The 72089-nt window shown below is 34.4% G+C and overlaps 3 protein-coding genes and 1 pseudogene across 3 annotated transcripts; all 4 read right to left on the bottom strand.

Annotated features, from left to right (window-relative positions):
• Window positions 1-18175: 18175 nt before the first annotated feature.
• LOC133784908 (uncharacterized) lies at window positions 18176-20663 on the bottom strand. The gene is made up of 3 exons (XM_062224175.1): window positions 19269-20663; window positions 18545-19113; window positions 18176-18464 (listed from the first exon to the last, which is right to left on the bottom strand). The coding sequence occupies exons 1-3, from the start codon at window positions 20661-20663 to the stop codon at window positions 18176-18178; spliced, it is 2253 nt and encodes a 750-aa protein (XP_062080159.1).
• A 21451-nt stretch (window positions 20664-42114) lies between these two features.
• On the bottom strand, window positions 42115-45244 carry LOC133781978 (7-deoxyloganetin glucosyltransferase-like; annotated as a pseudogene).
• A 2249-nt stretch (window positions 45245-47493) lies between these two features.
• LOC133784907 (7-deoxyloganetin glucosyltransferase-like) lies at window positions 47494-48607 on the bottom strand. The gene is made up of 3 exons (XM_062224174.1): window positions 48163-48607; window positions 47949-48000; window positions 47494-47533 (listed from the first exon to the last, which is right to left on the bottom strand). The coding sequence occupies exons 1-3, from the start codon at window positions 48605-48607 to the stop codon at window positions 47494-47496; spliced, it is 537 nt and encodes a 178-aa protein (XP_062080158.1).
• Window positions 48608-54525: 5918 nt separating this feature from the next.
• Window positions 54526-57548, bottom strand: LOC133781977 (7-deoxyloganetin glucosyltransferase-like). Its single transcript, XM_062221101.1, has 2 exons — window positions 57010-57548; window positions 54526-55546 (listed from the first exon to the last, which is right to left on the bottom strand). The coding sequence occupies exons 1-2, from the start codon at window positions 57512-57514 to the stop codon at window positions 54603-54605; spliced, it is 1449 nt and encodes a 482-aa protein (XP_062077085.1). The 5' UTR covers window positions 57515-57548; the 3' UTR covers window positions 54526-54602.
• Window positions 57549-72089: the final 14541 nt, after the last annotated feature.

The raw sequence follows: 72089 nt of genomic DNA, 5'->3' as shown, positions 1-72089 counted from the left end.
TTGTCCTTAATGTCCCAAATCTGTTGATGATTCACATCTTCTACAACTTTCCAATCATGACCTCCAAGTAGATCATCGAGATAGAAAACTTGCTTAGCTTGAGTAGCAAGTATGTACGGCTCATCTTTGTACCATTCACCATTGACGTTTATACTGGTGATATTATTTTCAATGATTATTTTCTTCATTCTTGGATTTGTATTAAACCATTTGCACCGAAATAATGCCACTGAATATGCACCAACGAAAGATAGTGTCACTACTTCTTCAAGCGTGCCGTAATAATTAAAACCTTCTATTCCAGCAACAGACACTCCACTATTCTGTGTGGTGCGCTTTTTATCTCGGTTGTGTGCAATAAATCGAACACCATTGACTATACAACCTTGGTAATAGGTTGCCAAATGATCTGACCCAGATGCTAAAGCTAACAATTCATCACCATTTTTCAAAGACTCAAGCTTGTGCAAGTCATATATCTAAATACATAAAATGGTATTAGATTCACAAAATATATCATTAATAAAATGAATGTTCAAAGTTCAAAGCTACCTTCTTATGAAACCACGAACGAAATTTTTTCCTATGCAAACGATCATGATCACCATCTGGGTATTTTTGTCTAATCTCTTGTAGGTGTTCGCTGTTAATTAGAATAGTGTTACGATTCTTGATAACAAAAAACTAATAATAACCACACATGTTCTAATTTATAAGGGAATAAACTTACTCTAAATAAGGCTCAATTTCAGGAGAATTCTCAAGTATGAACCACTCAGCTATTTCACGAGTGTTATGATTGAGAGACTTCAAAGTTCCCTTTGTGAGTGGACGACACTGAGATTGGAAAACTGTAAGGTTTCGTGGGATATAAGTTGCATCTTCATTTCGATCAAGACGGTTAAATCTTGTTTCAATGTCTTTGAAATACATTGAACAAAAGGTCAAAGCCTCATCTGCAACATAGCCTTCGGCGATCGAACCTTCAGGGCGAGCTTTATTTCCCACATAATTGTGTAATTTTTTCATGTACCTTTCAAAAGGGTACATCCACCTCATAAATATCGGACCACCCAATATAGCTTCTTCTGGCAAATGTAATACCAAATGAATCATTATGTCAAAAAAAGCTGGAGGAGAAATCAACTCCATCTTGCATAATATCTTAATAAGATCATTTTGTGCTTCCTCCATATCTTTAACATTTAAAGTCCTCAAACATATTTGCCTGAAGAAATTGCACAATTCTGTAATAGTAGTCAATATAGATTTTGGAAGAAACTTGCGAACACCGAGAGAAAGTAAGCGTTGCATTATCACATGACAATCGTGTGACTTCAACCCAAGAATATTTGTATCATTCTCGAACACTTCTTCAAATTTGAACAAAAGCCATCTGGAAATCTAACTCCTTTTATAAACTGACAAAACTGTTGCCTCTGCGCCGGAGTTAACACATAAGGAGCGTGCGGCTTCATCGGCTTCCCATTCTCATCTTCATAAATCCATAATGATTCTCTCACACCCATCTTTTTCAAATCATGCCTGGCATTAGTGGTGTCCTTAGATTTATCATTGTCTAAGATGGTGCCAAGGAGACTATCACACACATTCTTCTCAACATGCATGACATCTATATTGTGATTTAATTTGTTTGTACACCAATACTCAAGCTCGTAAAAAATACTTTTTTTCCTCCAATTACCTTCATCTACTCCTCTTTTACATTTCACACCCCCATACTGGACATGTTTTCCTGTAACTTGCGCTGCAAGATCATTAACTTGTTCTAGTATATCCTCACAAGTAAACCGTCTCGGAGGACGTCTTCTCTCAACTTCTCCATCGAACTCGGTGTCTCTTCTCATTCGATGAGTACTTGGCAAGAATCTTCTGTGACCAACATAAGATGTCTTATCGATCACTCGGATGGAAGTTGTGTCCTCATTACACGCAGGACAAGCTTTGTATCCCTGACCACTCCATCCAGAAAAACTACTGCGAGCTGGAAAATTGTTCACTGTCCACAGAAGGGCTGCCTGCATCTTGAACATCCTATTGGTCGTACTATCTCTTGTCTCAACTCCGTTAACCCACAGATCCTTCAACTCATCCACCAATGGTCTCAGAAATACATCCATGTCCTTACCAGATGATTTTGGCCCAGAAATAAGAAGGGTCAACATGAAATAATTGTCTTTCATACACAACCAAGGTGGCAAATTATAGTTTGCCAACACCATAGGCCACATGCTGTATGCAAGGTTCATGTTGCCAAATGGATTAAATCCATCAGCAGCTAAGCCCAGACGAACATTTCTGGGATCCCTTGAAAAATCAGGATGCTTGTCATCAAAGTCCTTCCACGCAGAGCCGTCCACCTGGTGTCGCATCACCCCTTCATCTTTTGATTTCCCGGTGTGATGCCATATCATGTGTTTCGCTGTAATCATTGAACTGTATAATCTTTTCAGCCGAGGGGTCAACAGAAAGTAACGCATCACCTTGTGTGGCACTTTTTTTCCTTTCGTCATTTCGGAAGTAATCCATCTACTACATCCGCATACTGGACATGTCTCTTTAGATGCATGCTCATTGTAAAATAAGCAGCAATCATACTGACACACATGAATGGACTCGTATTCCAACCCTAATTTTTTCAATCTCTTTTTCTCCTTGTAGTACGATCCGAGAATTTTGTTTTCCTTAGGAAATGCAAGCTTTAACAACTTCAGTAATTCATCAAATATGTTGTTAGGCATCTTCCCTCTAACTTTTAGATGCAATAACTTTGCTAAAAAGTTCAGGGATGAAATCCAATCACATCCAGGATACAACTCCGCTTCAATCTCCTCAAATAACTCGTCAAAATACTGACTCCCACCGAGATCCCTTTCTACTTCCTCAGTTGTCGGTAAAAGGAAGTCTTCCACAACGTGAATCATCTCATCGTCTTCATTCTCATCAACCATCCCATCAACAACAATTTCTTCCACCTCACCATGAAAAATCCACTTATCATAAGCTTGATGAAAACCCCTATCGAATACGTGTGCCCGAACTACATCCAAAGATTCAAATCTATTATTATTGCATCTCACACATGGGCACCTAATTCTTCCATCAGAATCTTTATGTTCCGATGCCATCCTCAAAAAAGCTTGCAGACCATTCCAATATTCTTGACAACTACGATTTCTCAATGTTGTCCAAGTCTTGTCAATCGTCATCTAAAGTGTTATAAGAGTGTGAGTTTTAGTAATATGAATAGGAATGGATAACAAAGGAAATTTGTTATCATTTTTGAAATATTATGCAATATTATAATATCTTTTGCTATTTTATGATGTTTTGTTAGATAATGTTATTTATAAACAAATTAATAATTTTTCCTAAACTAATTTATTATTTATTCTTAATTTTTAATTTTTAAAACTTTTATTAAATATAATTATCAATTTCTATATTCATGTAATTTATAACAATTTAATATTAGATAATGTTAATCAATAAACAAATTAAATTAAATTATTTAATTTGATAATATTATATCAAATTTTTATTATTTAATTAATTAAATTAATAAAAAATAATTAAAAATAAATTATTATTTATTTATAATTTTTTAATTTGTAATAATAATAATAATTTTACAAATTAATTATTATTTTACTTTTAGACTAATTTATTTTTTTAAATAATTAGATAAATTTTATTGATCTTTATCATTCATTATTTTATTAATAATATTTTAAACTTATCATTTCTGTGTCGATTTCCCTGTAATTGATGCTTGTAGTCAACAACCATCAATCACAAGCATATCGGGACAAAGAAAATAAATTAACTTCTGATTAACTACTAATTAATTTTTTTGTTCTATTTTTACAAATTATAATTATAATAATTTTATAAATTAATTATTGTTCTATTTTTGTGAAACATGTTCAATGCAAGAGTTTTTTTTTTTTTTTTTTTCAGGTAGTAGGGGACAAAATCTAAAATCTTTGTGTCAATCCTCCCAAATATTAGTCTTTTTGCTAAAGTTTTTATTTCAAAAGCAAAAAGTTTTTTTTTAAAATAATGATGGATTTTAAACATTAACCACAAGAAATGTGACATAATTTTTTTTTCGATTTTAAAATGTGGTAAATAAAATACCAAATTAAAAAAAAATATTTTAGAAATATGTGACATTGTTTTTGTAAAGAATCCTTCTAAATTTTCAATAAATCCAAACAAACAGAGAGCATTATCAGCATTAAAAAAACTATTCCAAATAAACAGAGACTAGGAACACAAAGCCAAAATAAAGAATTGTCCTCATAATGCAAAATGACAAATTCATCATTAAAAAATACTAACAAGTAACAACAATTCAGCAACAAAGTACCAAATATAAAATCTAAAATCAAAATACATCAATGACAGTACTCCAAAATATCGATATCAACATATATCATAAAAAAAATACCTCTGAAAATGACACCAAGTGTAATCCGAAAATGACAGCCACCAAGACTAATCACAAAAGTCACTGCCAAAACTAAAGTTATATATGTCACTGGTTTCTTATTTCAAGATACATTGGGAATAAGAAAATCAGTAACTCAAAGCGCAGAACATGAACACATATATATTCTTTAGTTTGACTCAGTACATCTCTAAATCCATTTGCTTGCCAGGGGTTCTCCTAAACTCAAAATAAATCTCTGAATAGCTTAAAACCAATTATGCTACATGACTCAAACAATCAGAAAAATATCATCATACATATCAACAGAAATGAAAAAATCACTACTGGTTTGGGGTTTTTTTATTAGTCTAAGCACAATATATTTCTGATGCATGAACAATTATAATTGCCTACTAGTTCTCAGTTTTTTTTTTTTTTTTTTGATCAAGAAGAATAAAAGAGCTTCATTGAACAAATGGACCAACCGGTTTACAACCAAAACACCGATACAAAAACTAAACCAGTCTAGAACTGGCCAAACCAGCCATTAATTACACAGAAGATTACGAATATACATTTGATCTTGAGCTGAATTAAATCTGTTAGACACTAAGTAAAGTCTATGTTTAGTAGTAAATTTAATTTCCTGAACCAGAGACCAAACAGAGGAGGAGTAACCATAAAAAAAACACCTGTTTCTGTTGGCCCATAAGCTGTAAATGACTGCTGCAAACACCATGTTAACTATACTAGACTTAGTACCACTCCTAGCCCTTGTAAGCCAAACCAGCCAGCAATTAAAATCCAAAGGCCAAGCTACAAATCCCAACCATTTGAATATAATATCAACCAGCCGAGAGGAGAGGCTACACTCAAAAAACAAGTGAGCATGACTTTCCTGATAGCAATCACAGACCGGGCAAGACAATGAGTTCAAAGGAATATGCAGCCTATTTTGGTTATCCCTAGTTAGTAACTGTGAGTTAACCACCTGCCAAAGCATAAACCGGTGTTTAGGTAGGATAATTTTTCTCCAAACAGTCCGAGAATACTCAACTTTTTGCTGAATTAGAAGACTATTATACAGCTTCGAAGACAGAAACTTCCTCTTCACACCAGTAGTTGAAATGGCAGCTGAACTGAAGTAATTCTTCAGATGACATAATTTCCGCCAGTACCAGCTACAATCACCTTTTAAATCGTAGTTCCAGAAGTTCTTTTCTTTCAAGTAAATGGAGTTAATCCACTTAACCCACAGTATGTCTCCACTTAACCCACAGTATGGCTGGTTTGGAGGATAAGGCCCAAATGTACTTAGCTAGAACAGACCGGTTCCACAAAGATCCATCTCTAAAACCCAAGCGACCATAAGTTTTAGGAAGGCAAACCTTTTGCCAAGACGGGATGTGTAATTTACTCCTCTGCCCAGAAACGCCCCACAAAAACCCTCTACAAAGTCTTTCTATTTCCTTGACTACACTTTGGGGCAAAACAAAAATAGACATCCAGTAGTTACGAAGCCCAAGTAAGACAGAGTTTATAAGTTGAATCCGACCAGCAAAGGAGAGATGTCTACTAGCCCAGTTCTGAATCTTCAGCCTAAACTTCTGAATTAACACCTCACAATCTGCATGTTTCCATTTTGAAGGCCTTATTGGAACCCCAAGGTACCTTAGGGGAAAGGAACCCATTGAAAGGTTAATCTCTTGAGAGATCCTGTTTCTGTCCAAAATAGAGACTCCTCCAAAAATTTTGAGATTTACCAGCATTGATGTTCAATCCAGAGGCAGTAGCAAAAAATAAGCAAGTCGTCCGCAAAGCATAAGTTAATGAGCTTAAGACTCTTGCACATCGGATGAAAACGAAAGAGGGAGTTAAGCGCTGCATGTTGAAGACTTCTAGACAAATACTCCATGATGAGAACAAATAAAAGAGGTGACATAGGATCACCCTGTCTCAGCCCCTTCTCCCCTTTAAACTTGCCTTGAATTCTACCATTCATCACTAGAAAATAGGTGGTATTCCTAACACAAGACATAACCCAGCCTATGAACTTCATGGGGAACTTTAAAGCTTTTAACAAGTCTTCAAGAAACAACCAATCTACAGTATCATAAGCCTTGCTCAGATCTATCTTTATGGCGCATCACGAAGAAGTGGAAACTCTCCCATAATTTTTAATAAGGTCTTGACAGATCATGATATTGTGGGCTATAGAACGACCTTGTATGAAAGCTCCCTGATTGGATTGAACAATAACAGGCAGAACAACAGCCAACCTCTTACAAATCAACTTAGCCATGCATTTATACAACGTTGAGCAGCAAGCTATAGGCCTATAGTCGACAGCCCGGGAAGGATTAGCAACCTTTGGAATCAATGAAAGGGTTGTTTCATGAAGCTTAGATGGGAAATTGCCAGACTCAAAACAGTCAGAGATAGCAGAACAAACCTCATCACTTATATTTCTCCAGACAGCTTTGAAGAAGCCCAAACCATACCCATCAGGACCTGGGGATTTAGTAACTGGAATACTAAATAAAGCCTCCTAAATTTTCTTCTTAGAGAAAGGTCTCAAAAGCAATACTTGTTGCTCAACTGAAAGTTTCAGACCTAACTCAATATGCTGGATATTAACCCTGCGTGAAGCTAAGCTTGGACTGCCTAAACAAGCTCTGAAGTGACCCAAAAAATGAGAGACCACTTCAGTATAATTATCAATTAACTACCCTTCCTCTGTCATATAAGAGACTATCCCATTCTCAGCTTTACGCTTCTTTAAAAACGCATGAAAAAAAAGGTGTTCAAATCACCTTGTCTTAACCAAGTTATTTTACTCCTCTGAATTAAAAAGCTCTGATATAACCTCTCCTAAACAGAAAACTCCCCTGCTGCAATCCTCTCAGCCTCTTGATAACAAGAATCATGGGGATGAGCTTGAGCTTGCAGCTGAGCTACTTGATAAGATTCTTTGGCCTTATGATAGTTAACTTGTAAATCACCTACTCTGTCCTTATTAAAAAATTTCAGGCAATGTTTTAGCCTCAACAGCTTGAGAAAAATCTCATTTATACCAGAAGCTGTAATTGGGGCTCTCCAGCTTTTTAACACCAGCTCAGAGAAATCAATGTGATCTGCCCAGTAATTGTAAAATCGAAAAAGTTTGGAACCCAACTTCTCAGAATTCTGAATGCTAACCAGACAAGAGCAATGATCAGAGATGCCTTCCCACCTAAATATAGCTGTAGATTGAGAAAACAAATCAAGCCACTTTTCATTGCTCAAAGCATGGTCTATTTTCGAATATATCCTTGCGGCACCATCTTGGTTATTAGACCACGTAAAATAGGAGCCAATATTCCGTAGAGGTTCAACATGAGCACCTGCCAGCCAGTTTAAAGAGTCAGTTAATTCAGAGTCTAAAACAGCCTTGCCTCCAGATCTGTCTTTGCCTGAAAAAGGGGCATTAAAATCCCCTAGATATAGCCAAGCTTTAGGCAAGTGATAAGGTCTTTGTAACTCTTCCCAAAGACACCTCCTACCCTCAATCGAATTGAGACCATAAACAAAGGTGACCCCAAACTCCTGCTGCACTCCCATCACCTTCACCAGACAGTGAACTGCTTAAGAGGATTCCACTAAGATGATGGTTTTAGCAAACAATCTTCTCCACATAACTAAGATACGGCCTTCAATGATGGAACTAGTGTGATATTCCCAGTTCGGAAAATGGCTTTCCATGAATTTACTTATTTTACAACCCCTCAGTTTAGTCTCTAAAAGACCACAAATTCCCACTTTATATCTACTACATAAAGCACTAACTGGGCTATGTTTATTGACTTTATTTATCCCTCTAATATTCCAACTTAAGATATTCCAGCTATCCATTGGAGGAGTTAGGATTGGAACTGCCTTCCTTGTTATTCACCACTGATTCTTGAAGAACTTCAAACTTGTTCAGATTCTTGTTTTTATGATAAGCATTATGAGCATGAGTGACTAACCTCTGTCCCTCCTTAGCATGAGCAGCAACGCGTTTTGGGGTTCGCCACGGTTGAGTAACCTTACCTCTAACATTAGTTTCAGCCCTAGTCTCATCGCCTGAGAGAAAAGACTCATCTGGCTCTACCTGATCTTTGCTCTTTGCTGAACTCGCCTGAACCACACCTTCTTCCAACTGTCCAACCTGATGTTCTCCTGGTCCCTGCTCCTCCTCCGTTTGGGGCTCTGTTTCTTTCTTGACCCATTGAACTTTCTTCTATTTCCTACATTCTGCCATTGAGTACCCAAGGCCAGCACAGGTTTTGCATTTTATCGGTAGCCACTCATACTCAACCCCTTGCTCCATGATCTGACCATGTTCATTAATGAACTAAATGCTTTTCAGAGGATTATCCGTAATTTCCATCTCAACCAAAACTCGAGCAAATTGAACACGAGACCGTTCCCTTGTAAACTTGTCTACCATTATCGGCCTACCTATGGTGCTCACTAAAGCACTGAGACATTTGCTACCCCAATATTGGAGCCCCAAATCTTGAAGGTGAATCCAAAGGGGAATAGAGTGAACCAGACGAACTGCACTCAAATTCGCCGCCCAAGGCCGAACTATAACCGGTTTTCTATCAAAATGGATAAGGACATGTTCAAGGACATGATCCCTTGTAGCATCATCATTGAACTTTACCATAGTGAGACCCATCGTCATTCTAGCTATCTGAGCTATCCCTAGGTGACCCCAAACCCTCTTGATGAATCCTTCAAAGACAGCCATAGGTGGGTTGGCACCTAACTCCATGCATATCACTGCCGAACTCCAATTTGCGGATTGCATTTTAACCTCCTCAGCATCAATTTGAGCAAACTTCCGTCCTTCTCTAAATATTGGTTCAGTGAATTCAAGCTTCTGATCTGAAAATGAGAGATTACTAGCCCGGAATTTCTGCCATTGCTTCTGAGCAGAAGCTTGATAATCATTCGCATCCACCTTGTCTGCCCACGACATTTGTTTAGAGGTCGACCCAGCCTGGTCTATCCCCTCGAATTGAACTTCTTGCGGATCTAAATCTCCCAATCCTGAGATCTTGTCAAAATGACGATCCCCGACTCCTTCAGTTCCTTCTTCATCTACCCCTGTTACAGCAAATTCTTTGGCTTCCTCCACTCGATTGTTGTCCAGGCCATCAATTGGCAGCCGCTCTTCCAGATTCAGCTTTTGATCTTGCTCTCCTACTGGAGAAACTGGCTTCTGTAGTGGTTTCTTCTTCTTCGCCATGGGAGAGGGAAAAACCAGCACTCAAGCCTTAGTTCTCAGTTTTCACTACCTTAAGAAATACAATAATAATAATATATACTCGGCAGGCAATAGAAACCACCCTAAGATATATATATTATTGACTCACTGATAACAAAACCACTCTAAGAGAAGACGGAGAAGACGAACAAACCTGTGGAATGGAGAAGCTGTGCAATCGAAAGGTGCGGAGAAGACGGAGAAGCTGTGCAGAAGAGAAGACGGAGAAGAGAAGACTAAAGAAGAGAACGGACGCGAAGAAGAAAGGTGCGGTGCAATTTTTAACCTCTACATAATCATTAGCGGCGAGACCCCCGCCGCTATTAGTCTTTCTCGCCGCTAATAATATTATTAGCGGCGGGTAGCCCGCGCGCTAATAAAGGTGAATTCCTGCCGCTAATACTATTAGCGGCAGGTTGTCCACCTCTAATATAGGTAATTGCCCGCTGCTAATAAAAGTTAAAAACTTTTCCCGAGCTTTTAATTTAGTATATTAGCGGCGGACGCTCCACCGCTAATAGTGGTAAAGTTCGCCGCTAATATATTTATTTAAATACTCACTTATTATTAGTGGCGGACCCCCAAGTCTGTCGTTAATATACTGAACAATACAGGCGGACTTGGTCCGCCGCTAATAATTACGTCGCTAATAGCCTTCATTCTTGTAGTGAAAACTAAACTAAAAACATAGATAAGTGGCTCACTATTTAGCAAATTGAGCACCTTGCTTATAGTACTCAGCACATCTTGAACCCAGCCCATCTAAACATTGGCACGAAGACTCATTGTTGGACCCGGCCAAAAGTACCATCAAACCTTGAAACCCAAATAATGCAATAAAGATAAGGACATTAATAACAACAAATGGGATATTGAATGATTTAGGGGTCAGACTTTAGGGCAAACTGAAATTGTAAAACTATTTCATCAATACACAAATAAAAAGTGAAAAGAAGAGAAGAGAGGCAGGAATCACACCTGCTCTGGTCTGGGTTTGGTGTGTGAACAGGCGAGGTGAGGTGGCGTAAGGGTGGACACATGGTGGTGATGGCGAAGTTCAGGTCACCTAGCTTCGAGGTCGTGCACGAGGGAGGCTGAGATGGGCCTGGTTGATTCGGACACTTGCGCTTGGGTCGTTGGAGATGGTGAGGGAGGGGCGACGGGGGCTGAGTGCTTTTGGGTGAGGGGAGATGGAGCTAACGCTTCAGTAGCGAAGTCAAGGCAACTGCATCATCACAAGTTAAAAAGGAAGAGTCGATGGTCGTGGGTGGGTGGAGCTGGTGGAGTGGTGGTGGGTTCCTTTGCTGCGAGAGAAAGAGGAGGCACGACACAAATGAGAGGGGAGGGAGACGGCTAGGTTTAGAAATGAAATTAGGTTAAGGGTTTTGGTAGAAAGATATATATTTATACTAGGGGGTTTAATAGGTAGGGTTTGATTATTGGGCTTTAGTTAATTAGTTTGGGTTTGACCCAATAATGTGTAATTTTTACCCCAATGATGTTAAAATCTACCCAAAACTTATACTACAAAAGATTAATAACTAAAAATTTATACCCAAAATTTATAACATAGGTAAACAAAATTTTTATTTATATATATATTTAAATAAATTAAAATTAAATAAGCTAGGTTTACAAAATTTGGAATATATTATTATCATCATATAATATTAATAATTAAGTTATTTTGGATAACAAATGTAATATATATTAATAATAATATTCATAATATATATATAAATTGTATATCTTAATAAATATATAAATATTATTGTTATTAATTTCCATATATATATACCATAGTTTGGTGGATTAACATATTCTTATATAAAAATAATAATTACATTAAAAATTTAACTTTATTATTATTATTATTATTATTATTTTAAATTCAGGATTACACTCATCTCTATTCGCCTTCAACACTTTGAGTGATACCAGGTTAGTATTAAAATATTAATTATTTATTATTACATAAATAATTGGAAGTTGCTTGGAATATGAAAATTTAATTAATTAGTATATTTGAAAACATATTTTATCATTTATTTATTTAAATACAAAATCAACGTGCAAATATGTTTATTTAGTATATGTTTCATATTTTATCATATTTAAATTTAGCTAATTAGTATAGTTGAAAACATATATGACATATATGCATTGCAATTTTATTTTTAATAAGTTACGGGCAATTTTATTAATAATAGTAGTATTTAAATATTTATAATAATAGCAGGGTTTTGGGTTTTGAGTTTAATATTAATGTGATCTTAGAATTCACCCAAAATTTATACTACAAAATATTACTAACTAAAAATTTATATCCAAAATTTTTATTTATATATATTTAAATTAATTAAAATTAAATAACCTAAGTAGACAAAATTTGGAAGATATTATTATCATCATATAATATTAATAATTAAGTTATTTTGGATAACAGATTGGATATATATTAATAATATTCATAATATATAAATTGTATATCTTAATAAATATATAAATATTATTGTTATTAATTTCCATATATATATAACATAGTTTGGTGGATTAACATATTCTTATATAAAAATAATAATTACATTAAAAATTAAACTTTATTATTATTATTATCATTATAATTTTACTTTCAGGATTACACTCATCTCTTTTCATCTTCAACACTTTGAGTGCTACCAGGTTAGTATTAAAATATTAATTATTTATTATTACATAAATAATTGGAAGTTGCTTGGAATATGAAAATTTAGGTAATTAGTATATTTGAAAACATATTTTAACATTTAATTATTTAATCTAGACTATGATATGATATATTTGTTATTTTTTTTCCTGTAGAAATATATCTTGCAGTTGAAATATATACTACAGTCCTTGACATAATGGCAAATGGTAAGATTTCATTAATAATAGTTTAAAAAAATTATAAACCTACAAAAAACAAATTATGAACTTTATATTTGAATTTTTTTCCTTTTTGAAGATCATGACAAACCACCAACAAGAAGAATTTCATATAAAGATTTTCCAGAAGAAAAAATGGAAGAAATTCGTAGAAAACAAAGAGAGAGATATGCCAAACAGAAAGAATTAAAAACCAATTCAATTCGTATAAATGATACCGCACTACAAGAAAAACTGCATTCCATAGCGTTTTTAAAACGCTATCTTTAACAAACGATAGCGTTATTACAAACGCTATATTATCCCATGTTATTAAAAGTCTGGACATTTTCATAGCGTTTTTAAATTGTGATGTAAAAATGCTATTGAAAGATATATAATAGCGCTTTAAAAATATAATTAGATGTCAGTCATAGCGTTTTATGTATGTAGTCATTGATTATGTTAAATTGAAAATACTTACTTTTAATAGCGTTTTTCAAACGTTATGCAGAAATGATGTTGAAAGATATACAATAGCGTTTTTAAAATGTAATTAGTTATCAACCATAGTGTTTTATGTTTGTAGTAATATTTACTTTTAATAGCGTTTTTAAAACGTTATGTAAAGATATACAATAACGTTTTGAAAATGCAATTAATTATAAGTCGTAGCGTTTTATGTTTGTAGTCGTACTTACTGTGAATAGCGTTTTTAAATCGTTATGTAAAGATATACAATAGCGTTTTAAGAATGTAATTAGTTATCAGTCGTAGCGTTTTATGTTTGTAATTATCCTTACTTTTAATAGCATTTTTCAAACGTTATGTAAAGATATGTAATAGCGTTTTGAAAATGTAATTAGTAATCAGACATAGCATTTTTTGTTTGTAATCATCCTTACTTTTAATAGCGTTTCTTTATTGTTATCATTAATCATTTTCGTAACATTTATTAATTGTCATATGAACAATTTCATGGCATAACAAAAACTTTTATATTTTTTTATCTTTTAACATATGAATAATTGCAACAAATGATAAACATATAACACATTAAAAATTATACCTTAACATAAATTCAAATATTCTTAATATGTTCGCTACATAAAGCTAAAATATCAATATCCCAAAAGTACGAGTATATTGCAAGACAAAATACATAAGCAAAAGTTTTAAAACAAACTGATTCATAATTTGTTGATCATGGGCGTCCCTCCAAAATATTACACTTCATTCATTAGTTGTGCACCTGTAAGAGTGAAAAATATATAAAATTAAGAAAACAAATGTAGCCAAAATAGTTGAAAACACATGTTCATTCATTAGTTAATTTTATGCAAAGATACGTACCAAAGATATCTACCAAGAAACAATTGAATTTCATCCATTATGTTCATTTCCTATATATTTTGATGATATAATTAGTTACTACAGCTGATTTGTTGTACTATTTATAAATCATTTTTAAGTTGCATGAAATTTTACCTCATTGTAACTTTATTAGAAGGCCAAGCAACAGTGCAACCAACCGCTTCTTCAATTGTACTCATATGTGATGTTGGTCTCCATAAATATGCAGTAGGTTTCTTAGCAACATCAACCCAAACTCTCATTGCATTAGGCCCAAGACGAAGATGATGCACCTCACATAAAGGATCACTAGAAGACCATCGACCTTCTGCAACAATTTCTCCACTTCCATTCCAATCAAGTAAATTGCAAGCATTGTTTTCAGGAGTGAACTTCAGATTATTAACACTCTGTTACATGATAAAATATATATTTATTTATAGATAATATTGATACTTAAAAAATTAAAAGTGAAATGATAGGTAGTAATTAAAATTGTAGTTACCATAGGAGAAGGCATGTGTGACTCCGCTTCACTTGGTTGAGTAAACCCCTACAAGTTTGAGAATAATTTAGTCATTTATAATTTTCAATGAATAGAGTAAAATAAACAGAAGTCAATTAATTTAATTTACCTGAATGTTTACACTTTTTGCAATAGTATTAATAAGATTCATCATCTCAGACATTTTATTCTTCATCTCACATTGATTTGATTCCAATTATGAAATATGGTCATCTCTTGCTCTTAGAATAGCTAACTTTGTATTAGTTACTCCCCTCCCATTAGCTAATGATCTACCATTCTTGTCAGGACCAAATATAATAGTGAGAGCATCTTGTACAGTATTCTGTGTTGTGCATGAATCTGGTTTTTCATTTGCAAGAACTTGTAGCTTCTCCTATAAATCATTTCAAGTTGACTGTTAAATAATTCTATGTGCATACAAATACATATGTTTCTACAAACAAAGGGTAAATTACTTACAATAACTTCAGCAGCTTGTGCATTCACAGGTTCACCATTCTTCTTTGTGTGTGTCTTTAAGAAAGCTTGAACTCTTGTTACAGGTTTTGAGCTTTCCCTACTCTGTATCCAAGTACATTTTTCAGAAAGAGAACATATATTTTCTTATGTTTAGCTACCAAAAATATTTATTAAATTTTTACCATGTCATCCATTTTTCGAGCATATCCTCTCCTGCTGCACGTATGTGGGAGTTGTTTCTTCCTCATCTCTTTAAACTTATTGCTAATCGCCTAAAATAAATAAGAAATGAACCAGCGAGTGAACATACAGAATACCAAACACTCCAGCAGTAAAACAAAAAAACTAAACCAGTATTCTAGCAATAAAACAGTAAACACAGTACACATAATAGTTTTTCAACAATAAAACAGTAACTATGGCAGCAAAGAAAAGAGTATGTAATAAACACTCCAACAGTAAACACTCCAGTAGTAAAAGAAACATACAGAACCAGTATTCTAGCAATGAAATAGTAAACACAGTACACAGAAAAATATTTCAGCACTAAAATAGTAACTATGGCAGCAAAGAAAATAGTTCAGTTCAAGTTTTTAAATAGAATATATATGTTCAGTTCAAGTTTTAAATGAAAGTGTAACTATTGCTCAAATATATACATTTATATATATACTCAATTCAATTTTTAAATACAAGGGAAAGCATAACTTAATGTGTACTATAAACAACCTTAGCAGCAAGTGCAAAAGAATAATGAACTTCTTTTGCTAAATACAACTTTAATGAAAATTAAACCTGCTACTGTTTATAGAGAACACCATGATTATAGATACCAAAAGCATTAAAACTATAATTCATCAATATCAGAGATGTAATAGCTAAGTAAGCAATGAGTGTTTTTTTTTTCTCAATCTTTCTCCTGATAATAAACCAAACTGAAATAAGTATGGTACCCAATTTATTTGTAATAAGCAGAATCTATATAATACATATATCGAAATTTTGGTTACCTGAAATTGTTTACTGGTTTTTTCACGCACAAATACTCTCCATTCAGTTTCTGATTTGATATTATCAGGCTTTAATTTTAGTCGTTCTTGTTCATTTGGTAGCTCGTTCAGCTTAGTAACTAGCCTGGACTTGGAAGATCTCCACAGGTCTCCCATTACTTTCATACACCAGTCTCGTTCCCAATTTTTGTCCACCTTATACCTTGTCTACATTCACATTAAATATTAATTTATGAGTATTCACCTAAAAATAAAAATATTTTAACACATGAATAAATATAAGTTTAGAACCTGGATTGTTGACCACAAAATATCTTTCATTGATTTTGGAACCTTTCGCCAATCAGCTATTGTGTATGGTACAAGTTCCCTTACAAGAGGACCTATAAATGATGAAAGACTAACCGAGCCTTCCCCTACAGCTTGCCCTCTTGCATTAAACCTTACAGTAATACGACCATCAGGTTGGAGAGCAATACCTTTCAGCTTTGTTGGGCCTCTTTTTCTTTTGTTTTGAGTGACATGCTCTGTAGAGTTAACTAGAAATTCTTCCTGATTATTATTGAGAGGCACATCTTCTTCATGAGCAATAGATTGGCGATGGAAGGACCTTGTATTAGCAGCAGGAGAACCTTTGGTTGATGGCCTAATCAACCTACACTTGGGTGACTCGTTCATCATAGTTTCTGAATTCTTTTGTGGAGTGTTAAAATCATCTTCAAAATCATTGTCAACAAAATGGAGCAGAGATCTTCTTGTTTTGTTCAGGTTGTGGAGTGGAGATGTTGCTTGGGTTCTACCTAACGCAGTTGCTCGTTGTGGGGACATGTTTTAATCTTTGTTGTCATCCTCATTTGTTGGATTTATACCAAACGATGCTTCATAAGATCTTTTAGATGCAGGTGGTGAATCCATTACAACTTTAGTAGAGGATGCAAAACGAAGCTTCGATTTCTTCTTCTCTGCCAAATTTCCAAACTTAGCTGCTAATTGCCTCCTCTTTTCTGCCACAATTGCTTTCAAAACACCAGGTTGCAAGTGAACTTGAGTTGAAGGTGATCCAACCTCCTTTTCATTGACTAAACCTCCATCCTTTTCATTGACTAAACTTCCATCCTGCTTCTTTTTTCTAGTCTCCATATTGTACCTGTATAAGATTAAGCGATTAAGAGATTTAGTTAAAAGTAATTTGAAATATGCACTAAATTTGCATCATACAAAAACATGTATTTTAAATATGACAATCACAATGCTCAAGTTAAGGAAACAATTTTTAAAGTAGTTCAAGAAACTTAATAAGTACAATAATAAAAAAAAATCATACTAAACGCACAAAAAAAATCATAAAAAAGTAATGACTATACATTTTATGATTAATAAGAAAATGTTGTACTTTTTAACTTTGAGCAATCGGATTCTCATCATGTTGGTCATCATATATTTCTGATTCGTTGTGTCCTCTTGGTGGAGCCTTTAACACAATATACCAATTTGAATTTTCATTCTCCCTTGTGTAAAATATCTGTTTAGCTTGTGAAGCAAGTATAAATGGTTCTCTAACAAACTCTTTTTGTCCTTGGTGTAGGTTTACAAGAGTATACCAATCAACCTTCTTTACACCCTTGCCAACATGTTCCCAATTGCACCTAAATAAAGGGATATGAAAACTGTAATAGTCCAAGAGTATAATCTGATTAATTAACCCATAATATCCTACAACATCAGCCAATTGTGCATCATCTTTAGCACTAGATCTACACATTGTTGTTGCTTCCATATAAACACCACTATTTTGTGTCGTTCTCTCTGCATCCTTAGTATGAAATCGCTGCCCATTAATAACATATCCCTTATAGGATATGACTGCTTTACGAGGACCATGTGCTAATCTTGATAACATAGCATCAAATTCTGCAGTAGAAAACTACAGAAGGAAACATTTTTATCACATAATTTCATCATAATTTCAGATTAATACAAATTAAATAGTGTATTGGCCCATACCTTTTCTTCTAACCACAAGGGAAAAAGCTCAGTATGTTGTTTCCAAAGTAGAGTGTGATTGGTTCTTAAAGTATTGTTATTCTTTTTTAGTTGTTGTAGATGCATCCTATATTTTAAAAAAAAAATTAATCACCATCAATAATTAAGCGACAGTGAAATTAGAAGATAATAAGTTTATCCACTCACTCTAAATATTGTTCTGTGACAGCTAAATTGAATAATACATAGCGCTGTGCACTAGCTAGATCCTTATCATTTAGTGTAACAGTTACACCACGATGAAGTGGACGACCTTCAAGTATCACATCACTATCATTATATTCGTTACGTCCAATGAAGGAACCTTCGTCATTAGATTGTTTAAAAAATGATGCACAAAAGCGCATTGACTCATCTGCAATGTAACGTTCAGCAATAGATGCTTCGGGATGTGTAGGTTGCATCACATACCCTTTAAGTAACTTCATATATCTACAAATAAAGAAGGAACCTTCCTCATTAGTTAAGGGAAATTCATGTTATACTATTGAAAGGTTACTAAGAATATTTACCTTTCAAAGTGATACATCCATCGAAATTGAACAGGACCACATAATAACACTTCTCGTCCAAGGTGAACAACTAAATGTACCATAGGGTCGAAGAATGAAGGAGGAAAATATCTTTCAAACATACAAATTGTTTCAACTACTTCTGCTTCCAATTCTATGATTTCTTTTACGTCAACCACATGTTGGCATATTCCATTAAAAAATTTGCTAAGTCTTATAATTGCCTCTCTTGGACCATCCTCCATCAATCCTCGAATGGCCACTACCAGCAATTGTTGCATTAAGACATAGAAATCATGAGACTTAAGCCCCATCAACTTACGTTCCTCAACTACTACACAGTTACTAATGTTTGAGCTATAACCATCAGGTAACTTTAAATCAAATAACCTTTGGCAAAACATTTTCTTTTCTGATCTAGAAAGTGTGTAAGATGCTGCTGGAAGTCGTATAATCCCATCTTTCTCCACCGGATGCAAGGCCTTCTTGATACCCAAATCCTTTAAATCCAATCGAGCATTAAGATGATCTTTGGATTTTCCATTCAAGTCCAACAATGTGCAATAATACTATCACACACATTTTTTTCTATATGCATAACATCCAAATTATGACGAACTAACAAAACCTACAAAGATTAAAGACACATCATCAACAAATTGAAGTTACATTTTATAAGCTTAAACTTTCAATTTTAAATAACTTCAAAATATATTAAACTAACCTCCCAATATGGTAGATTGAAAAATATAGATTTCTTCTTCCACATTCCTTCCACCTTATTATCCCGACTCCTTTTTTTGGGATTCATATTTTTTCCAAAATCGTTGGTAATTTGATTTAGTTCTTCAACAATTTCACTGCCACTCAAAACTTTAGGGGGGCCTCTTTCTTCTGTAGCTCCATTGAACCATGCTTTCTTAGACCGATATGGATGATCAAACGAGAGAAATCTCCTAGTATTTTGGTATGAAATTTTTTTACTATGTTTCAGCCTAGTTGCACATGTATCATTACCACAAATCGGGCAAGCTGTCTTGCCTTTGGTTGTACACCCAGCAAGATTTCCATATGCAGGAAAATTGTTTATTGTCCACAACAACATTGCCTTCAAATTGAAGAAGCTTTTGTCGAATGCATCATAAGTATGCACTCCATTATTCCACAATTTGTTTAAGTCTTCAATAAGAGGCTCCAAATAAATATCAATATCGTTTCCAGGTTGTTTACGACCTGGAATCAATAATGACAAAAATGTATTTTCGTCCCTCATGCACAACCAATGTGGTAAATTATAGATAACAAGCATCACTGGCCAACAACTATAAGTGGAGCTTAGACTTTTATAGGGGTTAATTCCATCAGCAGCTAGTCCGAGCCTAAGGTTGCGTGGTTCAAGATTAAACTCTGGCCATCTTTCATTAATGGAATCCCAAGCAGGTGTATCCACTGGATGTCGCATCTTCCCATCAATACTTTTATGAGTGAAATGCCACCTTAAGTTTTTAGCCATTTCTTTTGATCTAAACAATCTTTTCAATCGGGGTATTATCGGAAAATACCTCAAAACTTTGGCAGCCTCACCAACTTTAACATTCTTTGTGTGTTTATCAACTTTCCATCTAGAAACACTACACTTAGGACAAACATCCATTTTAGCCTTCTCCTTTCTAAATAAGCAACAATCATTAATACAAGCATCAATCTTTTCATATTTCAAATCGAAATTTCTCAAAAATTTCCTAACTGAGTACATGGAATCAGGAAGTACATTATTTTTGGGAAACATATCACAAAGGAGTTCTAATAGTCCAGTAAAACTTTTGTCTGTCCAACCATTCAGATTCTTCAACCTATATAAAGCTACAATTGATGAAAGTTTTGTGTATTTCTCACACCCTTCATATAAAGGAGTTTCCGCATCCTCCAACTTCTTTTGAAGATCTTCGTTAACAAATTCATCGTCTTCACCACCTCCACAACCTATATTATTGTCCACATCATCCATGGCAGCAGTCGTGTATAAATCAAATGCATCCATATCATTCGAAACTTCGTCAACTTGAGTATCAATGGGTTGCTCTCCATGGTGAACCCAAATACGATAAGTTGGATCCATTCCGGTTATAACTAAGTGCTAAAAAACATCATCAACACAATGATGATTTAAGTTTCGACACTTCTTACAAGGACAGATAATTTTATTTGGAAAACCATAATTTCTTTCTACCATTTTCACAAAGTCCCATGCCACATCCGTGTACTATTTTGTAGCTCTACATATTTTAAAAAAAAAAGAGATTAACCTTAATATATTTTCTTAGGCCTTCAATATTACTTGAAATTTAAAGTTATTTTTGAAATAATACCTGTTTAGTTTCACCCAATTTTTGTTCAACATTTTCGTCACTTAGCTGCTATCTAAGCTAGCTATATAAGTCCTAGTCTTCTTCATAATCAAAAAAAAAAAAAATCAGATCAAGAGAAAAAAGGACAGAGATATTTAGTTGTTTATAAATTTATTTATATGTGAGGAGTGTGACATATATAGGCAAAGATACTTTGCCTTATAGGATTCATACTTTATCAATTGTTCAATAAAGAATATGAGATCAAGTTCGAAACTGGAGTAGAGACAAAGATCACAGTGATCTTTGTTCTTCAACCAATATAATTCTTGTGTTGGTTTCATTATTTCTTTTCTTCTTCTCTATTTAGTTTTCTGGGCTATATTCATTTTGGTTCACTTCTGTTTTTACTAACATTACATTCTGCACTCTACACATTTATTTAAATGTGCCATTGAATATGTTGTTCTAGTTTTGAGAAAGAGTTTCCTTTTAACTACTGACTTTGTTATTTGATCATGAGTATAACATTTACAACAAGAGATAATACCAATACAAACAATAAATTTAGTTCAAGTTTGATTTAAACAGAATAACAAACAAATAAGATCATTCAATCTCTATAAGCATATAAGCCCATTAAGGATTAAACCTGATGCTCTACAGAAATGTCTTCTCTCTCTCTCTTTAACCTAAGGTAGAAATGTCTTCTCTCTTTAACCGAAGGAAAAGTACCTCCAACAATGCACAATATGAATTTTTTAGGGTGTAATCAATAAAATGATAACAAATAATAATAATAAAAAAATAACAGAGAAGATATATAAGTTACTGCCTGTATGTTATGCCACCTTAAAAAAAATATGAGGAACAAGTTTGAGAGAATACAATAATGAGCAAAGGAGAGAGTTATTGTGCAAACATTAAAACAATTAATAGACAAACGAAACCAAATATCTTGAATGGAAATGAAAATTAGTTTCACTTTCTTATATTTAATATAACTTGTAAATACTATAGATAAGAAAATGAAATTCAACACAAATCAACCAAAGACAACAAGTAGCTAACATTCTTTCAATACATATAAATACACATATATAATAAACCCATATGTACACGTAAGATCGATTAAAGCTATATATGGCTCCATGTAATTATTTTCTTCATACACATTCTTGAAAATACTGTGTACAAACTACAAACGTGAACAAAAGCCCATGACTAATCACAAGTAACACTAATTACAGCACTCAATTTCCACTAAAACTTGGTGCATTTTCTACGTTTTAGGATTTTCCTAGTTCATACTAAACAACAGCATGACTAATCTAGGTGTAGATACCAAACTTTCCCTAAAAAGAGAACAATTTAAGTTAAGTTATATTGGTAATAACAAGTGTTGATGTGATTATTATTATTATTATGGTCGCCCACGTAGACGTAGTACTCGACGTCCTCGTTCTCGTCCTCGTCAAATTCTTTTGATATCTCTTCCACAATAGTCTCCAATTCAAATTGCCAATTGCAAATCGATTTGATTTGGTGTACCATTATTTATTTGAAAATAGATAAATAAATATACTAATTAATTAATTAATTAGAATATAATTGGGTTTGGGGAGAGTATAAACTGGTGGAGTGAAACCCCTTTGTCAGCTTACCAGGAACCTACGCCATGCCTCGACACTCCAAATTCAGCACACCAAAGCGGAAAAACACATCGGATCGGATGCATTATTATTCAAATATTATGATCAATTTCTGCCCCTTCTTTCTTTCACTCTATTATGAGTTTTACTCATAAAATCATACTTGGTCTTTAACATCATGCAATGCACTTATATAAACGTTATATAACTTTCTATTATATTATTGTTTTGATAAATAATGTTTCAATTGTTTTCGTAGTTATTAAAAAAAAACGAAATATTTACATTATCATATATATATATAATAATGTAAAATATATATATCTATGATTATAAATCGAGTTATAAACTTTATTTAACTAAGATAGTTTGGTACATAAAAACCTTTAAAAGTGAGGGTCATGAGTTCAAGATGGGACTTTACTAAAACTATTTTTTTTAGGAAGACTAGTAGATGTTAGAATTGTAGAACACTCAACAAAAATGCATAAACATTAATATCCTAATATTTAAGCTACAATTAGAACAAGTTTTATCTTTCTTTCTTTCTCTACAAAAAGAAGAAATTAATTAAAATATCTAAAGAATATTCTATTGATTGTTTTTGCATATACAACAGTGACAAAAAAAAATTGTAATAGTATTGGGAGGGAGGGAATGAGCTTGTGAATATTCTTGTTCTTGATGTTGATGTAGTTTGAGTGACATGAAAACATGCATGCACATACACATTTTGTACATTGATATCAAGTGAAACTATCCAGAAACATAACACTTACTTTTTGGCAAGTCCACCTGTTGTTTATGTTCGTGGAGTGAATCCTGAATAACTGAAATCGATGAAACAAATAAGCATCGAGCCTGTGCATCAATATTCAGGATTAGTCCAGCAGAATAAATGATCATTTAAGCTTGTTAAGGCATAAAGGACAATTACGAACTAGTATGAACAAAAAACGCCAAGTACAGAAACACTATACCAACTTCAACACCAGCAAAAACACTCTCCAGAAATTCAGAACCCGTGTAAATTGTTTTTATTGTACTCTTGTGGTCCTAAAATGATTGAAACAGAACTCATATAAACCGCTTTTATCATTAGGCAAAACTGATAAGATCTTCCTGCTTCAAACAATTGCTAACCCAGTAATTCAGAGAAAAAAACAGCAATAAAATCCAGACCAATCAACCCATAATTCAATTCCAGCCAGAAAACAGTAAAGAGAGAGAGAAACAATTTAGTGCCCATCAAGTGTTCTTGTATCAAAGTTGGTAGATAACTTTAAGATGGAAGTACAACTTTAAGTTTTTTGAATCCAATCATAGTTTTGATTTGTTTTCTTTAATTAGTACCATATAATTCACTCCAAGTAGAATGAAATAGCTCACTTTACCTTTATATTTGGATATTAAATAGAACTCATCATAGAGTATATGAAAAAAATAGAGCAAACTCATATAAGAAAGTAGATAATATGCCAATATTATTTTAGTTAGTTTAAGCATAGGTTTAACTAGAGCAAGTGATCAATAATTTGTGGTGTCATAGAAACCTTCCAAAATATATCAGTGGTGACGTGGCTAATCCACTTTACCAACAAAAAAACACTAAAGGAGTGCATGTGTATTGGTCAGTCTCCCTTTAATCTTCATAATTAGTGGTCCCTTTATTCCGTTGTGCTACTGACTAAGCCCCAGATCATATTGATATAAAATTTGACACGCAGAAAATGAGATATAATAGGCAGAACATACTTGAACAACCAAGGTCCACTGTATACTTCCCACTTTATTATGACAAAACAAAGATTAAAGTGAACTCCGCATAATTATAAAGGAAGAACTAGAACCAAAAAGTTGATTGATTAACTTTACAGCACATATTTTCTATAATGTGGGGAAGTGGAATAGTTTATGCTGAAAAAGTATTCATAATTTTGTGTTCCCATATTCCTTATGCTTTGACATAAGGGATATAACTGGTCCAAAACACCTCTGTATTCATTAACTCCAACCCTCTGCTCTGCTGTGTGAGATATTGGCCATAACTGGCCAGAGTTTTTTCATCAACTAGTCATAGTTCAGCGGCTACTAAACTTAATATGGATGCATTGAGTATAATCTTATTGGCCACAAGCTACTTCGTTTACTTAGCTTCCGCAAAGTCTCAAACCTACATTGTACACATGGACCGATCAGCTATGCCCAAAGCCTTCTCAACTCACCACAGCTGGTATATGTCTACTATTTCTACCATATCAGAGAATTCACCAGCAGGCATTATAAGATATAATATCTGCAAAATTATGGAACTGTACTAGCAGGATGGATTCAAATCAATCCCTGCATTTCTGAGCTAAAGAACAGCAAGTGTCCTTATTCAGAGATAGGGCCTAGACCTAATAACACCCAGAAGAAAAAAAGCAAAGAAACAATATAGAATAATCGAACGCATTCAAGGCATATTGGTTGGTTCTCAGTACAATATTCCATAATTTTCATATCTATTTATGGTCCCCGGTTGTTATACTAACTGAGAAAAAAAAAAGAGAAAGGCTCTTCTCAACGGCTATGGCACTTTGATTTGTGATGTTGACTGGCCATTTGAAAAAATTGTAGAGGGAGATCATGAAATTTAATGACATATCGCAATAAATCTAATCAAAATGAGCAAGAAACCAGTAATTTATGATAATAATTATATTAAATTTCACTCCATTATAACATAAAAGATTCATCATCACCCAGCATAAAATTTTTAAAAAAAAAATTATGTAAATCTACCCCAACATCATACCTCGATCAGATTCAATTGTGCACCAAGACATTATGGGAAATCTTTTACCTGTCATAAAAAAAAAAAGGCATAATCAAAACTAGTAAGCACAATTTGAAGAGAGAACAAAAAAAAAACAAAAAACAAACTAGTTACTCCTTTCAAAATCATCTCAAATCAAATTATACGAATACCCATCTAACAACATGCATTTATACATATAAGGGTAGAGCTATGAAGGTCCAGCGAGCACCCATTTGATTTTTTTCGAAATTGCATTAATAGACTTGATGATATTACATACAAAGTATTGGCTTATAAATGTATAAATCAAAATCAAAAGAACAAAAAACAAGTAAAATATTTTTCAACAGCCCAGAAATTGTCTATTTGATAAAAAATAATTGAGAACAAATAAATAATCCCATCATTTCATCACGAGAGAAACCTCTAAGAAACCAACTCCACCAAAAATTGACTTAATTTCATTTCACCCGAGAATCTCAGCTCAGTACATTATTAAAATTTCTTGAAAACCCAAATTCTGATATACATAAATTAGATTAATCAAAACATAGATATGAAAATTAAAGAGTAACATTAGATACCTGATAGAGATGAAATGCGGAGAACCAATGAAGAGAATTTAGGGGGTGAAGTTTTCTTTCTTTCTTTCCTTTCCGATTTTCCTTTCCTTTTTTCCTGAGAATTCGGGGGAAAAAAAAAAGAGTATGAAGAGCAAGCACTGTATTTGGGTTGAAGATCGACAAGTAAAAGAGGCCAATTTTTCTTCTTTTTTTGAGCAAAGCCAACTCAAAAGATGCTTGGGAGACAAATCATTAGGGCATAATTGGAAAAATGAGCATAATCTAATCAATACACTGAAATACAGGGCACAATGAGTTTAATGTATACAATTAGAAGAAACAAAAATGCATGCACTTACTTGCTTGGTAGAGGTGTACTTCGGAGCTGCTTGACTAACTGAGAGAGAGTGATCGGACGGGAGAGGCACTGATTGAGAGAACCGAGAGAGACCCTTGGTCGGTGCTGATTGAGAGAACCGAGATGCGGCTGGGAGAGGCGCTGGGTTCGTCTGGGTTCCTCTGAGAGAGAGATTCATAGTGAGCGGGTGGGAGAGGCACTGGGTTCGTCTGGGTTCCTCTGAGAGAGAGATTCACAGTGAGTGGGTGGGAGAGGCGGGTTCGTCTGGTTCCTCTGAGAGAGAGATGGATTCTGCTATGGAGTGAAAACGGAGAAAATGGGAGAGACGGGTAACGTGGGAAGAGAGAGAAAGACGGGAATGAGGGAGGGGAAATGGGTTTTTCTTTGTCTTTTCCTTTTTCAATTAAGCGGGTTTGACAAAAAAAAAGAAAAAAATTAAGCGCCAATGAAATAATATACTCTCGCCAATGAACAGTGCATGCTGTATAGATTATGTAACTTTTTAATAGCGTTTTTTTAATAATGTCCAAATGCAATGCTATTAATGAAGCTTTTTCTTGTAGTGCCGAATCATCAAATTACGATGATTTGGACACATTTGTTAATGATCGTACAACAATATTGATAGCATTCAAATATTGGTGTTCAATATACGAACAATATCAAATATGTTAGTCCTCTTCAAAGAGTATCAAAGAGACAACGAAATTCTCATACTCAGTAGTCTAATTCAACCATCCTTCTATTCATTTTTTCTTAACATTTTAATTTTTTTTTTATAAATAGGACTCATATGTTGTTCGAGAGGATCTAATCTATGAAACAAACATACCAAGACTTTGTAGGGGTAAGGAATTAATATAAAATTAGTTAGTTTTTCAAATACATTCATTAAAACAATATGGACAAGTTCATTTTGTTTTCTAATTAGTCAATCTCATTAAAATAGGTCAATCGCATATGCACAACATTTAATAATGTAAATATAGGGTACTAAAACGATACTTTATAAAAATATACTGTACCAAATTGTTACCTACCCTTAATTAAATAATAAATTTTAATACGAAAGTTAAAAAATAAAACTAAGTTCACACATTTCTTCAATAGAACTAAATAAACGTGTATTGCACGTTGCTTTCTGCTAGTATATATTTAATGTCCTTGAGATTAGATTATTTGATATATATATATAAATATATTTTATATGAAAATAAGTATATGTATTAAAAAAGTTATGTGTTTTTTCTCAAAATAATGTTTTAAAAAGACTTTATAAACAAAAACATTAATGATATTTTAAAAAAATATATACAATATAAAGAGAGATTTAGTGATGTTGTTAGCGTCATTCTGCTTTATTATTACTTGTTATTTTATCAATTTAACTTATATTTTTTTAATATCCAAAATAATACTGTTATGAAGTATTTTGGTTTTCACTCTTTGTTGGTATCATACTTTGACTTACTCTTATTTTTTCTATTTTTAATATATTTTTAGTATGTTGTAGCTATTCTGATAATACATGATTAAATATATCATTAATTATTTAAAGGTTTTTTTTAATTTTTAAAATTATCATTTATTAATATTATTATACTTTTGTAAATATAAATGAAATTGATAATTGCAGCAAAGTGAAAATAATGCAAAACATATCTAGCTACTTCAATAATAAAAACAATTTACACTCAAACATTGAGATTAAATAGCTAGCCTCGAAATGTAGGCTCGTAAAGAGTAAGCTCGAGAATAACAATTGTTAGCAGTACACTTGTACAAATTGTCAAACGGTTCCAAATCTGTTATCAGCACTCGAGCATGACTTGCAGGCTCGAAAATACCAACCTTCTCCGAGGGATGAGTTCGATCGACTTAGTGAGTGAGGAGGAGGCAACAACTGAAATCATGATCTCGAAGTTTGGCTTGTCTCAAAAGCGCGTTAAAGCAACGTTCAAGCTCAACACTACAAGAAAAAAAGTTATTTGTGGCGATATATATTCGCCGCAAATAATCCTATTATTTGCGGTGAATAATGCTTTCCGCCGCAAATAAAAACAATATGAGTTAAGGGTAATATTAGCGGCCATATGACTTTATTTGCAGCGAATATTTTCGCCGCAAATAATGAAAAAAAGGTAAATAAAATTGGAGGGAAAATCTCGTGGTCATTTATTCAGCAAATATTTGCGGCAATATTATTATTATTTGCGGTGAATTATTTCGCTGCAAATAAGTTTAGGGTTTCTAAATGAGTTAATGAAACGACGTCGTGTGACTTATTTGCGGCAATTTTACTTGGTTATTTGCGGCGAATAGGTTCGCCGCAAATAATGGGTCACATAAACAGAACCGTCCCCCTTCTTCTTCCTCATTTATGCAATTTCCCTCTCTCTCTCTCTGTCCGATTGCCCCACGACCGCCCCCAGCTACCGCCCCCACCGTGGAGTGCCCCCACGACCGCCTCAGCCACCCACCCCACCACTGCCCCAGCCACCCACCCCACTTCTCTCTCTATATATACTATTTCTCTCTCGCTCTGTCCGAGTGCCCCACGACCGCCCCCAGCGGATATTTGGTATATTTTTTTAGTTTTTAAATTTTGTTTGATGTTTTTTTCTCTAACTCTCCATTTTCTCTGTATTGGCATAATCAGCACTACCCACAACCACCAGTAGCTCCGCCTATTGGGCAGAGGTTTTTTTTTTTTTTAAATTTCTTGTGTTTTTTTTTTGTTAATTGTTAATTTTAATTAAAATAAACAATATTAGTTATATTGTAATTAGGTTGTGAGAAATTTTTGTGGCAATAATATTTTAATGTTTTTAAATAATAAATATAATTAGAGTTGCAAAATGAAATAATGAATTAGATTATAAATTTTTGTTGTTGTTAAAGTTAGAACACATGTATAAGTTTTATTTGTTTATTGTTGATTTGAATGTTTTATATGTTAATTAGGTTTTTGTTAGTGCGTGTTAGATTATTTTTTTGTTTTTATATATGGTATGTAATATTATTGGCAAATGTATATTGTGATTATATCCTTGGACTGTTCTGTGACTGTTATTAACATGCTTTAAATTTTTGGATATGTTAGAATATAGTCGTTATGCTGCTGAAATTTTGGTAGGTTTAGAAAATTTAAAAATATAAATTAATTACTTTAATTTATAATTAATAAAATTGTAACAAAAAATAATATTAAGATTAAATTGTAGGTAATAAAAATTTGACTACAAAAAAATAATAATATACTTGCTACCCAAGCGAATCAAGTTTTCTATCTTGACGATCTGTTGAAAGGTCGAGGTTGGAAGGTGGTTCAAGATGTGAATCATAGACATGTTTGGGATATTCCGGAGGCTAATGAAGTCATCACTGATATTGATGTTGTCCATGTCGAAAACTCATCAAATTTCATCCTAACTGTCGATTTGGGAGAGCTGATTGTGCAACAGTCTAACGAACTAGCTCAACATGTTGACATTGTATCTCGTCCTTCTACTACTAATCAACAAGACCATGACAGTGGCGATGATGGTTTTATTAACGATGGTGATGAAGAAGGAGGACCAAATGATGAGGAAGATTTGCTTGAAGACATTAGTGATGACAATAGTGATAATTTGAATCCCATTAATGTAGCTTCAAGTATTGATGATAGTGATTACTCTATGTAGTAGAATTTTGTTTTCATATATATGTAACAAAACGTTATGTTTATAAATAATAATATGTCTCTTTTTATCAAACCAATGTGTATCTCACATTAACACTAACTAATTTTGTCATATTTCAATAAATGTTTTTGTTATAAAGATGCCAACAGATGTCGCACACTCTCATGGGGGAGATGCAGGAGGTGATCCTCCCCTTGATCCTACTAGGACCCCTTCATCTTGTCATTCAGGTAATGAAATTTAGTCTTTTTTAATTTTAAAATATTAAGTGATCGGTTTTTTTTATTATTTATCAATGTTTTTATTTATTTTTCTACAAATATATAATACAGCTCCGCGTAAAGGGCGTGGAGGAGGATTGGGTCAGGAACTCGAAAAGGCAAGGCCAAAGCTGGCAAACCAATTCCAATAACTTTTGACCCAGACACTTATAATTCATTGGGTAAGCATGGAACATGGTTCACACGTTTATTCGGGAACATCGTGACCAACAAATTACCACCATATTTTCCGAATTGGAAATCAGTGCCTGTTTAATACAAACAGTTACTTTATACCACCACTGTAAAGGTGAATAATTCAAATATATTTATAAATAATATATGTTTTGGAGGTACGCCGTTTTACTAATATTTTTTTATTTTAAAAATGTAGCATTATTTTGATATAGCAGGGCAGCTAGACTATGATCATCTTATTGAGGCAATAGATGATGATGCTGGCGTCAAATATCGTGATAGGAAAACACGTAGGAAGGCACACTTCAAGAAAGTTTATGGTAATGATAAAAACTTAGAGCGGGCCCTCAACAACCCCCACAGTGGTGTTAATGCTCAAGATTGGAGACAATTCATTGACGTATGGTTGGATGAGAAATCAATTAAACGAGCAGAAAAGAATCAGGCCAATAGGGAACTGATGAAGTATCCTTCTACTCATGGATCGAAGTCGTTCGTGGCGGCCCTTCATGATAGAGTAAGTAACAAAAAAAATATTCTTTATTAATAAATTATTTATCTAATAAGTTGTTTCTTTGTTTTCAGGCGAACTCGGAATCTAGGAATGTACTGGGTTACATTGAAAGTTGGAAGCAATTCCACATCCGCAAGGATAAAGAAGAATTTTTCAATGAGCAAGAGAAAACGAACTATGTAAGACTTATCTTATTGTTTGACCTTAAAACCACTAAGACAAGTTCTTTAGAAACTAGAGGCCTCTAGACGATTACTCAAGTGGGTAGTGGAACTATGACAGTTTGATATCACTTATCATTTGAGGATGGCAATAAAAGGACAATCATAGTCAAAGACACTAACCTTGAAGACCCTTCCTACCAATCAGAGAATGGTGATACCGAGAAGGAAAGAGATACTCCTGTATGGAAGCTATATGTTGATGGAGCATCCAATGAACACAACTCGGGTGCAAGAATCATAGTGATCACTCCAGAGAATCACTGAATCCATTGTGCTCTCAGATTTGGATTCAACGCTTCAAACAACGGGCTGAGTATGAGACATTATTAGCAGGATTATGCTTGTCTCGGGATGTGCTTGCACAATCCCTGGAGATATTCAGTGATTCCCACCTAGTAGTGTACCAGGTACTGGGAGAGTATCAAGCCAAGGGACCTAGGATGGTGCAGTACCTAAACAAGGTGAAGGACTTATTGGCGCAGTTCAAGAAATATTAAATTATACAAGTCTCGAGGGAGCAGAATGCCAATGCTGATGCCTTAGCCAAGCTTGCCAGTGCCAAAGATGCGGACACCTTAAATGTTGTTCTCGTCGAATACTTGGCGAAAAGAAGCATAGCCAAGCAGGAGGCAAATGTATTATTTTCGAATGATCAATGTAACAGCCATGGTGCTTCAATGAATGAATGAATTTAATTTCTTAAGTTTCACTTAATTCTTTAAATTTATTTCAACGAGAGACTGGTCACTTTAGACCTGTCAACCTCATCAGATCACGTTCGATTTTTGTCCTTAAGAGACCTATCCACCCATATGATCCAAAAGAGAGACATGTCCTGCCAAAATTATTGGATCATTTTCGATTTTGGTCCTTGTAGTCTACTGTGATGCGTTGAAGCAAGGATTGGGTTGTGTGTTGATGCAGAATGATAAGGTGATAGCCTACGCCTCAAGGCAAATGTAGTTGCTGATGCGCTAAGTAGGAAGAATTACAGAAGTTTAGCAGAGTTAGCTGGAATAGAAAAGTCGCTACAGCAGGAGCTGATCAATGCCGAAATAGAAGTAGTCATTGGTAAATTGGCTAACTTGTCCATCCAGTCAAGCCTATTAGGAGATATACGGATTGGGCAAGGACATGATGACACATTAGTAGCACATATGGATGCAGTTAGAGAAAGGAAGGCCACAGATTTCCCAATATCTAGTTAGGGGTTATTAAGATACAAGGATCGGGTATGCATGCCAAATGATCAAGGGATTAAGATGAAGACTTTAGAAGAAGCGCACAACACCCCATACTTAGTTTACCCAGGGTCGACCAAGATGACTCATGACCTTAAAGTGTTATATTGGTGGCCAGGAATGAAGAAAGATATAGCGGAGTATGTGTCTAAATGCTTGGTATGCCAGCAAGTGAAAGCAAAACATCAGCAGCCTACAGGCTTATTGCAACCACTTAGCATTCCAGAATGGAAATGGGATGATATAGCCTTAGATTTCGTGATGGGTTTTCGGCTTGGATAGTAATAGATAGATTAACCAAGTCAGTTCATTTCTTGTCTGTTAAGACTTTGTACACAGCAGATCAATACGCAGACGTTTAAGTCCAAGAAATAGTAAGACTGCATAGAATCTCTAAGACAATAGTATTCAATAGAGGGTCGGTGTTTACATCGAGATCTTGGAGTAAGTATTTGCCGCTGATAGAATTCTCCTACAACAATAGCTATCAGTCAACAATTAGGATGGCACTTACAAGCTACTTTATAGAAGAAGGGTCGATCGTCGTTGCATTAGGACGAGGTAGGAGAAAGGCAACTACTTGGACCTGAAGCTGTTAGAGGAGCTCAAGATGTAGTATTGCTGATTAGAAAGTGTATGCTCGCTGCTCAAAGCCGTTAGAAAAGTTATGCGGATGCCAAGCAACGTGATGTAGAATTCAAAGTCGGAGATCAAGTCTTCTTAAGGATATCTCCTATGAAAGGTGTGAAACGGTTCGGGAAGAAAGGCAAGCTTAATCCCATGTTTATAGGTCCTTTTGAGATATTGGAAAAAGTAGGAGCAATTGCATATAGATTAGCCCTACTGCCAGCTCTAGCAGATAGTCACAATGTATTCCACATCTCGATGCTGCGTTGATATGTGTCAGACCCATCTCACGTCCTCAAATATGATATGATAGCACTCCAGAAAGACTTGAGTTACGAGGAACGACTGACTAGCATAAGAAGTAGTAGTAGTAGTAGTAGTAGTAGCAGCAGCAGCAACAGTAGTAGTAGGAGCAACAGCAGTAGCAAGAGCAGCAGTAGCAGCAGTAGTAGTAGCAGGAGTAGCAGTAGCAGCAGCAGTAGTAGTAGCAGTAGTAGCAGTAGCAGTAGTAGCAGTAGTAGCAGGAGGACCAACAGGAGCAGGAGGAGCAGTAGCAACAGTAGCAGTAGCAGTAGCAGCAGCAGCAGGAGCAGGAGGAGTAGCAGTAGCAGTAGCAGTAGCAGTAGTAGTAGCAGCAGTGGTAGCAGTAGCAGCAGCAGCAGCAGCAGCAGCAGCAGCAGTAGTAGTAGTAGTAATATTAGTTTGTAGTATGTTAGATTCCGTGGATTTTGGTTCGGGACTTAGTTGGAAACTCATAGTAATAGTTATGAATTTTATAAGTTTAACCTATAGTTTAAGAATATTAATTATAACATAAGATTTGATCAATATTGCTGGACCTAGATGTATTATTTATTATAACCTAAGGTTTAGATAGAGTCAATAAGAATATGATACTTGTTATAAGCATGATTATTAGGGAATTAGAGTTTGTTATTTTATGGTTAGTTAATAAATTTGTGGATTAGGTTGTTATTTAGATAATTAAATAGATTTTCCCGTAACTTTAAGATACTATAACTTCCGACCTATTTTTGACCTAGTTATATTATGAATTTCGAAAAATAGTATTTCTAGAAAGTTGTAGATAATTGAATTATCTTTCTAACGATATAAATATGGTCTAAATCAAAGTCCTACAGCTCCAGTTATGTTGATTTTACTATAGGTGAGTTTAGAGTTACGAGATTTAGGAAGTTAGAATTTAGGATTCTATTTTTTTTATTTTTAATTTTTTAAAACAAGTTTTGACTTCTTAGACCTACATCTGAACGATTTGACCAAGTCCTAAGCCTTTGACTGAAGAATATTCAAGTATTTTCAATTAAATTCATTATTTTTATTCAAAGCCAAAAAGAAGATTTTTAGTCATAGAACTCTATAAATAGGATTTAGAACCCAGCCCTTCTCCTCACTCTTCAGCTGTGATCAGACTCCAAGGTGTTAGTGCTACCATAGAGTGATAAACACTTGGGTTGGGAAAAAACTTTGTCATTCTTAAGCTTTATAAAATACTTGGGAAGTGATGTTTAGTGTATTTCGGTATTGGAGTTAGACCAATCCATAAGGTCAACTAACGTACTCCTATTCTTTAAGTCCAATTCTTTAAAACTCTTTATTTTTCTTTAGTTCCTTTTATTCAGATCCTAACTTTCGTCATTGGTTCTTGATTGGTAAGTTTCTTCTTGATGGTTTAGTTTCCACATTCATTCTTTATTCTATAGAAATACTCACCATTTGTATTGTTGGTTTTAGGAGTGTTCCAAATCTCGTCCTTGTTCTCATATCCCAGTGTTGGTAAGGAAAATAGGATAGATTTTATGTGCTTATATGTTATGTTATGTTATATGTTTATGCTATGATATGTATATGTATGATATGTTTTAGTTCTTGGGTATATGTTTTGTTTAGATAACAAGCATATAGTTTGTTTAGATAACACATAACTTGTTCAGATAACAAGTCCCAATAGTATATTCCTTGGGCATATGGTTTATTTAGATAACAAGCCCCATAAATTTATATGACTTGTTTAGATAACTAGCCCTGCATAATTATGGGCATATGATTGCCTAGCTAGCAAGCCCCAAGATGTATGATGACCATTGTAATAGATGTTTTTGTAGCCATATGTTTTATAGTGTATGCTTATGATATACGATATATGTTTTAGATAGTCTTATGTTCTTTTATAGTATTTGATGTAGTCTTATGTTTACGATATATGCTTTGTTTTTAGTAGATTTTCCTTGCTGGGCATTAGGCTCATTCCTTTATTTTAGTGTGATGCAGGAAAATGATTATGGAGGCAGAAGGGTTCTTGGTAGCATGGCATGTGTGTTGAGGATGAATGGAATTGATGGGCTGTATGTCGATCGAGGATGATGTTTATTTTAATCTTTTGAAATAGGTCTCTTTTGTAATTCCGCATTCAGTTTTTTTGAACTTGTTTTTAGAGATGTGTTTTATATTTTGTAAACAATGGGATCCGATACCATATCACATTTTATTTTACATTTTTAATAAAGATATGCTATTTCTTATATTTTGGGTTTTCAATAAAGGCATGTTATTTCTTATGATTGTATCGAAATAGTAGCCATGTCTAGTAGTTTTAATGGTCCAAGGTCTTAGAATAGTTGGGTCATTGCACTATGAAATACTGGTCCAGGGGTAGGACGGCCCCAGCCTTTAGATGTTCATCACTCTAGGCCGCGTAGTCGTCCTGGAAAGGGGCGCATCTCCGTTCACCCTCAAACGCAGGTCTGGCTAGGAGACCGCCAGCTCCCATCTCGATATTGTGACTTAGCAGGATTTTGTTCACCTTCCTTTGAGTCCTGATCTTCGAGATTATGCGCTCGGCCTTGAAGAACACATTAAGGTCGACCTGAATCTCTCTCTCCACAACCGGACCGAAGTGTGGGAAGGGAGAGTCAGAGGCGACCTATTTTCCCTCGTTCTTGCGTTGGGAAGATGAGCTCACGTAGTTCTTCTTTGGAGGTGCCATTAGATTGCCTGACGATAAAGCGGCCTAGTTAATAGGCGACCTAAAATGATCTATAACTATGTCGCGAGGGTACAGACGAAATGAGTTATTTTAAGTACAAGCTAAAGCTGGTCTTAGCCCTATCGCGTGATGCCACGTGACATCCTAGATTATGCGCCTCTGTTTCTATACAGTCCCCTGATATTTAGGGATCCGTGTGTCAGAATTGCAGGCCACTACTTTCCTTGGAAAGCGGTTTAGGGCAAAACTGCCCAAGAAAGCGTAACCCCTAAGCAATCTGGTTTTAAACCTAAAAACCCTTCGGTTTATTTATCCCAAATGGGTATCCTTTAAACTAATTTACCCAGATATATCCACAAATTTCCCCTGTTTTATGAGCATCTTATTTTAGTGACATGTATGGATTCACCCAATAAACCAAGACCTAAACCCTACGAACATTTGGAAATAGTCTAATGGTAACCACAACGAGTGTTGTGGATGAACAAGGTTATGAACATGGTTAAGAATAGAAATTTCTAAAAAAAAAGGAGAAACTTTTTAAATAAAGGGACGAAATACTTATAGGAAATGTGTGTTCGACGTTTCGAAGATGCATGTTCTGGTCACGAAAAGCTTCTGAATGTTGGGACACAAAGAGCAGTTTTGCGATTTATGGGGAAGAAGATTGAAGTTTAAAGAATCTTGAAAAGGGTAAATTTTTGAATGCAAAGGTGGTAAGGCCTTAGACTGATCACTCTATCTATACGTAAACCGTGGAAATCGATCTGGACCATTCATTGGTGTTAATTCGAGATCCAAGGGCCAAGGTTAAGCAGACCACATGGTGGCAAAAAGTTGACAAGACAATTATTGCAGTCCTTGAAACCTGAACAAACGCCAATTACAGAAAGCCACATGTCTAGTACTTGAGTGGAAAACAGGCATGGTTTTATGTAGCAGAAGTTTAAAAGCCCCTACCGTGTAGGTCAGAAAATGATGATGTCATACACGAGTAGGAGCTTGGGGGGCAAATGTTGTATCCTAACCTTAGCATGAGTTCATTTACTCAGCTCGGGTATAGCTGGTAGATAAATACACGGAAGAATAGCCTCATAGAATATGTGCTTACTATTCATATGGACAGCTCGAGATTCATATAAATCAGATATGATGTTAGGCGTCCTGATCTTGTCATGAACTAAGAACAGGACGACTGTCAAGCACGAGCTGAGGATCAGATAAGTACTGATGCACGAGTTTGGAGGGCATATCCAGCTCGGGGTTATTAAACTATAATGCGTATTCTGGAATCCCCAAGGATCTGGATTTGCTGCTTCTTTATGACCAGCCTATAATATTTATTGTTCGAGATAGCCGGACATATTTATTATAATTTATTCTGTTATCAAATCATATCCCCACATAAATGGGAAATATTTGTATTAAATGTAAATATTATGTAAATGCGTGATTGACTCATGCGGTTACCCAAACCTGTTCATGAAATTCCCCTATAAATATTGGGAATATTGGATAGGAAAAGGGGACCATATTCTGTATTACCGAAACTCTGCCAAAATAGAGAGAAAAACAGTAATAAAAGTGACTCGTGGACTAGGTGGATTGTAACCACTTAACTACATAAAAATTATGTGTTCTTGAGTGAATTCTTTATTTTTTATTACGGTTTATCATTAAGCACTAATCTTCATTTCTAATTTCTTAATACACTGTTGGCGAAAAATCGCGTCAACAATACTTACAATATTTAATCCAAAGATTCCATATAACTTTGTTTTACTACGAATTATTTAAATTCATAATGCTAGTAATGCGTATTAGCGTCGACTCATTATGGGCGAATTTTTAGGGACGACATGTCACCCCTAATGTCATTAGGGACGACTTCGGGGGTTATTCGGGGTGACAGATGGTCTTATTTGTTGTAGTAAGACTCCTTGTTTTATGAAATAGTAAAAAAAAAAAAAAAGAATCTTGCACTAGAATTTAGTCAACATATTTTTAAATGTGGGCTAAATACCCCAAGTTTAATCTTAATTAATGAATTATTAATATGAATATTTAACAAAATTAAAATTTTAAATTAAGTAAAAACTTATTTTTAGTAATTAATAATACAAAACTAAATTCAAATTCAAACTCAAACCTAAACCCTAACCTTTCATATTGGAATCCAAATCCAAAACTTTAATACCATTTCAAGTCAAATTCAAATTCAGGCTTTAATTTTATTATCAGGTCAGATTTATAAAATGCCATTGCACTTTATATTAGGAACTTTTTTTAAAAAAATACATGCAATTTATATAAAAAAAAATTGAAAAATACGGTTGAGAAAAGTATTTATGGAAATATTTTTTTTCTTTTTACAAAAATATTCATTGAGAAATACAGGGTCTTATTGGTTCGCGATTAGAAAACTGTATTTTTGAAAAGTGAGATTCTAAAATGAAAATCTGAATTTAGTGACTAAAATCATGTTTCTGAAAATGTGATTGGTTCAATGTCAGTAAACTGTTTTTGAGTTTTAAAAAAATGAATCTGTGATTGGTGTTAAATTTGAAAATATAACATAAACTGAATATGTGATTGGAACAGCTGAATTTGAATATTATTTTAATTTTATATATTTTATATACATAGGTTGTATAATATTAAAATTTGATTTATCAATAGATTTAATTAAGTAAAATTTAATTATATTGATAAATTAAAATTTAATAATAATTATTTATTAAATTTATAACAATATTGCATTGTCATCTATAAAAATACCAGCACAACTTATTTTTGAATTGTGTATAAATGTCATAAAATGTTCCATAAACACCTTATTACTAGTGGGAACATACTCAAGTCATAAAAATTGGCAAAAAATAAAAATAAAAATAAATACAAGCAATGATACAAAGGATAAGAGTAGAGAGAACAAACAAATCCTGATTTTGATTTTAAGATTTTGGAGAAAAAAATCACAAAACAGAGAAAATGCAAAATTGTTGTTTTCTAAATTACAACACAAAATTAGAATTCTGATTAGGATATAGTTTTAAAAAACAATTTACCAATCAAATATTTTGGTAGATCCCACAAATTTTAAGTTTTCAAAATTATAAAATCATTTCCAATTCCTCTACCAATCACACAATATCTACGTAACCAATATTTGCAAAAAAGAAAAAAACACTAACAAAAGGGCATTTTTATAAACAATATTTATAGACTGATTGATAACTAAAAAAAGTACATTTTTGCAACAATGATTTAAAGAACTATTTTCGTGATTAAAAAAAAATACAATTTTTAACTAATATTTATAGAAATAATTTGTAAATTTAGTTAAACATTTTTGTAACTTCACTTTACAAAAAATGGTAGATTGCATATAACAACTAGCTTAGTAATGAAAGTTTATATATATATATAAAAAAGAATTATATTGCTTTAGTTTGTATTGAAGTAAAATGAAGCAAACATAGGTCTTTTTTTAAGGGAAAATACTAGTTTGGCCCATGTGTTTTGCCCGAATATTTGATCGCTACATATATTTTGTTAAATGACAAAACGGATTTTGTGTTTTGCAAAATTGAACAAAATGATACCTGAGCCCGATTTTGGTCAAACAATTTTTCAATATGTGTAAAATACCCTCAAATTTTTGAATTAATGAATTTTTTAAATAATTAAAAATAGATTTTAAAATAAAAAAATGAAAAAAAACATATATTTAATTTTTCTTTTTTTTTCTCTCTCATCTCTCATCTCTCATCTCTCTACTCTTCCATTTCTTTCCCAATCTTCTCCTTCTCCCCTCTTCTTCTTCTTCTTCTTCTCATTTAAGTTTTCCAAACCTGTCCCAACTTGGCCAACTCTGTCCCCGACTTGCTAATCCTAAACCTATTCTCCTTTTTCTCCAACACCGTTTGTTCCGACTACTTCGATAAGGGAAAGGGATTTTACAAGGTTTACTTTGATGTGTTCAATAAGCTATACATCGATGAGATTAGGTTCGTCACTAGGCTAGGGTTGAGTTCGAATTTGGTGCGAGAGGCTCCAGCCATGGGGAATTTGGATTCTCTGTATGCTCAGGTGACAACGTTTTATGGGTATTGGTTAGGGTTTTCGACGGTGATGGATTTTTGCTTGGTTGATCAATATGATGCCAAGCACTAGTTCTGCAATAAGCTATAACCACCCTTACAAGAATGGTGAGCGTCTAATTCAAAGAGTCCCTGATATTGAGCAAATTCGATCAAAGGTACATCCTAGAACTCTTAGCGTTCGTTCTGAATTGAGCTGGAATAGTCGAAGAGTGTTACTTCAAAGTATTGCCCTGAAAAACTCTTCACAAAGTAAATCGAGTAAGATGAATGGAATGAAGTTTCTTGCTAGTTTGGGCTGTAAATGTTCTTGTTCAAACAAAAACTCTGTTGATACTAAAGACGTTGGTGAAATCAGCTTTAGTAAGAGTGGAACTAGCATTAATTAATCCCACTTATATATGGAGCTACCATTCGAAAACCCAACTCGAGTTCCTCTGTTAGACCGAGTATGGGGCTTGATGACACCATTAACCAAATGGACAGAACACCCAGAATTGAAAAGGCGGGATCTGCTTTTCCCAGCCGAGAAAGTTCTTCCAGCTTTCGAAGCACAAAATCCCCGTCTAGGTTAATGAGAAATGTTCCTCAGGTGCAGAGCCGGAGTGGGCTAGAATTGCTGAGGAGGACGAAGATGAGGATGAAGTGGATCAAAAAGGTTTTGAAGAATTAGACGAGAAATAGAAGAAGACCGAGGGAGAGGAATTGTATTGTATGATGTGCAGGAAGAAGTTTAAGAGTGAGAAACAATGGAAGAATCATGAGCAATCGAAGAAACATCACGACAAGGTTGTTGAGTTTAGGGATTCCATTGAGGATGAAGACATTGTAGAGGTTGAAGGTGGGGAGGAGAAGATCGGGAAGGAAGTGGAAGAGAAGAGAAGAGGGATGAGAGAGAAAAGAAAAGGAAAATTAAATATATGTTTTTTTTTTCATTTTTTATTATTTAAAAATCTATATTTAATTATTTAATAAATTCATTAATTAAAAACTTTGAAAGTATTTTAGTCTATGTTAAAAAATTATTTGACTGAAATTGGGCTCAGGGTATTATTTTGTTCTATTTTGTAAATATACAATGTTCATTTTGTCATTTAACAAAATATATAAACCGATCGAGTATTCGGGCAAAATTCAAGGGCCAAACTAATATTTTTTTCCTTTTTTAAATAGCTAAATTGGCATCTAATTAAGAAAGAACTATAATAAAAAAAATTAAAAAAATGGTAGAAAAAAAAAAATCAAGTATGATCACTAGTTCCTTCTATCATATATATGACGAAAATAGGACTTGAAGCCAATTTTGATAAAAAAAAAATGATATGACAAAAATACCCTTACATTTTATTATACATTATTGAGTTTTAAATTATATTAAATTAGTGTTGCATTATATCTCCCTCTTCTTATGTTCTCTATCCCCTGGAGCCTAGAGGTATACCTCTCAAGGTACTCCTTTGCAGGCGGAGGCTTCCCAAATTTTATAAAAGTACCATTTTTTTACATAAATATTATAAAAATATATCAAATTTTTTCTTGGGCCCCAATACTTGAGGGCTGGCTTTTTTCTTCTCCACGTGTCTCACCACTGTAGCTACCACATTATCTAAAATTGTAATTTTATTTATTTATTTTCTACCAATTAATTAATTCTTATTATAAGTGAAGTGGCCATTTATAAAGGGTAGACGTAAAAGGTATATCTAAAAAAATAAGGAGAAAAAATTTAAATCCGTCTCTACTTTTGTGGCAAATTTCTTTTTTCCCTTGTATTATACTATTATTACTCATAGACGTCCTTTGTAGTGATTTCATGCTTATGTTTTTAATTCCCACAATTAATGGAAAACAACTCATACCTTGTCATATTCTAAAAATAAATAAGTTATTGGATCACTAAGAGATAAGATCTTTACGTACTATATATTTATATAAATGGCAAACGTATTAGGGATGTGTGTTTTAATTGAGTTGGTAGCTCACCAACACTTTATTGATGATTGATCATGTAACCAATCACAGTACTTTAATACGAGACCACATACAGACAGCTGCACCAAATTAATTTAGGGTTTTGAAAGTGGTGCCAGCAAAACCTCTTGGATCATCTTATCTAAATTCACCAAAGAAGAACCACCAGGCTCCGTGACTTCCTCGGCGATTCTCTTCCACTCCATGGCCTTTTCCCTCATTTCCTTTCCCTTCTCTCCATCTATCAACTCCCTCACAAGCTTTTCCACTTCGTCTCTCTTCACATCCGTATCTATTGCCATTCCAACCCCCAAATCAGAACACAAGAACCAACAATTAGTTTGTTGCTCAGCAAAGAAAGGCCAACCAATGATTGGCACCCCGGCGCTCAAGCTTTCGAGGGTCGAGTTCCATCCACAATGCGACAGGAAACCTCCGATTGCAGGGTGGTTCAGAACCTCTTCTTGTGGGCACCAACTGCTAATCATACATCTCTCTTTTGTCTCTTCCACGAACTCAGTTGGGATAATCGCGGAGTTCCCATCGATGATGTCCGGCCTTATAATCCAAATAAAGGGTTTCTCACTATTGGCCAAACCCCAAGCAAACTCAACCAGTTGTTGAGGGGTCATGGGGGTGATGCTGCCAAAGTTGACATAAATCACTGACTTGGTATCCTTTGAATTCAACCATTCTAGGCATTCGAGCTCTTCTTTCCACAAATTAGATTTGATGGAGGACAAACTTTTTGGTTGAGTTTTTTGGACAAGTAGGTGGATGGGGCCTGCAGTGTAAATTTGACGTGGGATCATGGGCGAGAGAGCTTCCAACACTTTGTGCTCTAATGGGTGGAAACTGTTGAAGAGTATGGCAGAAGCATTCGCAGATGCGTCAACTTCTCTCATAATGAAGTTGAACATAGTGTCATTTCGATCTGTGATACGTAAGAGAGTTGGGAGATCCTTCAGTCGAATGTTTTTCATTCCCGGAATCCAATCTAAAGTTGTGTCTAAATACCCATTTGTGAAGTAGCTCTCATCTGTAAAATTATTTCTTTAAAACATTTGTTATCATAATTATGATTAAGTGAATGAATGACATGCTTTTAATTTTTTAATTTAGAGAAGTATAAAACGATAAACTACAAAAATTAAATCATGTGGAGTCAATAATAAAGTCAAAATCCTAAAAAAATATAGGAATTAATTTTTTGTACAGCTATAAAAGTACGTTCATGACTAAAATCTTCTCTATACTTATGAACGGCAACCAAGAACAAAATGTTTTATCTAAGACAAAGTGCAGCTGCAACATGTTCATGATATATATAAGGGGTCATTATCATCTATGTAAATATTGTCCTATATATTAGGCAAAAAAAATAATATGTGATATATTTGGCAATATTTTTAGTACTATATTCTACTACACAATTGTAAAATCTGATGTAAAAATTAATCTTTGGTTAATGTTTGTACGATATTTTATTACTATAGTTAAAAATAATAATAAAATAAAAAAGTAAAAAAAATCTAGCCTTTAATGTTGATATATAAAGATAATATTATAATAATAAAAATAACAAAAAAATATAACATTTATAGTGATACAAAATATATATTATTTATATATTATTTATATTCTGTGTTAAATTTGACACAACTTTAGAAATACTCTTAATTAGTATAAATGGTAATGTCATTTATGCTCAAGGAGAAATATCATTATCAAGCCGAGCACTGCCATATACCTGAACCACAAAAATACAAATGGAAGATATTTACACATAACAGTTACAGTACAGAAGAAAGTTTATTAAAAAAAATTTGAGGGACATAAGAAAGTTTATTGACAAAAGAAAAATCATATATTTAGTACCATTTATACACTTACTTCATACCTTAGTGACCATACTTATTTAGAAGAAAATGATTCACACCTTCCTGTATATAATAGTATTCATGATAACAATTTTCCAAGTAAAAAATAAAAAACAATTGTTTCTAGTTATAGCTAGGTAAATAATTCGACAAAACACTCGTATAATAATAATAATAATAATAAAGATAGTTGCATGAAAACAAAGAGTACTGAGATGCCAATAATTCAGTCCAACAGCACTAAAATTTAATATATTGTATATCAAAGCATCGGTAGTAGTTATAATACTAACCAATCACAGCACACTTGAATCTTGAAAGCATACAAACAAAACCCATAATATCCTATTTAAACCTAAAATAAATTCCCCAATTTTTTATTCTCTCCATGTCTTATCAATTATTGTAAAACATATCATCTATTTATAGTATTAATATAATTAAAAAAAGAAAAAGTTATAAATAATTTAAATATATATTAAATAAATAAATAAAGTGTCTTAAACTAATTAGTGGAATATGGAGGAAATTGAAGATAGCAGATTTTTTTTCAAAATAAATAGCTGTAGATCAAGCAATACTAAAGAAAAACAACAAATTAATAATATAATAATAAAAAAAGAAATGAAAATTCAACTCCATCCAATAATTGGTTGCATTAGATCTGCGACTAAAAATAAATGAGATGATGTATAATTTTTACCTTTAAATGGAATAATGCCTTTTTCAAGAAGTTGCCGGTACTGTAGAAATCCCATGAAGCCGCAGGCACCAAAAGGATAAAAGAGAGTGACAGGTATACCAAATTCTTCGGCAGCCTTGATAGTAAACGACATACAGCCATCCGAAACAACACAGCTCACCGGCGGAACACCGCGGCGGAACACCGCCGGAACGGTTGTCGTTTAGCTCGGTGATAAGCTTCCGAAAGGGGTCCAAGCAGAACTTTGGAAGGCTTCCACAGAGAGAGGGGATGTCCTGCGTGGCATCGGCTTTGTTCTCCGCCGGAGGAAGGCCGTCCGGGATCGATTCGAAGCGAAAATCAGGCAAGCCGTCGAGGGAGTTAGGGCCTCTGGATTTGAGGATACGGCTGTGGTTGAAGTGGGTGTTGACGAAGGTTATGTGGAAGCCTCTCTGGTGTAGAAGCTTGGCCAGTTTCATCGTAGGGTTTATATGGCCTTGCTCTGGGAATGGGATGCACACTGCATGTGGCTTAGACATATTTGCCTTTACTTGAAATCCTTTGATGTGTTACTTAAATTATATACTTATTATGTGTGCTAGTCAACAAGTAAAGGGTTTCCTCTCTATGGTGTATATATATATAAAATGTGCTGGGGATCATGAGTAGTATACATTCGGCATAGACTAAAAATAATTTTATAAAGGGAATATAATACTTATATGTAATTTCAAATTATATATATTTGGCTTTTGGACTCAAATTTAAAGAATATAATTTTATTAATTAAATTCAAATTTAATTACTTAATTATATATAATTGATGATAATTTAATTATATTGATAAAATTTAACTAAATATTTATGATTTCAAATGGTAAAATAAATGGTAAAAATTATTAAAAACATAAAATGATAAGAATGTATTTAAAATACATATATCAAATAAATATTTATCAAATATAAATATATTTGTAAAATGATCACGTGAAAAAATCCTTTATTTTATAATAATCACCAAGGGATTAATAATTAATAGAAAGAAATCATGAGAATGAGTGCTTACTGCTACCAGATATGCGGGGCGCATAGAAAATAATGTGGGATCACCACTAGAAATATTTATATATTTATATTTGTCAAAGCCTAACATTATTTTCAACAAGGTCATCAATTTTCCGAGTTAGATCGTTCATTTTTTACTCCATCAGCAAGAGACGAGGGAACATTTCTATACTACCGTACCATTACTCATATAGGCAATTATTTTGGTTTTATGTCCAAGTAAAAACCTATTTTCAGCTACCAAATACCTACTCACGGCTAACTATATGTATATAGTATAAAAGGGAGTTATTTAGTCTCTAGGTTATCTTTGAGGTGTGACATCCCTCAAATAACACAATGAATAATTTAGTGTAGCAAACAGTAGTTTTTGTTGCTTTTTACATAGAAAAATCGGTTTTGTGACGTAAAAGTAATACTTTTTTAATTGTACAGTGAATATATTTGTTTTTTGTTATTTGGTTTAATTGTTTAGTAGGGCAAGATTGCAATAACACATATTTATTGATATTTCTGATATGTGTCTATGAGAAATAAAAATGTATTTTGTTTGAAGCATATTGTATTGAGTTATTAATTAAAATTATTTATGAGTGACGCATTTTTTAATTTTTATGACAAAGCACATGTCACTGTTAACACTTGATCGTTACATATATATATATCTTTTCTATATAAAAAATGTGTAGATAATGATAATTTTTTGTTTTAACGGAGTTATTTTAAAATTTCATCATTTTTAACAGATTTAAGTAAACTAGCGTTAACTTTAACGATTTTATTTTAATTGAATTAAAAACATGATAAGCGTGAACACAAATTTTTGGATTAACAGAGTTATTTTAAGATTTTGGCAATTTTAACAGATTTTAATAAACTAATGTTAACTTTAACAGTTTTATTTTAATTGAATAAAAAACAAACTAAACGTGTAGGCATTTTTTTTTGAGTTAATGTGCTTAAATGCTATTATTTAAGTTAACGAGATAATCATCTATTAACCAATTAGAAAAAATCTTGAACTGAATATTTTTATTTAGAATTTCAAACTTTAACGCTTTTATTTAAAATGTGGAGTCAATAATAAATTCAAAAACCTAAAAAAAATATTGGGAATTAATTTTTTGTACAGCTATTAAAGTACGTTCATGACTAAAATCTTCTCTATACTTATGCACGGCAACCAAGAACAAAATGTTTTATCTAAGACAAAGTGCAGCTGCAACTTGTTCATGATATATATAAGGGGTCATTATCATCTATGTAAATATTGTCCTATATATAAGGCAAAAAAAAAAGTGATATATTTGGCAATATTTTTAGCACTATATTCTACTACACAATTGTCAAAAATTAATCTTTGGTTAATGCTCGTATGATATTTTATTGAAATATACAAAAAGTAATAATTTTTATTTATATTTTATTACTATAGTTAAAAATAATAATAAAATAAAAAAATAAAAAAAATTAACATTTAATGTTGATATATAAAGATAATATTAATAATAAAAATAACAAAAAAGTAAATAAAAAAATATAATATTTATGGTGATGCAAAATATACATTATTTATATTCTGTGTCAAATTTGGCATAATATTTAGTATATTTCAAATTTGACCAAATTTTTGACACACTATTGAAGCAAGTTTTTTTGTAATATAAACTATATTTTAGCACCATGTTACTTATTTGACACATTATGTCACTAATTTGTCACTCTATTAGAAATACTCTTAATTAGTATAAACGGTGATGTCATATATACTCACGGAGAAATATCATTATCAAGCCGAGCACTGCCATACCTGTACCACAAAAATACAAATGGAAGATATTTACACATAACAGTTACAGTACAGAAGAAAGTTTATTTAATTTTTTTTGAGGGCACATAAGAAAGTTTATTGACAAAAGAAAATTCATATATTGAGTACCATTTATACATTTACTTCATACCTTAGTTACCATACTTATTTAGAAGAAAATGATTCACACCTACCTGTATATAATAGTATTCATGATAACAATTTTCCAAGTAAAAAATAAAAAACAATTGTTTCTAGTTATAGGTAAATAATTCGACAAAACACTCGTATAATAATAATAATAATAAAGAGTTGCATGAAAACAAAGAGTACTGAGATGCCAATAATTCAGTCCAACAGCACAAAAATTTAATATATTGTATAACACAGCATTGGTAGTAGTTATAATACTAACCAATCGGAGCACACTTGAATCTTGAAGGCATACAAACAAAACCCACAATATCCTATTTAAAACTAAAATAAATAGCTGTAGATCTAGTAGTACTAAAGAAAAACAACAAATTAATAAATAATAATTAAAAAAGAAATGAAAATTCAACTCCATCCAATAATTGGTTGCATTAGATATGCGACTAAAAATAAATGAGATGTTGTATAATTTTTACCTTTAAATGGAATAATGCCTTTTTCAAGAAGTTGCCGGTACTGTAGAAATCCCATGAAGCCGCAGGCACCAAAAGGATAAAAGAGAGTGACAGGTATACCAAATTCTTCGGCAGCCTTGATAGTAAACGACATACAGCCATCTGAAACAATACAGCTCACCGGCGGAACACCGCCGGAGCGGTTGTCGTTTAGGTCGGTGATAAGCTTCCGAAAGGGGTCCAAGCAGAACTTTGGAAGGCTTCCACAGAGAGAGGGGATGTCCTGCGTGGCATCGGCTTTGTTCTCCGCCGGAGAAACGCCGTTCGGGATCGATTCGAAGCGAAAATCAGGCAAGTCGTCGAGGGAGTTAGGGCCTCTAGATTTGAGGATACGGCTATGGTTGAAGTGGGTGTTGACGAAGGTTATGTGGAAGCCTCTCTGGTGTAGAAGCTTGGCCAGTTTCATCATAGGGTTTATATGGCCTTGCTCTGGGAATGCGGTTTAGGGAAAAACTGCCCAAGAAAGCGTAACCCTTAAGCAATCTGGTTTTAAACCTAAAAACCCTTTGATTTATTTATCCTAAATGGGTATCCTTTAAACTAATTTACCCAGATATATCCACAAATTTCCCCTGTTTTATGAGCATCTTATTTCAGTGACATGTATGGATTCACCCAATAAACCAAGACCTAAACCCTACGAACATTTGGAAATAGTCTAATGGTAACCACAACGAGTGTTGTGGATGAACAAGGTTATGAACATGGTTAAGAACAGAAATTTCTAAAAAAAAAGAGAAACTTTTCAAATAAAGGGACGAAATACTTACAGGAAATGTGTGTTCGACGTTTTCGGAGATGCATATTCTGGTCACGAAAAGCTTCTGAATGTTGGGACACAAAGAGGAGTTTTGGGATTTCTGGGGAAGAAGATTGAAGTTTAAAGAATCTTGGAAAGGGTAAATTTTTGAATGCAAAGGTGGTAAGGCCTTAGACTGATCACTCTATCTATACGTAAACCGTGGAAATCGATCTGGACCATTCATTGGTGTTAATTCGAGATCCAAGGGCCAAGGTTAAGCAGACCACATGGTGGAAAAAAGTTAACAAGACAATTATTGCAGTCCTCGAAACCTGAACAGACGCCAATTACAGAAAGCCACGTGTCTAGTACTTGAGTGGAAAACAGGCATGGTTTTATGTAGCAGAAGTTTAAAAAGCCCCTACCGTGTAGGTCAGAAAATGACGATGTCATACACGAGTAGAAGCTTGGGGGGCAAATGTTGTATTCTAACCTTAGCACGAGTTCACTCACTTAACTCGGGTATAGCTGGTAGATAAATACACGGAAAAATAGCCACATAGAATATCTTCTTACTATTCATATGGACAACTCGAGATTCATATAAATCAGATATGATGCTAGGCGTCCTGATCTTGTCATGAACTAAGAACAGGACTATTGTCAAGCACGAGCTGAGGATCAGATAAGTACTGATGCACGAGTTTGGAGGGCATATCCAGCTCGGGGTTATTAAACTTTAATGCGTATTCTGGAATCCTCAAGGATCTGGGATTTGTTGCTTATTTATGACCAGCCTATAATATTTATTGTCCGAGATAGCCGGACATATTTATTCTAATTTATTCTGTTATCAAATCATATCCCCACATAAATATGGGAAGTATTTGTATTAAATGTAAATATTATGTAAATGCGTGATTGACTCACACGGTTACCCAAACCTGTTCATGAAATTCCCCTATAAATACTGGGAATATTGGACAGGAAAAGGGGACCATATTCTGTATTACCGAAACTTTGCCAAAATAGAGAGAAAAACAGTAATAAAAGTGACTCGTGGACTAGGTGGATTGTAACTACTGAACTACATAAAAATTCTGTGTTCTTGAGTGAATTCTTTATTGTTTTTATTACGGTTTATCATTAAGTACTAATATTCCTTTCTAATTTCTTAATACACTGTTGGCGAAAAGTCATGTCAACAATACTTACAATATTTAATCCAAAGATCCCATATAACTTTATTTTACTGCAAATTATTTAAATTCATAATGCTAGTAATGCATATTAGCGTCGACTCATTATGGGCGAATTTTTAGGGACGACATGTCACCCCTGATGTCATTAGGGACGACTTCGGGGATTAATCGGGGTGACAGATGGTCTTATTTGTTGTAGTAAGACTCCTTGTTTTATGAAATAGTAAAAAGAAAAAATAGAATCTTGCACTAGAATTTAGTCAACATATTTTTAAATGTGGGCTAAATACCCCAAGTTTAATCTTAATTAATGAATTATTAATATGAATATTTAACAAAATTAAAATTTTAAATTAAGTAAAAACTTATTTTTAGTAATTAATAATACAAAACTAAATTCAAATTCAAACTCAAACCTAAACCCTAACCTTTCATATTGGAATCCAAATCCGAAACTTTAATACCATTTCAAGTCAAATTCAAATTCAGGCTTTAATTTTATTATCAGGTCAGATTTATAAAATGCCATTGCACTTTATATTAGGAACTTTTTTTAAAAAAATACATGCAATTTATATAAAAAAAAAATTGAAAAATACGGTTGAGAAAAGTATTTATGGAAATATATTTTTTTTTACAAAAATATAGAAATACAATATCTACGTAACCAATATTTGCAAAAAAGAAAAAAAACACTAACAAAAGGGCATTTTTATAAACAATATTTATACACTGATTGATAACTAAAAAAGTACATTTTTGCAACAATGATTTAAAGAACTATTTTCGTGATTAAAAAAATACAATTTTTAACTAATATTTATAGAAATAATTTGTAAATTTAGTTAAACATTTTTGTAACTTAACTTTACAAAAAATGATAGATTGAATATAACAACTAGCTTAGTAATGAAAGTTTATATATAAAAAAAGAGGAATTATATTGCTTTAGTTTGTATTGAAGTAAAATGAAGCAAACATAGGTTTTTTTTTAAAGGGAAAATACTAGTTTCGCAATGTGTTTTGCCTGAATATTCGATCACTCTTTATGTTTTGTTAAATGAAAAAATAGATTTTGTGTTTTGTAAAATGAAACAAAATGATACCTTGAGTCCAATTTTGGTCAAATAATTTTTTAATATGCCAAAAATACCCTCAAATTTTTGAATTAATGAATTTTTTAAATAATTAAAAATAGATTTTAAAATAAAAAAATGAAAAAAAACATGTATTTAATTTTTCTTTTCTTTTCTCTCTCATCTCTCATCTCTCTTCTCTCTTCTCTTCCATTTCTTTACTGATCTTCTCCTTCCCCCCTGTTCTTCTTCTTCTTCTCATTTAAGTTTTCCGAACCTGTCCCAACTTGGCCAACTCTGTCCCCGACTTGGTAATCCCAGACCTTTTCTCCTTTTTCTCCAACACCATTTATTCCGACTACTTCGATAAGAGAAAGGGATTTTACTAGGTTTACTTTGATGTGTTCAATAAGCTATACACCGATGAGATTAGGTTCGTCACTAGGCTAGGGTTGAGTTCGAATTTGGTGCGAGAGGCTCCGACCATGGGGAATTTGGATTCTCTGTATGCTCAGGTGACAACGTTTTATGGGTATTGGTTAGGGTTTTCGACGGTGATGGGTTTTTGCTGGGTTGATCAATATGATGCCAAGCATTAGTTCTGCAATAAGCTATAACCACCCTTACAAGAATGGTGAGCGTCTAATTCAAAGAGTCCCTGATATTGAGCAAATTCGATCAAAGGTTCATCCTAGAACTCCTAGCGTTCGTTCTGAATTGAGCTGGAATAGTCGAAGAGTGTTACTTCAAAGTATTGCCCTGAAAAACTCTTCACAAAGTAAATCGAGTAAGATGAATGGAATGAAGTTTCTTGCTAGTTTGGGTTGTAAATGTTCTTGTTCAAACAAAAACTCTGTTGATACTAAAGACGTTGGTGAAATCAGCTTTAGTAAGAGTGGAACTAGCACTAATTAATCCCATTTATATATGGAGCTGCCATTCGAAAACCCAACTCGAGTTCCTCTGTTAGACCTGTTACACCCATATTTTGAGTTACGTTAAATATGACCTCGAAAGTTAGTTTCGCGAATAAGTGGACTTATAAGATTGGAAACATGCTCCAGGATTGAATGTCGAGCCTGCAGGACATAGACGACCTCGAGTATGGTGACCTCGAAGTATTAATGATCTCGAAATATAGCTCCGGGGACGCTCTCATCTTCAGGGATGATCTCGGATCAGGGGTCCCGAGCTCGACGCACATATGATCTCGAAAGCCATGTGGCCTCGGGAGATGTTTCTAGCTCGATAGATGACGGGAAACCTGGGAAGCTAAAGCCTTAGAGATACGCGATAACCACCTTGAATATCTACAAGTGTTATAAATACGAGATGTAATCCTCATTTATTATTGTAAATCCCCTAGAATCGTGAGATATTATTTGGTCAGTTATACGTCTCCTGGTCTTCAGGGGACGTTTCCTTTTATATATGATTATAGGCATTTAAAGCCATTTATTTTATTTATACAAAAAGAGTAACTACCCAAAATATGTGGGATAGTATTCTTTGATCTTCTCTATAAATAGAGAGGCCATGCACCATTGTAAAGGACCGAAATTCTGAACCTTGAGAGAAAACTCTGAAGAATTCATTCCTGAAGAATTCTCAGAGATAATCTTGAGTTTAATAACAGAGACTCGTGGACTAGGCAGATTTAACTGCTGAACCACGTAAAAATCGTGTGTTTATATTGTTTTATTTCAATTGGTCATTATCAGTTATTGTTTATGTGCTCTTCTTTCACTGTTTGATGAAAAACGGCGTCAACAAGACCGAGTATGGGGCTTGATGACACCATTAACCAAATGGATAGAACACCCAGAATCGAAAAGGCGGGATATGCTTTTCCCAGCCGAGAAAGTTCTTCCAGCTTCCGAAGCACAAAATCCCCATCTAGGTTAATGAGAAATGTTCCTCAAGTGCAGAGCCGGAGTGGGCTAGAATTGCTGAGGAGGACGAAGATGAGGATGAAGTGGATCAAAAAGGTTTTGAAGAATTAGACGAGAAAAAGAAGAAGACCGAGGGAGAGGAATTGTATTGTATGATGTGCAGGAAGAAGTTTAAGAGTGAGAAACAATGGAAGAATCATGAGCAATCGAAGAAACATCACGACAAGGTTGAGTTTAGGGATTCCATTGAGGATGAAGACATTGTAGAGGTTGACGATGGGGAGGAGAAGATCGGGAAGGAAGTGGAAGAGAAGAGGGATGAGAGAGAAAAGAAAAGGAAAATTAAATATATGTTTTTTTTTTTCAGTTTTTTATTATTTAAAAATTTATTTTATTTTATTTAATAAATTCATTAATTAAAAAAATCTGAAGGTATTTTAGTCATATTAAAAAATTGTTTGACCAAAATTGGGTTCAGGTATTATTTTGTTCAATTTTGTAAATACACAGTGTTCGTTTTGTCATTTAACAAAACATATGGACCGATCGAGTATTCGGACAAAATACAATGACCAAACTAGTATTTTTCATTTTTTAAATAGCTAAATTGGCATCTAATTAAGAAAGAATATAATAAAAAAAATTAAAAAAAATGGTAGAAAATTAAAATCAAGTATGATCACTAGTTCCTTCTATCATATATATGACTAAAATAGGACTTGAAGCCAATTTTGATAAAAAGAAATGATAGGACAAAAATACCCTTAAATTTTATTATACATTGAGTTTTAAATTATATTAAATTAGTGTTGCACTATATCTCCCTCTTCTTTATGTTCTCTATCCCCTGGAGGCTAGAGGTATTACCTCTCAAGGTACTCCTTTGCAGGCGGAGGCTTCCCAAATTTTATAAAAATATATCAAATTTTTTCTTGGGCCCCAATACTTGAGGGCTGGCTTTTTTTCTTCTCCACGTGTCTCACCACTGTAGCTACCACATTATCTAAAATTGTAATTTTATTTATTTATTTTCTACCAATTAATTAATTCTTATTATAAGTGAAGTGGCCATTTCTAAAGGGTAGACGTAAAAGGTATATCTAAAAAAATAAGGAGAAAAAATTTAAATCCGTCTCTACTTTTGTGGCAAATTTCTTTTTTCCCTTGTATTATACTATTATTAATCATAGACGTCCTTTGTAGTGATTTCATGCTTGTGTTTTTATTTCCCACAATTAATGGAAGACAACTCATACCTTGTCATATTCTAAAAATAAATAAGTTATTGGATCACTCACTGACAAAATCGTTTCTGAAAAGCAAGAGATGAGATCTTTACGTACTATATATTTATATAAATGGCAAACGTATTAGGGATGTGTGTTTTAATTGAGTTGGTAGCTCATCAACACTTTATTGATGATTGATCATGTAACCAATCACAGTACTTTAATACGAGACCACATACAGACAGCTGCACCAAATTAATTTAGGGTTTTGAAAGTGGTGCCAGCAAAACCTCTTGGATCATCTTATCTAAATTCACCAAAGAAGAACCACCAGGCTCCGTGACTTCCTCGGCGATTCTCTTCCACTCCATGGCCTTTTCCCTCATTTCCTTTCCCTTCTCTCCATCTATCAACTCCCTCACAAGCTTTTCCACTTCGTCTCTTTTCACATCCGTATCTATTGCCATTCCAACCCCCAAATCAGAACACAAGAACCAACAATTAGTTTGTTGCTCAGCAAAGAAAGGCCAACCAATGATTGGCACCCCGGCGCTCAAGCTTTCGAGGGTCGAGTTCCATCCACAATGCGACAGGAAACCTCCGATTGCAGGGTGGTTCAGAACCTCTTCTTGTGGGCACCAACTGCTAATCATACATCTCTCTTTTGTCTCTTCCACGAACTCAGTTGGGATAATCGCGGAGTTCCCATCGATGATGTCCGGCCTTATAATCCAAATAAAGGGTTTCTCACTATTGGCCAAACCCCAAGCAAACTCAACCAGTTGTTGAGGGGTCATGGGGGTGATGCTGCCAAAGTTGACATAAATCACTGACTTGGTATCCTTTGAATTCAACCATTCTAGGCATTCGAGCTCTTCTTTCCACAAATTAGATTTGATGGAGGACAAACTTTTTGGTTGAGTTTTTTGGACAAGTAGGTGGATGGGGCCTGCAGTGTAAATTTGACGTGGGATCATGGGCGAGAGAGCTTCCAAGACTTTGTGCTCTAATGGGTGGAAACTGTTGAAGAGTATGGCAGAAGCATTCGCAGATGCGTCAACTTCTCTCATAATGAAGTTGAACATAGTGTCATTTCGATCTGTGATACGTAAGAGAGTAGGGAGATCCTTCAGTCGAATGTTTTTCATTCCCGGAATCCAATCTAAAGTTGTGTCTAAATACCCATTTGTGAAGTAGCTCTCATCTGTAAAATTATTTCTTTAAAAAATTTGTTATCATAATTATGATTAAGTGAATGAATGACATGCTTTTAATTTTTTAATTTAGAGAAGTATAAAACGATAAACTACAAAAATCAAATCATGTGGAGTCAATAATAAAGTCAAAATCCTAAAAAAATATTGGGAATTAATTTTTTGTAACAGCTATAAAAGTACGTTCATGACTAAAACTTCTCTATACTTATGCACGGCAACCAGGAACAAAATGTTTTATCTAAGACAAAGTGCAGCTGCAACATGTTCATGATATATACAAGTGGTCATTATCATCTATGTAAATATTGTCCTATATTTAACAAAAAAATAAATTAATATGTGATATATTTGGCAATATTTTTAGTAGTATGCTCTAATATACAAATTTAAAATCTGATGCAAAAATTAATCTTTGGTTAATGCTCATATGATATTTTATTAAAAATATACAAAAAAAGTAATAATTTTTATTTATATTTTATTTATTACTATAGTTAAAAATAATAATAAAATTAAAATATCGAACCCTTAATGGGGATATATAAAGATAATTCTAAAATAATAAAAATAACAAAAAAAATAAATAAAAAAATATAATATTTATGATGATACAAAATATGTATCATTTATATTATGGGTCAAATTTGACACAATTTTTATTATATCTCAAATTTGATATAATTTTTGACACACCATCAAAACAATTTTTTTTTTTAAAGTACGTTATATTTTAGCACTGCATCACTAATTTGACATTCCATTAGAAATAATCTTAATTAGTATAAATGGTGATGTCATATATGCACACGGAGAAATATCATTATCAAGCCAAGCACTGCCATACCTGAACCACAAAAATACGAATGGAAGATATTAACACATAACAGTTACAGTACAGAAGAAAGTTTATTGACAAAAGAAAAATCATATATTTAGTACCATTTATACACTTACTTCATACCTTAGTGACCATACTTATTTAGAAGAAAATGATTCACACCTTCCTGTATATAATAGTATTCATGATAACAACTTTCCAAGTAAAAAATAAAAAACAATTGTTTCTAGTTATAGCAAGGCAAATAATTCGACAAAACACTCGTATAATAATAATAATAATAATAATAAAGATAGTTGCATGAAAACAAAGAGTACTGAGATGCCAATAATTCAGTCCAACAGCACTAAAATTTAATATATTGTATATCAAAGCATCGGTAGTAGTTATAATACTAACCAATCAGAGCACACTTGAATCTTGAAAGCATACAAACAAAACCCATAATATCCTATTTAAAGCTAAAATAAATAGCTGTAGATCAAGTAGTACTAAAGAAATACAACAATTTAATAATATAATTAAAAAAAGAAATGAAAATTCAACTCCATCCAATAATTGGTTGCATTAGATCTGCGACTAAAAATAAATGAGATGTTGTATAATTTTTACCTTTAAATGGAATAACGCCTTTTTCAAGAAGTCGCCGGTATTGTAGAAATCCCATGAAGCCGCAGGCACCAAAAGGATAAAAGAGAGTGACGGGTATACCAAATTCTTCGGCAGCCTTGATAGTAAACGACATAGAGCCATCCGAAACGACACAGCTCACCGGCGGAACACCGCCGGAGCTGTTTTCGTTTAGCTCGGTGATAAGCTTCCGAAAGGGGTCCAAGCAGAGCTTTGGAAGGCTTCCACAGAGAGAGGGGATGTCCTGCGTGGCATCGGCTTTGTTCTCCGCCGGAGGAAGGCCGTCCGGGATCGATTTGAAGCGAAAATCAGGCAAGCCGTCGAGGGAGTTAGGGCCTCTAGATTTGAGGATACGGCTGTGGTTGAAGTGGGTGTTGACGAACGTTATGTGGAAGCCTCTCTGGTGTAGAAGCTTGGCCAGTTTCATCGTAGGGTTTATATGGCCTTGCACTGGGAATGGGATGCACACTGCATGTGGCTTAGACATATTTGCCTTTACTTGAAATCCTTTGATGTTTTACTTAAATCATATACTTATTATGTCTGCTAGTCAATAAGTAAAGGGTTTCCTCTCTATGGTGTATATATATATAAAAAGAGCTAGTGATCATGAGTAAGTATACATTCGGCATAGACTAAAAATAATTTTATAAAGGGAATATAAAAATTCTATGTAATTTCAAATTACATATATTTGGTTTTTGGACTCAAATTTAAAAAATACAATTTTATTAGTAGGATGAAATTTTTAAATTTAAATTTAATTACTTAATTATATATAATTGACGATAGCTTAATTATATTAATAAAATTTAACTAAATGTTTATAATTTCAAATTATAAGATAAATGATAAAAATTATTAAAAACATAAAAAATATAATAAGAATGTATTTAAAATACATATATCAAATAAATATTTATCAAATATATATATATATTTGTAAAATGATCACGTGGAAAAATCCTTTATTTTATAATAATCACCAAGGGATTAATTATTAATAGAAAGAAATCATATGAGAATGAATGCTTACTGCTACCAGATATGCGGGGCGCATAGAAAATAATGTGGGATCACCACTAGAAATATTTATGTATTTATATTTGTCAAAGCCTAACATCATTTTCAACAAGGTCATCAATTTTCTGAGTTAGATCGTTCATTTTTTACTCCATCAGCAAGAGACGAGGGAACATTTCTATACTACCGTACCCTTACTCATATAGGCAATTATTTTGGTTTTATGTCCAAGTAAAAACTTATTTTCAGCTACCAAATACCTACTCACGGCTAACTATATGTATATAGTATAAAAGGGAGTTATTTAGTCTCTAGGTTATCTTTGAGGTGTGACATCCCTCAAATAACACAATGAATAATTTAGTGTAGCAAACAGTAGTTTTTGTTGCTTTTTACATAGAAAAATCGGTTTTGTGACGTAAAAGTAATACTTTTTTAATTGTAAAGTGAATATATTTGTTTTTTGTTATTTGGTTTAATTGTTTAGTAGGGCAAGATTGCAATAACACATATTTATTGATATTGCTGATATGTGTCTATGAGAAATAAAAATGTATTTTGTTTGAAGCATATTGTATTGAGTTATTAATTAAAATTATTTATGAGTGACGCATTTTTAAATTTTTATGACAAAACAAATGTCACTGTTAAGACTTGATCGTTATATATATATTTTATATAAAAAGTGTGTAGATAATGATAATTTTTTGTTTTAACGGAATTATTTTAAAATTTCATCATTTTTAACAGATTTAAGTAAATTAGCGTTAACTTTAACAATTTTATTTTAATTGAATTAAAAACATGATAAGCGTGAAAACAATTTTTTGGATTAACGTAGTCATTTTAAGATTTTGGCAATTTTAACAGATTTTAATAAACTAACGTTAACTTTAACAGTTTTAATTTAATTGAATAAAAAACAAACTAAACAGGTACGCATTTTTTTTGAGTTAATGTGCTTAAATGCTATTATTTTAGTTAACGAAATAATTATCTATTAACCAATTAGAAAAAAATTTGAACTTAATATTTTTATTTAGAATTTCAAACTTTAACGCTTTTATTTAAAATGTGGAGTCAATAATAAATTCAAAAACCTAGAAAAAATATTGGGAATTAATTTTTTGTACAGCTATTAAAGTACGTTCATGACTAAAATCTTCTCTATACTTATGCACGGCAACCAAGAACAAAATGTTTTATCTAAGACAAAGTGCAGCTGCAACTTGTTCATGATATATATAAGGGGTCATTATCATCTATGTAAATATTGTCATATATATAAGGCAAAAAACAAAAAAATGTGATATATTTGGCAATATTTTTAGCACTATATTCTACTACACAATTGTCAAAAATTAATCTTTAGTTAATGCTCATATGATATTTTATTGAAAATATACAAAAAGTAATAATTTTTATTTATATTTTATTACTATAGTTAAAAATAATAATAAAATAATAAAATAAAAAAATTAACATTTAATATTGATATATAAAGATAATATTAATAATAAAAATAACAAAAAAGTAAATAAAAAAGTATAATATTTATGGTGATGCAAAATATACATTATTTATATTCTGTGTCAAATTTGGCATAATATTTAGTATATTTCAAATTTGACCAAATTTTTGACACACTATTGAAGCAAGTTTTTTTTGTAATATAAGCTATATTTTAGCACTATGTTACTTATTTGACATATTATGTCACTAATTTGTCACTCTATTAGAAATACTCTTAATTAGTATAAACAGTGATGTCATATATGCTCACGGAGAAATATCATTATCAAGCCGAGCACTGCCATACCTGTACCACAAAAATACAAATGGAAGATATTTACACAACAGTTACAGTACAGAAGAAAGTTTATTTAATTTTTTTTGAGGGCACATAAGAAAGTTTATTGACAAAAGAAAATTCATATATTTAGTACCATTTATACATTTACTTCATACCTTAGTGACCATACTTATTTAGAAGAAAATGATTCACACCAACCTGTATATAATAGCATTCATGATAACAATTTTCCAAGTAAAAAATAAAAAACAATTGTTTCTAGTTATAGGTAAATAATTCGACAAAACACTCGTATAATAATAATAAAAAAAAACACTTGTTTCTAGTTATAGGTAAATAATTCGACAAAACACCCGAATAATAATAATAATAATAATAATAATAATAATAATAATAATAAAAGAGGTAAAAAGGCTATCGTTCCCGATTTTCTCTCTTCCATGGCGAAGAAGAAGCATGTGGTCCGAAAGTCTGCACCTCGATTGTCTGAGCATAGATCCAATAGTAGTTAGAATAATGAGAAGGAAGAAGCTGGTGGTGGGATGTCTATGAATGGATTAAATTTAATAGCAGAAACTATAATAGATGGGGAAATAGTGCAAGAAGAAACGATAACAGAAGTGATTAATGATGGTGAATTTGAGATTCCTTCGTCTCTGACTCAAGATCGGCGACTGAGTAAGGTTTGGGCTCAGGTAGTGGAAGAAGAGATGGATGCTAGTGAAGGTCAGGAGACTCTCCAGGATTCGGCACGGAAGCATTGGAATTCATTTGCAAAGGAAAACAGGTTTGCTCGTGACCCCCATCTTACATATCAGGAACCTCTGATTAAGAATGGCATTAAGATTGCTCAAGTCGACCCTGAGGAGGTGAAGTTCCAAGCTGCGAACTGGAGCTCTGTTGTAATATGTGTGGTACTAGGTGCGAACCCTCCAATGGCGGTGTTTGAGGGATATATTAAGCGAATTTGGGGCCATCTTGGGATTGCGCAGATAGCACGTATGACCATGGGTTTAACAATGGTGAAATTTAATGATGAGGCGACCAGAGATCTGGTTTTAGAGAATGGTGTTCTTCAGTTTGACAGAAAGCCAGTTATAGTTAGACCCTAGTCATCAGATCTTGATGCGATGAAGCTAATCCGTCCTGTTCCATTATGGATTCGACTTCACGATTTAGGTCTTCAATACTGGGAGAACAAATGCCTAAGTGCTTTGGTCAGTACTGTTGGGAAGCCAATTATGGTGGACCAGCATACTAGGGATCGTACCAGGATTCAATTTGCTCGGGTTTTGGTAGAAATGGACATTACGGATGCATCACCAAGAGTGATTCAATTTCTAAATGAAAATGGTCAGTTGGTGGAGCAGTGGATAGATTACAAATGGTTGCCTGTGAAATGTAAAACGTGTTTGGGTTATGGCCACATCATGGCCGACTGTAGGAAAGGGGATATTGAAGATAGTGAGGAATACAGAGAAGAAGGCTCCTATGACTAAACCAGAGGATCTCACACAAATCCTCCCATATCGGTTCCTGTTTCCTCTCAGTTGGAACCATCTGGTTCAGGAAAAAAAGATGATCAACCGCTGCTTACTGCTGTTTGGAAAACTCCTAGAAGAGCTACTGGGTCAAGAATGAAGGAACCTGTCCCAGGTTCTAATACAGATCATGACCAAGATGTTGGGCATAGGTCTGTGAATAAATTCAGTATTTTGCAGGAAGAGAAGGGAAATGTGGACGAGGAGGTAGAGTGTGGAGAGAAAAAGGGTCCTGGTTTAATTTATGCTTAAACATGGATAGTTGCAATATAGGAAGTTGGAATGTTAGGGGTTTGAATAACAAGGATAAGCAAGATTCTATGGTAGAGTTTTGCAATGTCAATAAAATTGGAGTAGGGGGTTTGTTAAAAACTAAGTTGAAAGGGAATAAAGTTCAGGAGTTGATGGACAAAAAATTTGCTAATTGGGATTTCTTTAATAGCTCTATTGTTGAGGGCAGGTTGTTGATTATATGGAGAAAGGGTTTTGTTCGAGTTATAGTAATTGTTGAATCACCTCAACATGTTCATTGTGTGGTTAAAATGGCTGGGCAAGCTAATGCTTTTTGTCTCACATTTGTTTATGGTTTTAATACCATTGAAGATAGGAAGACTCTATGGCATAATCTGGTGCAGCTGAAGTTTCCTGTTTCATCTTGGTTAATTCTTGGGGATTTTAACTCAGTTTTTAATGTTGATGATAGAAATGGAGGGAATCCCATTATGCAAAATGAAATGGTTGACTCTAATCACTGGTTATCTCAGGCTCATATTGAAGCTCTCAAAAGTCATGGGTCGGTTTTCACTTGGACTAACAACCAAGCTGGCACCAATCGAATCTATTCCAAGATAGATCATGTATTTGTCAATGAGGAGTGGCATGATCACTTTCCTAACACTGCAGCTCGTTTTAGTTGGGAAATCATATCAGATCATTGTTCTTGTGTTGTTTCAGCTACAGCTACAGAGACTATTGGGATCAAACCTTTTCGGTATTACAATTTCTGGGCTAATCATCCCGATTTTAAGAGCTTAGTGGAGAAAAATTGGAAGAAACCGTTGACTACTAGAGGTCTAAAAGGGGTCTTCTTAAAACTGATGAGAGTTAAGCATTGCCTCAAGAAGTTTAATCATGAAGTGATTGGTGACATTGGGAAAAGTTATCAGGAAGCTAAAGCCAGCTACAGTGAGGCTAAATTTCAGGCTCAAACTCACCCGAGAGACAAGATTTACCAGGAGCAAGAAACTAAAGCAGCTGCTAATTTTGATGTTCAAGAGAAAATGTACCATAAGTTTCTCAGACAAAGGAGCAAAATTACTTGGCTGCAAAAAGGAGATTCCAACACATCTTATTTTCATGCTTGTCTGAAGAAGAGAAAAATGGAAAACAGAATTACAACATTCATGACAGACCAAGGTAAAATTAATGAGAATTTTCCTGAAGTAGTACAGCATTTTCTCAATCATTTTCGCAGCTCTATGGGCAGTAGTAGTACTGTCAATACCATATTAAATTTGATTTGTATTGAGCAGGGATCTAAGCTTTCTTTAGATGAACAACTTGGTTTGCTGAAACCATTCTCGTATAAGGAAATAAAAAGAGCGATTTTTAGTATCCCTGATACAAAATCACCAGGACCCGATGGGTTAGGATCTAGATTTTTCAAGAAAATGTGGTCTATTATAGGGTGAGAAATTTGTGCTGCAGTTTCTAACTTTTTTGAAACAGGTCTCATGCCACCTGAGTTTCATAATACAATGATTTCCCTCATCCCTAAACAAGAGAATCCGGCTAAAGCTATTGATTACAGACCTATTGCATGTTGTTCAACGATATACAAATGCATATCTAAACTGCTATGCTCTAGACTTGCATAAGTTCTCCCTTCTCTAGTTCATCAAAACCAAGGTGCTTTTGTCCAAGGGAGGTCAATTTCTCACAATGTGATGATTCTCCAAGACATTTTGAAGAACTATAGGAGGAAAAACACTTCTCCTCGCTGTACTATCAAGATTGATATCAGTAAGACATATGACACTGTGGATTGGAATTTTGTTGAAGATCTTCTTAATGCTTTAAACATTCCTAGTGGATTTGTTCAGCTGGTGATGATTTGTATCAAAAGCACAACCTATTCTCTCCTTATGAATGGTAGAATTCAAGGTGGTTTTCAAGGGGCTAAGGGTCTTCGTCAAGGTGATCCTTTATCTCCTTTGATATTTGTTCTGATTATGAATTATCTAACGAGAAGTCTTCTTCATGCTGCTCAAGACTTTAAATTCAGATATCATCCTCTTTGCAAAAGTTTGAAGTTAATAAACTTATGCTTTGCGGATGACTTGATTCTTCTTAGTAAAGGGTCCAAGCAGTCCATTAAAGTTCTTAAAGAGGTCTTGGATGATTTCAGCAATACTACTGGGCTCCATATCAATGTTAATAAATCACAAATATTCTTTGGAGGGGTTGATCCTAGGGAGAAAGGGGAGATCATTAGGGATCTAGGTTTGGCTGAAGGTGCTTTCCCTTTAAAGTACTTAGGGGTGCCTTTAAGACCAACAAAATGGAAAGCTGAGGACTGTGGGATTATCATTAAAAAAATCAAATTGAGACTTCACACTTGGGGAAGTAGGCACCTGTCATTTGCTGGCAAAGTTCAATTAATTCATTCAATATTACTTGGTCCTCGAAATTATTGGATGAGTACTTTCATCCTTCCTCAGAGTGTTTCTAAAGAGATTGAGAAACTTTGTAGAGGCTTCCTTTGGGGAATGAACGAGAACAGAAGCAGAATTCATGTGGCCTCTTGGGAGAAATTTTGTCTTCCCAAATCTTATGGTGGTCTTGGGTTTAAAGAAGGGATCAAATGGAATCAAGCTATCCTAGCTAAATACATTTGGGCTATCACTGAGAAGAGAGATTTACTGTGGGTCAAGTGGGTGAACACTGTTTATCTCAAGGGGGTATCCATTTGGTCTTATGAGTTAAAGTTGGACACAAGCTGGTATTGGCGCAAACTGTGTCGACTGAGACAAAAATTTTCCATGTCTGAGATTTTGAAGGCAGGTTGTTCGGGTAAGTTCTGTTCATCTGTTCTGTATAACAGTTCTCTTCCACCTTCTCAAGTTAGCTATCACAGAGCCATATGGAGTAGTCTCAATCTTCCAAAGCATCGATTTATGCTTTGGCAAGTTGTGAATGCTCATCTCTTAACAAAGGACAACTTGAGTAAATTTCACATTGTCTTAGATTCATTTCTATGTCCTGTTTGTGGAGACCAGCCTGAATCACATCAACACTTATTTTTTAAATGCTGCCTTTCTCGACGAGTTTTGGAGCTAGTGTTCAAATGGCTGGGTTTCAGAGGGTGGCCGGTGGAGTTTGATGGTTGGTTATCTTGGATTTCGCTGAAAGCTTCTGGCATTGTGAGACTTATAAGCATAGCAGTTAGTGCAGCAACTTGCTATTGTCTATGGCTGAACATAAATAGATGTGTATTTGAAGGCTTTTCCAAAACTGATACTTTGATTGCTTTTGATGTAAAGAGTATAGTAATCTACAGATTATTTTTTGTTAAAAACAGAAATATGTCTAGATAAGAGAGAGACTTTATACATAGATTAACATGTAATTAGTGCCTTTATTTTTTGGTTTTGGAGGTTCAGCTTGTTGTTCCTCTTGGTTCGGTTTTTAGTGAGGTGAGGGTATAATTTTTTGGTTGATTAATGAAGTAATTTTCTTCTTGATCAAAAAAAAAAAATAATAATAATAAAGAGTTGCATGAAAACAAAGAGTACTGAGATGTCAATAATGCAGTCCAACAACACTAAAATTTAATATATTGTATGTCACAGCATCAATAGTAGTTATAATACTAACCAATCAGAGCACACCTGAATCTTGAATGCATACAAACAAAACCCATAATATCATATTTAAAACTAAAATAAATAGTTGTAGATCAAGTAGTTCTAAAGAAAAAACAACAAATTAATAATATAATAATTGTTATCCCAAAATTTCAGTTCGATGACGTGGCAATCAGTAGTGGCAAGTGTCAATGCATGATTAGTAAATGACACAATAATAGTCAATAAATATATTGGCTCTTCGGAATTGTGATATTAATGGTCATGAAAATTATTTATCTAGTTTGGAAGTGATTTGACCGACCAGGTATTTTTTTGTCCGACCGGTAAAGATTTTTGACTGACCAGTAAAATGTTCTGGTCGACCAGTAAAATGTTTTGGTCGACCAGTCATTTGTTTTGATAGACCAGTCAAGTGGTTTGCTAGACCAGAAATGTGTCATGCTAGACCGGAGATGTGTCAGGTTAGACCAGAGGTGAGCTAGAGGAGTGCTTTTGCTTGTGCTGATCGATGAGTTGTCTTGGCCGACCAGTCACTTTGGGGATGGATTTGGTCGGTCCACGGATCAAAATCTCAGAAGTTATCATCTACTTCAGTAAAGCCTTAGTAACAGCTTCAACCCGAATCATTCTCAACTGGCACGGGAATCTCTCTAATATCCCAGAATAATAGCTATATTATTGTAATTTAAATTCATTTATATTTTATTAATTAAAGTTTGTTGGAAGAACCAAGGACCCAGTCAAAGGGAGATATCTGATGTACAATCCATGAGCCTATAAATAAATGGCTCATGGCATCATTTTGGGGGATCTGATCTTTTTAGACTGAGAAAAACTCTCTAGTTTTGAGACTTTGGGACTGTTACTTGGGGCATTCTTGGGGCATTTTATGAGAGAGAAACTATATATTTTTCTACTTACACTTAAGAAACACAGTTGTCTCAAGTTCATCTGATCTTAAGTGTAGGATATATATCACAACTCCAAGTGGATTAGGCTATCACCAATAAATTGGGGCTGAACCACTAAAATTATCAGTGTCGTATTTTTCTCTTGAAGGTTTATTGTAGTTTTGACGTCTACTCGTTGTTGGCCAAAATCGTGGTCAACATTTTGGTGCTCTCGTTGAGAGTCGAACTCAAGAAAAAACACACGACTATCATATCAAGATGGCACCCAAGAATACCAATGTGGCATCCAAAAAGTCAGGCACGTCAAAAGAGCCTGCTAGATCAGAAGGTCCTGGACTGCAGAACCCAGAGACTGAGCCCAGGGTCTCTCTCGAGGAGACCACTCCAGAAGTTGAACAACTCCAGGAAGCAATAGGCGCTTTCCAAGAGGAGATGATGCAATTCAATGCTCGACAGGAGTCTTTTGCTGAAGAGATAGCCAGGTAGAGAGCTGTATTAGAGCAACAAAGGTGTGATATGGAGGCCAGAAGCGAAGAGATTAGACAACGACAGGAGGAAGTCGATCGGAGACATCATGAAGCAGCACTTGCTCTAGAAGCAGCTACCCAATTGGCCTAAGCCAATGCTCAAGTCGCGACACAAGCAGCCACCCAAGGAGCAAGAAATAATAATGCTGGTCGGAGGATCACTGACAGAGCCAATTCTCGGGGACCGGACAGAAGCAGGAGTAACCCCCCTGGTCGGGAAGATGAGGGGGTCTGATCCGGAACTGCCTCGACACAAAGGGAGAACTCTAGAACCCCCTCCAGGAGTCACCGATCAGAAACTTCTAGATCAGGGAGTCACCGATCAGGCACTAAAAGGCCCCACCCAGGCAGGATCAGACTAGGACTCCTCGAGATAAGAGGACTTCACAGTTCAAAGATGGGCATGGTCGTGATGAGGCTGATATTCATCACACCGACCAGTCAAAGGATAAAGAAGACAACAACCCACAAGGAGGAAAAGAATGCTCGGGACGTACCGAAAAGCCTCTACTGCACCCCGACCAGTAGTGTAGTCAGAGAGAGCAAGTCCCGTGTAGTAAGCCCTCCGAAAAATTGAAAAGTATAGTGTTTGATTAGGAAGGAGAGCATGCTTCTCGGAAGGATCTAAGGGACGTTATCACCAACAAGAGGAGGATCGTCCCAGTCAAAGGGCAAAATCTGAACCGCCCTGCTAGTCAAGTAGAAATACTTGACGATAGTGCACCATATGATAATGCCTGACCAGGCGGTCAAGACCTTGGAACTTCGTCAGTTTCACCAGCCATCCAAGCCCAGCTTGATGTGTTAACGACTGCAATGCAAGGTTTGTCAAAATGATCTTCCGAGATGGATGTGATAGACCACTGGAGTGGCAGCCCATTTTGTGCCCGGATTAGAGCAGCCCAGCCGCCGGCAAAATACAAAGCACCGGTGCTACCAGTATATATAGAAAAGGAAGATCCCATTAGACATGTTGGGAAATTCGAGGACTAGATGGAACTGCTCGGGGTAAGTGACGATTATCGATGTAGAGTTTTCCCGACTACTTTGTCAGATACTGCCCAGGAATGGTATTGAAAGTTTAAGTCGAACTCCATTACCTCTTGGGAAGCATTCAGGAAGGAGTTTTGTAGACAATTCAACACTGCCCGGACTCCACAAGTTTATGCGAACCACTTGGTAGATATCAAACAAGGAAAAGATGAGTCTTTAAAGAATTATATACAGAGATTCATGAGAGAAGCCAATAGAGCAACTGCTGTAGGAGACGAGGGGAAGATGATTTCCATATCTGCTGGGATAACTTATCGGAGCCCTTTGTGGGATAGTATACATAGAAATCCAATTTCAACACTTCAACCATTTCTTGACCGAGCAAACAAGTATATGAAATTGGATGATGCAATCGAGAAAGAGGAGAATGGCATAAACAATGTGGGCGGATCAACTAACCCTCCTAAGAATGGTGGAAAGAAATGTGGAAATAACGGGTCTGACCACCATGAGGAAAAGAAAGCAAAGTTGAGTTCAAATGAAAAGCCAACCAAATATGAGCCTCAATTCACTAATTACACCACTTTCTCGGCCAGCCGAGTGGAAATATATCTTGCTAGTCATGAAGAGGTTCCCTACAAGAAACCTCCACCCATCGGGAAAGAGATGAGGAAGAGAGACATGAATAAATTTTGTCATTTCCATGGAGATTATGGTCACGACATGAATGAATGAAATCACCTCAAGGACGAGATAGAATTTCTTCTCCGGTCGGGCAAGTTGAGAAAGTACTGGGCAGAGATACCCCAAGGAGAAGGAGGCAGCAACAATCCTGGGTTCAAACGACAAAGATCCCCACCCTTGCAACCTGGGCCTGTGGACTTTACCTTAGACACTATATGTGGAGGTCCACACTTGGCTGAGGATAGCAACAAAGCAAGGGAGAGGTATGCCCAGAGACTTCGACATGATCGGGAGTGCTAGGATCAGATTTGGTGAACAGAGCTTGATCAGGAACCACTGGAATGGCGAGCATCTGAGGATATATTATCACTAAAATACTGCTTTTCAGAGTGGTAACTTAATTTCAAGTTGTTTAACTTGTTATTTGAGTTTGGTTTATGAGCTGGTTATTTGCTAACTAGTTATTTATTTATTTTTGAATAATTTTTGTTGTTTAAGACTCGTTATTAAACACATTTTGTTTTTTTTACGAGTAATAAAAGAGACTGCGCTCAGCGTGGTTGATTCTTGCTGCAAATGTGCATGTGTGTTAATTATTCAAACAATGTTCAACTGGTCGGTAAAATCAGACAGTGTTCAACTGGTCAATACGTTCAAGCAATGTTCAACTGCTTGAATATTTTCCATATATTCTATGTGTTTCACGAGTAATTAACTGCTTGAACAGATTTGGTCAAGTAGCAAGCGACTAAGGATCTTTCAACCCTCGATCACTTAGGGGGCACATGGGGTATATTGGTATATAATTTAACACAGACAATAAGAACACGAGTTCAAATATCTGTTTTTAGGCTGACTTGTAAATTTTTGAAGTAAAAAAAGGCCATTAAGCTAACTTGTTTGACAAAGCTTAAGTAACTTGGAATTTTTTAAAATTTCAAGTTAGAAGCAGATATTCGTGTGACAATAAATATTATGCTCATAAAATGTTAGAGCAATAAGAGTGTGAGAAAGTATGCTTAGTAGGGACTTATGAACTGTCTAGAATTTCTAAGTTAGAAAACTAAGTACTCATGCGAAAATATAAGACATACATCAGAATGACTTTACTATTGACAAAAAACTTATAATGTTTTAAGTCTAAAAAGACTTAGAATGTTTCAAGTTAGCAAAGAAAAGTAACGTATAAATGCCAACAGCTTGGCGTTACGAGAAAAAATATTTACTACCCAGTAAAATATTTTCTCTAAGTAGTAATAATATTTTACTACCCAGATAAAAAGTATGAGAGCAACAATAATAATCAGAAATTTTTGGTGCCCAAATGCATGAACTTTGAAGTTTTTGCACAAGCCCGAAAGCTTAAAAGCATGCAAAACTGAGCAACCAGGCGTGCGACCGTGCTGCTGCAAGTGCGTGCCGAGTGGCCATGCTGTCTACCCGAGCGAATGGCCATGTTCCCGAGCGGCTATGCGACGTGTCCAAGAGGCTAGGAGAGCCATGTGTCCGAGGACCTAGGCGTCCGAGGAGTTGCTGCAAGTGCGTGCCGAGTGGCCATGCTGTCTACCCAAGCAGATGGCCATGTTCCCGAGCGGATGTGCGGTGTGTCCGAGAGGCTAGGAGAGCCGTGTGTCAGAGGATCTAGGCGTCCAAGGAGCTGCTGCAGGTGCGTGTCGAGGGGCCAGGCTGCCAAGCGGCTGGAGCGCATCCGAGGAGTTGGTGGTCTAAGGGGTGCATCTGAGGAGCAGCATGTCCGAATAGGCATGGGTGTTCGAGCAGCTAGGGTGGTGTCCGAGCAGCTAGGCCATGCGTTCGAGGAGCTGGAAAAGTGCTTGATTGGCTGGGCACTGGTCCGAGTAGATGGCGTGGTCCGAGCGGATGCGTGGTGTTCGAGTGATGGTGCCCTGGTGTCTAAATGATGTGTTCGAGTGATGGTGCCATTACATCCGAGCAGACGGTGGCATGCCCGAGCGGTTTGGGGGGCATGTTTATGGTGCCCTTAGTGATTCTCAAAGAAGATGACCGATCGGCCATATACATGCTTTCCCAATAAATTATTTTCGAGGGGACAACAAATCTCAAGGGCCTGGGATACAAACATGTGTTTTCTTACTGATGGGGTACTACAACAAGATCAAAAAATGGAATTTGAAGAATTCAAAAGAAAAGTTCAATCGTGGGTTTACTACAAAAGTGAAAGTTACTAACCGGATGGAAGCTTTTGGATGACCTCAAAAACATTTTGCTAGAGAAAAATTTTATCATACGAGTAAATCATATAATAAACTTGGGGGGCAAATGTTATCCCTAAAATTTTAGTTCGATGACGTGGCAATCAAAAGTGACAAATGACAATGCATGATCAGTAAATGGCACATTAATAGTCAATAAATGTATTGGCTCTTCAGAGTTATGATATTACTGGTCATGAAAATTATTTATCTGGTTTGGAAGTGATTTGGCCAACCAGGTAGAATTTTTGTCCGACCGGTAAAGATTTTTGACTGACCAGTAAAATGTTCTGGCCGACCAGTAAACTGTTTTGGCCGACCAGTCATTTGTTTTGATAGACCAGTCAAGTGTTTTGCTAGACCAGAAATGTGTCAAGCTAGACCAGAGAAGTGTCATGCTAGACTAGAGATGTGTCAGGTTAGACCAGATGTGTGCTAGAAGAGTGCTTTTGCTTGTGTCGACTGGTGAGTTGTCTTGGCCGACCAGTCACTTCGGGGATGGATTTGGTTGGTCCACGGATCAGAATCTCAGAAGTTACCATCTACTTTAGTAAAGCCCCAGTAACAACTTCAACCTAAATCATTCTCAACTGTCGCGGGAGTCTCTCAGATATCCCGGAATAATATCTATATTATTGTAATTTAAATTCATTTATATTTTATTAATTAAAGTTTGTTGGAAGAACCAAGGACCCGATCAAAGGGAGATATCTGATGTACGATCCATGAGCCTATAAATAAATGGCTCATGGCATCATTTTGGGGGATCTGATATTTTTAGACTGAGAAAAGCTCTCTAGTATTGAGACTTTGGGACTGTTACTTGGGGCATACTTTGGGCATTCTTGGGGCATTTTCTAAGAGAGTTTAGAGAGAGAAACTATGTATTTTTCTATTTACACTTAAGAAACTCAGTTGACTTAAGTTCATCTGATCTTAAGTGTAGGATATATATCACAACTCCAAGTGGATTAGGCTATTACCAATACACTATAAAATTATCAGTGTCGTATTTTTCTCTTGAAGGTTTATTGTAGTTTTGACGTCTACTTGTCGTTGGCCAAAATCGTGGTCAACAATAATAAAAAAAGAAATGAAAATTCAACTCTATCTAATAATTGGTTGCATTAGATCTGCGACTAAAAATAAATGAGATGTTGTATAATTTTTACATTTAAATGGAATAACGCCTTTTTCAAGAAGTTGCTGGTACTGTAGAAATCCCATGAAGCCGTAGGCACCAAAAGGATAAAAGAGAGTGACAGGTATACCAACTTCTTCGGCAGCTTGATAGTAAATGACATACAGCCATCCGAAACGACACAGCTCACTGGCGAAACACCACCGGAGTGGTTGTCGTTTAGCTCGGTGATAAGCTTCCGAAAGGGGTCCAAACAGAACTTTGGAAGGCTTCCATAGAGAGAGGGGATGTCCTGCGTGGCATCAGCTTTGTTCTCTGCCGGAGGAAGA

Source organism: Humulus lupulus, chromosome 6 (genome assembly GCF_963169125.1).
Source record: "Humulus lupulus chromosome 6, drHumLupu1.1, whole genome shotgun sequence".
NCBI lineage: Eukaryota > Viridiplantae > Streptophyta > Magnoliopsida > Rosales > Cannabaceae > Humulus > Humulus lupulus.
This window is presented reverse-complemented; position numbering and strand designations above follow the sequence as displayed.

Bases quoted from the DNA above. Each gene is read 5' to 3' on its own strand.
- LOC133784908 (XM_062224175.1), bottom strand. From the start codon at position 20,663: ATGGATCCAACTTATCGTATTTGGGTTCACCATGGAGAGCAACCCATT. The intron at 19,114-19,268 runs GTTAGTTTAATA...TGTGTGTGATAG, and splicing joins TCAATCTACCATATTGGGAG to TATTATTGCACATTGTTGGA. The intron at 18,465-18,544 runs GTAAATATTCTT...CTTTATTTGTAG, and splicing joins TGGATGTATCACTTTGAAAG to ATATATGAAGTTACTTAAAG.
- LOC133784907 (XM_062224174.1), bottom strand. From the start codon at position 48,607: ATGAAACTGGCCAAGCTTCTACACCAGAGAGGCTTCCACATAACCTTC. The intron at 48,001-48,162 runs GTAAAAATTATA...AGTTTTAAATAG, and splicing joins AGGCATTATTCCATTTAAAG to GATATTGTGGGTTTTGTTTG. The intron at 47,534-47,948 runs GTTAGTATTATA...TTTGTGGTACAG, and splicing joins ATTCAAGTGTGCTCCGATTG to GTATGGCAGTGCTCGGCTTG.
- LOC133781977 (XM_062221101.1), bottom strand. From the start codon at position 57,514: ATGTCTAAGCCACATGCAGTGTGCATCCCATTCCCAGTGCAAGGCCAT. The intron at 55,547-57,009 runs GTAAAAATTATA...ATAATTTTACAG, and splicing joins AGGCGTTATTCCATTTAAAG to ATGAGAGCTACTTCACAAAT.